This window comes from Spinacia oleracea, chromosome 3 (assembly GCF_020520425.1).
Source record: "Spinacia oleracea cultivar Varoflay chromosome 3, BTI_SOV_V1, whole genome shotgun sequence".
NCBI classification, from domain to species: Eukaryota; Viridiplantae; Streptophyta; class Magnoliopsida; order Caryophyllales; family Amaranthaceae; genus Spinacia; species Spinacia oleracea.
In genome coordinates, this window is record NC_079489.1 from 12,829,390 (window position 1) to 12,901,478 (window position 72,089).

The 72,089-nt window shown below is 35.9% G+C and overlaps 3 protein-coding genes and 2 long non-coding RNA genes across 7 annotated transcripts; 3 read left to right on the forward strand and 2 right to left on the reverse strand.

The window, feature by feature from the left end:
- Positions 1–3,360: 3,360 nt before the first annotated feature.
- On the reverse strand, positions 3,361–5,156 carry LOC110778431 (uncharacterized). Of its 3 annotated transcripts, none has more exons than XM_056841194.1 (6): positions 4,992–5,156; positions 4,663–4,872; positions 4,468–4,567; positions 4,273–4,377; positions 3,803–4,168; positions 3,361–3,703 (listed from the first exon to the last, which is right to left on the reverse strand). In XM_056841194.1, the coding sequence occupies exons 3-6, from the start codon at positions 4,486–4,488 to the stop codon at positions 3,680–3,682; spliced, it is 516 nt and encodes a 171-aa protein (XP_056697172.1). In that variant the 5' UTR covers positions 4,489–4,567; positions 4,663–4,872; positions 4,992–5,156; the 3' UTR covers positions 3,361–3,679. The 3 variants fall into 3 exon arrangements, with proteins under 3 accessions (XP_056697172.1, XP_056697171.1, XP_056697170.1); XM_056841193.1 differs by having other exon boundaries at positions 3,362–3,703; positions 3,784–4,168; positions 4,475–4,567; positions 4,992–5,155; XM_056841192.1 differs by having other exon boundaries at positions 3,363–3,703; positions 4,475–4,567; positions 4,992–5,155.
- Positions 5,157–15,393: 10,237 nt separating this feature from the next.
- On the forward strand, positions 15,394–17,224 carry LOC130470665 (uncharacterized). The gene is made up of 3 exons (XR_008931384.1): positions 15,394–15,924; positions 16,328–16,389; positions 17,030–17,224. It is a non-coding gene; the product is annotated as an uncharacterized lncRNA (long non-coding RNA).
- A 2,979-nt stretch (positions 17,225–20,203) lies between these two features.
- Positions 20,204–21,895, forward strand: LOC130470666 (uncharacterized). The gene is made up of 3 exons (XR_008931385.1): positions 20,204–20,692; positions 21,096–21,157; positions 21,798–21,895. It is a non-coding gene; the product is annotated as an uncharacterized lncRNA (long non-coding RNA).
- A 4,526-nt stretch (positions 21,896–26,421) lies between these two features.
- Positions 26,422–29,627, forward strand: LOC110777506 (jasmonate-induced protein homolog). The gene is made up of 3 exons (XM_021982116.2): positions 26,422–26,578; positions 26,993–27,381; positions 29,146–29,627. The coding sequence occupies exons 2-3, from the start codon at positions 27,004–27,006 to the stop codon at positions 29,305–29,307; spliced, it is 540 nt and encodes a 179-aa protein (XP_021837808.2). The 5' UTR covers positions 26,422–26,578; positions 26,993–27,003; the 3' UTR covers positions 29,308–29,627.
- Positions 29,628–65,337: 35,710 nt separating this feature from the next.
- LOC110806237 (uncharacterized) lies at positions 65,338–66,618 on the reverse strand. Its single transcript, XM_022011880.2, has one exon. The coding sequence runs from the start codon at positions 66,616–66,618 to the stop codon at positions 65,338–65,340; it is 1,281 nt and encodes a 426-aa protein (XP_021867572.2).
- Positions 66,619–72,089: the final 5,471 nt, after the last annotated feature.

The window sequence follows — 72,089 nt, forward strand, 5'->3', positions numbered from 1 at the left end:
TACGCATTCAACAGTCAAAACAAAAAAGGCGACCCTTCAATTTATTCTCTCTCTCCCCCTGTTCTTCCTCAGTGATCAACCTTAACTGCATCCAACTTGCGCATCTGAATTTGAGAATCAACCTGGTTCTAGAATAAAAGCCTAGCTTTTGGAATTAACTTCCCCTCCGCAATTCGAGATCAATCCATCCCTAATACATCTATTAACAAATTGAAAACAATAATCAAAAGACATTAAATCTAAAAAAATCTGAGTCATGAGGAAAATAAATAAAAAATGTCAGGCCTACAATGCTGTGAAAATCCCCCAACTTTGAACCCGGATTGGAACTGGACTTTTTGAAGAAATCGGTGGTTTAAAATCATATTTTTCTAGTTTTTCGATAGAAATTGGGATTGACCCATATACGAAATTTTCTAGCTAAGACGACCAATAATGGCGTCGGGGAAATTGTGAAATTTGTGCCGGGGAATTAAGCATCAGTGTATTGTCTCTCCGATAACGCGTTTTTTTGGTACTGGACTTCTTATACCGGCGATGATATTTTGTATGATTGCTCTACTCAAAAGGAGGATTCTGTTGAGGTTCTCTCTCCTCGTCTTCTTCCTCCATTTCGAGCACCATTGAGGAGGCGGTGATGTCGTCGTCGTCGACTACGTCTGAGAAGATAGTTAACGTTGATGTGAGGAGGAGAGAGAAAGGTACGGTTGTAGTGGATTTGAAGGTGGAGGGTGTTTTGGTAAATTGGTGGAGGGGGATGGGGGTCTGGAGGACAAAGATGTTTCTCAGGTGGTTAACATGGCGGTTACTATCTGGTCTTTTGGATTGATCCACAACTCTAGAGATGCACCCATTTTTACTGTCGTTATGGGCCTCAAATTAGTTGGAAATGGGTGTTGTTGGTTGTGGTAGGAGAGAGAAATTTCTCATGTTTTGTAATAGGAGATTGAACAACGAGATGGGGGTGGAGAGAATAGATTTCCTGCCAGTTTTTGTTGCAATTTTTGACAATTTTTAGGGGATAAGATAGCAAAACGGTTTTCACAAATCCGTGAAGAACCGTAAGAACACATAGTCGGGAATTTTTCTATATTTTGGGTGGGTCAAATGTTTGGTAGATTTCCAGCCTGGATGTCAATTTCAAATCTAAGTACTCCCTCCATCCCAGAATAGTTATTACACTCTCTTGGGCACACAGTTTAATGCGATAAATAGTAGTGTGGTTATCAATTGTTATTTTATTGAAAAAGTAGATGTGATAGAAGTTAGTAGGGTATTTTTTTAATTGAATGAAAGAAAGTGTGGGGACAAAAAAAAATTAGTAGGAAGAGAGACAATATAATAATTGTGGGGTCATTCCTAATTTAGAAGTGTAACAACTAATCTGGAACGGATGAAAAAGGAAAGTGTAACAAATAATCTGGGACGGAGAGAGTAGTTTGTTTCTGTTGGGTTATGTTCAGAGGCAATTTAGCTTTTCGTTGTATAGTTATATCGGGTTAGGTTTTAATGTTCGATCTACTTGGGCGATAATTTTTAGGTATAGTAGCCCTTTTGTTAAAAAAAACTCGATATGGGCCTTAGGCCTCAGTTAATAATATTGTCTCCGTTTTTGCGTTAAAATTCTTTTTTGGTAATTAGTAGTTATTTTGAGACGCTAAAAAATATGGGTATTTGCTGAATCAATTTTCAAAATATGGGTATTTGGTGAAATTCGAATTAAAATAGCTAGGGGTATTTGGTGAATTTGAAAGTAGGCTAACAGAGCACTAACGGCGCATCATTAGTAAGGGTATATGGGGTATTATGTTTTGTTTTAGGGGAATTTGGTGAATTACGCCAAAATTAAAGGTTATTTCACGAAAAACCCGTTTTTATAAACCAGTTAAACTAATTACAATATTTTAATTCAAATTAAAGGAAACCTAAACCGCCAAGTGACCCACTTAATTTTATCCGTAATTCCTCTAATGTAGTAATGTGTATGCGGGTGTTTCCACTGTATATACTCATATCTATTCCCGCTATGTCTACCTCCGGAGCATTGCCTCTGATGTTCCGGTAGGGTTTAACCTCCTTCGTTGTTGGATGGTGTCTGCGCACCTGCCTCCTTACGCGGTTGCCGATGTTGTGTTCTGCTATTGTGGAGGAAGAAGGCCTGGAGAGAAGAGAAGGAGGTGGGATGGCATTGGAAATTAATGGGTGAGAAGAGGGCCAAGAGTGGCATTGGTCTCTGGCGAGAGTGCTTGCGGCGCCAACAAGCTCAGGTCACGTATGGTGGTTAGGTGGGGGGTTGGTATTGGTCTTGGAGGTTACGTGGGCTGCGGCTGTGGTGTTGGTTATGTGGGGGGGGGGGTATTCCATGTTTAATTAGAGTTTATTTTGGTTTAATTAATTTTAATTATTAATTAGCGGTTAATTACCAACGAACGTTAATGCCATTAGTCAACAAGGACATATAATTAATTTTTGAAAAATAGGGGGTTTTGGTTTATTTTGAAAACTTAATGGGTATTTTGTGAAAGGAAATAACCCCTTGGTCCAAGTTTGCATTTATGCGTTTAATGCGAAGTATAATAAATGTGGTTCAAAATTATTGAAATAAGTTAAGTATTCAGTGAGATCGAGTGATCAGAATGTCTAGCTAAAGGCCGATTCAGTTCAAGTGTAATTAATAATATTAAAGCAACAACTTACTCTTGACTGAACCCGTAGGGTCACACAAACAGTGCATGAACGGATCAAGTATTTAGTTGAATAAAATAAGCAGTAAATAATCATTAAATTCTTTATTTCATATTCATTTAATTTTGGTTTAGTATTAAATGAAAAATCCAAGTGATTCAAAACATTCAAATGGGATGTCAATATGGATTCTTCGACAAAGAAACACCCATAAGTGAACTTGAATATTGAAGTCACAAAGGATCACTAATCCAGGTCATTGAAAGGTTGGACGACCAATGACTAATGACACTACAAGAATTCGCGTTTTTAACGTCTACATTTACCGACTGCTCATAAATTAGTCGGTAAAAAGAGATTTACGGACCGCAAAATAGATAGTCGGTAAAAATTTATTTTGCGACCGCCCAAGCAGTCGGTAAAATATTATTTAGCGACCGCGAAACAAATGGTCGGAAAAAAACACTACAACAAAAATGGGTTTTAACGGCATTTATTTTGTGCTTAAGCGGCATTTAAAAATGCCAGTAAAACCTTTAGCGGCTTTTACCTATGTGCCGCTAGATCCAATGTCGGGAGAACATCTAGTGGGATTTATTTGATTCGCCTGTAAAGGGTCGAATATATGCCGCTAAAGACCGTTTTTAAAAAAAACAATCCTGTAGTAAATATAAAGCTTATATCACATGCTCCCTTGATGTTTTCAAATCAATTGCTAGCTTCCATAATACATAAAATATATTTCAGCTCCCACACAACAATACACAAATGTATAGTATAAGGAAGATAATTATAAATTTAATAGATATGAATAATCGTTGTTACATCATCATCCAAGGTACCAAAAAAAACTTGTTACATCTTTGAACAACTTCAAAACTGATTACACATGATCCAAATAGCCATTTCAAAGGCTATTTATGCTCTTCATAACTTCCAAAATCAGCAAAAATCAGCAAAAATCAGATTCAAGCTTCACAAATAATCGACAAATTCACCCCACTTTATAAAAAATAACCTGAAAAACAAAGATCCTATTATTGAAACAATATAATGGTAAATTTAGAAATAAGTATCCATATATAAATTTAAAAATACCTGTTCACTAAGTGCTGACATCAAGAACTCTTCTACCTAGCAACAATGCCTTTAACAACTTGACATCCTCTTTCATCTGAGTTAGAGATTCAGCATTGTCTTTCTCTAATTGTGCCGATTTTTCTTGCACTCTTTTGAGTTCACACTCTAAAAATTGGATTCTTTCATCACATATGTCATGATCATCATGGTAATCTCTTTCTTGATTAGATGAAACAGAAGACAAGGACTTTGGACATCTACCCAGACCACGAACTTGACCCTTTTTTTCTGGGCCTACAATAATACTCATTACTTGGGAATATATGTCACCTTCCCATGCAACCTTGCCATTTGTTTCCTCAACACCATTTGGAAGTTTACTTAACTTGCCATTTATCAGTTCCTATTAAACAGTGGACACATATACCAACAAACAATCACCCATTGTTCTAATATGATTTAAAAAGCAATTCAATAATCAGCTAAAATAAAATGCATGTTTCTAACCACAGCTTGTTTTGACTTTTCATCCATTGGTGTTGGCACAATTTTACGTTCCTTATGAGTATCCAAGAACACCATAGCTCTTGACGGTGTTGCCCCATTGATAGTCTTGTAACATAGATATGTATATTGGTCACTAATTTGATTTTTTTTAACAAAAAATGAGTATTAAAAAGGTAACCTTGCAAGATGTAATACCTCATACCTTGTCATCAGCATAACACGCAAAGCTTTTCGATCCACCAGTATGAGCCATAACTTGTACCTCACGACTTTTTCGATTTTTTTCAGATCTTTCCTATGTATGCATGAAATCAAAAGATCACATAGAGGAGAGGCAAGGTAAATATATTGTGATAAGCTAAACTAAATGTAAAATTACAAAATGTTTACCTTGCCTTTAGGAGAATTCCAATAAGTTACCAGATAACGCTATTGCTCCTCGGGCACAAAATCAGGCTTAGCTTTAATAATATTTGTTATATTTTCAAGGTGTGGTTCACAGCAATCAAGTTTGAGTTCTCCCTTGAAATTGTTCCACTTTTTTCCCATTGATTGTTTTACGTACTTTTCTGCTAACGGGTGAGGAATGACGAACTTTGACTATTGAACAAAAAAACGTTTGTCAAAATACCACTCATGTAGAAATATCGTACTATACAGGGGCATTTTCACAAAATAACCAAAGCATTCAAATTACTTATTTAGGAAATCACTATTACCTTCACAATATCAAGTGCTTCTGTTCGTTTTTTTCCAGTCTCCAGTCATCATATACCAAGGGACATAATCGAGGATTTCTTGCTACAGTTCCAATAAAGTGAGCAAGATCAGAATGTTCATCGCCAATTGGTTGCCAACATTTATTTCACCTCAGAACTATTCTCTTTTCCTTAGGTTGATTCCAAATATGTGCCATTAAAGTAGGTCCTCTGCGTTTCTTAGTAGAGGTTTCAGAATCTATTCACACTAATATAAACCTGGTCCATGCTAATTTAGCGTGGACCCACTACTACAAAAAAGGGCAAAGAGACCCTTCCAAAATGGCTTAAGAGATCTCCTTTCAAGGGGTCTCTATCTCACAGGTCTCTTTGATAAAGAGACCCCCTCATCGAGAGGGGGTCTGTTTGTTAAAATCTAGAGACCCTCCACGTAAGAAAGAGGGTCTCTTATGTAAAAGCTAGTGAAAATAATTTAGAAGGGAAAGAGACCCCTTATTAGAGATGGGAGATCTGTTTTTTAAATTGTTTAGACCCCATAAGTAGGATAGGAGGTCTCTTTGAATATTTTTATTTTTGTTTATTAAAGCAGTTAAGACCTCATATATAGATAGGGGGTCTCTTTATTATTAATTTTTTTTTTTTTTTACAAACTAAGACCTAATGTCTTAGATATTGGGTCTCTTTAAATTTATTATTACTATAACTAGAGAGCCTTTATTACACATGACGGGTCTCTTTGCAACCATTTTTTTAAAAAAAAAAACAAAAAAAAAACGATAATAGCAGAATAATACCGCTGGTCGATCAGCGATATATTCAGAACTAATTAATATGCATATTCAACCTGCGTTTACACCTCTAAAATACCGGCCAGCAGGCACCGCATTAATATACACATTACACCTGCGTTTACACCTCTATAAATACCGGTCAGCCGGCATAAAAGCACAAAACCACACCTGCTATAATAAATAATTTGTAATAATTCGAGAACAACTCCATAATCCATATATTACAAAAAAAAAAATATTTCCAACAAGTAATGCTCAAAACGCAAGCTTTACATACACTGTGATTTGCATAAGCGCTAAACTTTACATCGCAATTTCCAAAAACGTAAAACAAAAATCAATTCCAAAATATAATCATTCACACCAATTTACCAACAATTGGAACCGAAACTCATGGAGTTATTTCCATACCATCAACTTTGTTTTCTTGATCCGCTTTTTGCTTGAGCAAATACTCGACCCACATGTCTCTAACCTCATCCACATTTTCCGATGAATAAGTTTGTTCAGAAAACTGTAATAAGTAGCATAATTATTAATTATTAGTTAAACAAAGCATAATTTAAAAAAATCGACTCATTTACTGATTAACGATAACATGAATGATGAGAAAGACATAAACATCTGAATGAAACTTCGAATACAACCAGCAATACATTAAGGGCAATTTATTTGGTTTGAAGACACTGTATGCAGACTATTGTAATGCTTAAGGTTGAATTATGTAAACCATGACAACCTGTACCTTACCAGATGAAAATATCCTAAAGATACAACGGAAACCATGATGCAGACTATGCTTAAGGTTGAAGCATAGTTTACAATTATGTAAACCATTATCTCCTAAAGATACAAGTAAAATACATGATTAAAGAGCTGAGACACATCATTTACAGCAATGCAAGAACCATAAATTGCAGGGGGGAACTTTGTTTCTGCACTAAGTGTGAACCTTGGCCACTGTAATGCTATTAAGGCAGAATGGATGGCTCTAATATGAGGTTTGGAATTAGCAAGCAGGTTGGGTATCACTAAGCTACTAGTCCAAGTTGATAACTTGTCCTGCGTTTAAACGCTGCAATCAAATATGGCTGACAGAGGGGAGTTCACTAGTATATTGAAAATAAAATTTAGAAGAAATAGGTGTCGCCTGTTAATAATGTGAAAGAGGGGAGTTCAAACGCTGCAATCAAATATGGCTGACAGAGGGGCAATCAAACGCTGCAATCAAATATGGCTTCAAACGCTCATGAGGTGTTTTTAATCAAGGCGCTGCTAATCAATATAAGGGTTTGCTTAGACGCGACATCTTAAGATATGATGCCGCTAAGAAATATGAAAATTCCGCATTATTTCAAAACTCAATTTGATTCGCAGTGTTCTTAATCAAACACATATTCATAGCAGCAAAAGAATATTTTTCTACTAATATATTCACACTCTGTATTCGAGTTTTAAACTCCTTTCGACGAGTGTGTATACCGTACAACGCATAACTGTGTGAGGTGCAAATGAAACATACACGTAGCCTCAACTACACTGTTATTTTCCACACCCTAGGGGGCGAACCCAAGAGGTCTCTAGACCAAGTATCACAGATTTGAGTGCATAAAAAACTGCTAATTTTACTTGAAAGATGGTAACAATTTTTTTAAAGCAGTCTTATCAAAATAAAGGTGCTTTATATTAGTTGTGCTAATCAATTTCAAAATATATTTAAAGGTAGACTTAACAATGTCCCCCGTAATCAATTGTCAAACGTACTATAGTACTACTGTAATACTCAAAGTGCAATGTATCCTAAATATAATTAAGTGATTGAAACAACAAGATGTATAGGTGGAAACGAGATGAATTTTAGATAGAAATTAAAAAAAATGAAGATGAGATGACTCACAATCTTGTAGGAGCCTAATTGAAGAAGCCCATGACCAACTTGAATTACAACAATCGTCTGTTCAAAAAACCCAGAACAATAGCACACGATACAATTAGCTATAGAAGTACCTTTTTAACAGAAGATTGAATGCAGGTAATGCAAGCTAGTTTCAACTGAATACCACGAATTTGATTCACTATCTGCACAATCCAATGCAAATGTACAACTAGTCAAGTAACATATCACCCAAAAAAGGAGGGATAAAAGTAAATTTTTATATATACATTCTAACTTTTGCACAGTAGGGACTATGGAGCAAAGATTACATGACTTGTGTTTTATCTGATTATTACTAATATTTAAGGCTCAGCAAAGAAGTCAGGATTTTGAGGCTTAATCATTTTAGGCAACTCAAATTCCCTGCCTCTTTGTGCACCTTTTGCGCATTGCCTGCAAATCTTTTTGCCAAAATAGTGACTACGAGCTGTTGGATAGCTTGAGATTAAGTTGTTAATTCACCATTATCGTCATCAAGGGCTCGTTCTTGGCAGGGAAACTGGTTAGATACCAGTATTTACGGCCTCATTATATCCCTGGCCGTCTTTTGGAAAACTAAAAACGAAACTTCAAAGCTAAAGCAACCTGATCTTACCCCCAAATAAAAGAATCAAGGGGAGATGGAAATTTTCTTCTACAAATCCTATACTGAATTAGTGAATCTTATGTTCATGAAAGAAGCCAGGTTGTACATAACACATCACAGGAAAAATCCTCTAAATAAATTTGGCATGACACCAACACCTTTAAGCATGATAGGCATCGATATCATTTAGAAAATACAAGTTATCCGACGAGGTCTAATTTCACTACTAACTTTGTGTGGTAGAGTCTACATAAAGATGGAAGTCTGGCATGAATACTTCAAATGAAGCTAAAACATCGTATTGACAGTTGACAAGCATGAAGACTTCAAATTCGACTAAAGCCAAAGTTTTAAGCAGCAATACAATTGAAATTTGCAAAAATTCAGAAGAGAAAAAACCTAACTTTGTAGTGGAAATTGAATTTGAAAAATTCAGAAAAACGAAACTAACTTTGTAGCAACAACTACAAACTCAAATCGCAAATCGAAAAAGCCCAGACGAAAATTAGAAATTCGAAACAAAAATTTGAGAGGATACGAGAGTGATGCCAAAAGAATATAAAAAAACCTAAATTTGTTGTTCGCCAGCGGTGGTGTTGAGGTCGCCGGTGGTAGTGATGTCATCGATCGTAGTGTATTTCACCGGTGGTAGTGATGCCGGCGATCGTACTGTATTTCGCCGGCGGTGGTGAGTTCGCCAATGGTTAGCCCTAAAACCCTGTATGTCGAGGGAAGAAGAAGAGGCAACATCGCAGGGAAAAACAATATGGTAAAATTGTTTTCGCGAGGTTTTCTCCAAGACAAAAGAAAGTACAGACCCGTTGAGTTAACCAACGGGTCTTTCTTTATTTTCCTTTATTTTTTATGGGAAAGTGGTGGGTCCTGTGATATGCTAGAGACCCGTTTAATTAAATAAGAGGTCTCTTGGTTATCTTATTCTATTTTCTAGGCAAAATAAGTGAGCCCTTTTATATACTAGAGATCCGTTAAGTTAGATAATGGGTCTTTTATTTCTCTTCCTTTAATTTTACGTGGGCTATTTAACTCATAAGAGACCCGTTATCTATAATATTAGATCTCTTATATTAAAGAGATCCGTTATGTCGACCAACGGGTCATTTATTAAAGATCTCTTTTCCCATATTTGTAGTAGTGTGTACCAGGGCAACAGAGTAATTTTTATGGGTAACATATGTAACTGTCACGTGACAGTTATTTTGTAATTTTAAATAGTAACTATATGCGTATTACAGTAACTATGTGTTTTAAAGAGTTACTATGTGTTTTGAAGAGTTTTAATGCGATTTGTGTCTAGCCCACTTTATATACGTTTTAAACTTTTTTATTTTTCAAAATTTCAGATCTACATTCTGTTCATTCTCTTTCATTTTCTCTCTCTTCATTTTCTCTCTATGCTTTTCAAAATTTAGCCCAAATTTCTAGGTTTTGTTCGATTTTTTCGTAATTATCTTATAATTCTTATGATTGGATCTATTTGATGATGAAAAATTGGAGGAAGTAGTAGATCAAGAAAGAGGTTCGTCGTTGCCGAAATCGAATCGAAGAATTTGCGCTCGCCTACAAATCTTCGCAAAAATTTTTAGAGATCACATCTCGGTTTGTTGTTTTTTAAAGAATTTTAAGTCTATTTTTATTTAAAATTGAAAATATTTGTTGTTTTGAAGAAATTAATGTTTGTGTTTTACCGAAATATCGTTTTCACTTTGCGAATTCGATCAGTGACTTCACGATTTTAAATAGTAACTATATGAGTAATACAGTAACTATATGGTTTAAAGAGGTACTATGTAATTTTAATGGTTACTATATGTGTACAATAGTTACTATATTATTTTAATGGTTACTATATGTGTATAACAGTTACTATATGTGTACAATAGTTATTATTTTGTTGAGTGATTCGAAATGTTTGTTGTTTTGTTGAAATTAGGGTTAGTGTTTCACATAGTTAGTATATAAATGATATAGTCACCTTTAATTTATGTTGCGAATTAGTGTTTTTAATAGTCACTGGAATGTTCGTTGTGTTTATGTTAGTAGTAGTTTTTAGAGTAACTATACTTTTTTTAAAAGTTACTATAACTTTAAAACAGTAACTATGTGTTTAAAATAGTCACTATATTTTTTTAGAAAGTTATTATAAGTTTAAAACGGTAACTATGTGTTTAAGATAGTTATTATGTTATGAACAGTTTATAGTGACTTTTTGATAAATAATAGTTACTATACGATTACATTATGTACTATGTTATTTAGAGTATGTATTTGTCCGCTTCTTTGATAGTGACTATGTGATTATAATGGTTACTATATGTGTTCAATAGTTACTATATTTTAATAATATTCAGTATATGTTTTATATAGTTACTATATGGTTTATATAGTTACTATGTATTTGATATTTGTATAAGAAAATAATACGAAGTATCGATCACATGTTATTCCAGGTCCTAAAGTTGCACTATCTAGTGACGAATCTTCAAAAATACTTTACAATATCATTTGTATAAGAAGAAATAATGCCTTAAATTTAGAAAAAAGAGACAAAGGCTGTGAACTTTAAGAATTGATGCAGCAAAGCACAAGAGGTAGAAATAGTGTTTGTTGTTTGGGTGAAATTAGGGTTAGTGTTTCATATAGTTAGTATATAAATGATATTGTTACCTTTAATTTATGTTGCGAAATAATGTTTTAAATAGTCATTGGAATATTCATTGTGTTTATGTTAGTAGTAGTTTTTAGAGTAACTATATTTTTTTAAAAGTTACTATAACTTTAAAACAGTAACTATGTGTTTAAAATAGTCACTATATTTTTTTAGAAAGTTATTATAAGTTTAAAACGGTAACTATGTGTTTAAGATAGTTATTATGTTATGAACAGTTTATAGTGACTTTTTGATAAATAATAGTTACTATACGATTACATTATGTAATATGTTATTTCGAGTATATTTTTGTCTGCTTCTTAGATAGCGACTATATGATTATAATGGTAACTATATTTGTACAATAGTTACTATATTATAATAACAGTCACTATATGTTAAGCTAGTTGTTGTGTGATTATAATGGTTACTATAAGTGTACAATAGTTACTATATTATTATATTAGTTACTATATGTTTGAAATATGTACTATGTTTATTTTATCATGAAGTGTTCCCATATGTTTATTTTCTTCAATAGTTACTATATTATTTATATAGTTACTATATTATTTATATAGTTACTATATGTTTGAAATAGATATTATTTTTTGTTTTATCATGACTTGTTACCATATGTTTATTTTCTTTAATAGTTATTGTACGTTTTATATAGTTACTATATTTTTGAAATAGGTACTATGTTAGTTTATTATGTTATGTGCATGTTTTTATGTTATTCTATATTATTAATGATATAGTTACTGTATTATGGATAGAGTTACTATATTATTATCAAATCAACTATGTCTGCAACTCTGTGACTAAATGACCATCAATAATATTTATAGGTATTATATCTTGTATTATAGTAACTATATGTTTGGTATAGTTTTTTATGTATATTATAATGTTATTTTATGTTCTTTGTTGTCTTCTATGTTGTTAGTAATAAGAGTTACTATGTTATGATCACAACAACTATATGATCATAGCAATAACTATATCTACAACCTTGCTCGTATATGACTATCATTATTATTAAGAGTTACTATATCATGTATAATAGTAACTATATATTTTTAATAGTTATTATCTTATCATTATGTTCTTTTTATGATCTTTCTTTGTACTCCATGTTATTATTAATAAAAGTGACTATATTATTTTGACAGTAACTATATGACTATAACAATAACAATAACTATATATGCAATTCTGCAAGTATTTTACCATCGTTAATTGTAAAAGTTACTATATGATGCATAATAGATACTACACGTTTTACATAGTTACTATGTTATTTTTTCATATTTAATGTTAAATTATTAACTTAGTTTACATATTATTGATTCAGAAATACAAAGATGATGCACCCAGAATTGAAATCGTGCAAAGAATAAATTCTGCGAGGAAAACAAAAGCAGGAGGAGAAGAAGAAGAAAATCCTGGCAACAATGGAAACCAATAACGTGGTAGAGGAAGGACATGATGTGTTGGTGGAAAAAAGAGACGTGGTCCACGTGGACGTGTCGATTAGTATTTTTTAGTTCAAAAAACATTTGAGCTTAACATGGTTTATTTAATAGATGCAAAGAATTAGAATGTCGTAGCTAAAACAACTAACCAAGTAGTTAATGTTTTCTTTATTACTATTCAGGAGTTGTAATTACTGTTACTTTTGATATAGTTACTCTTTTATATTTCAGTAATTATGTGATATATAATAGAAAAAATTACTATATGACCTCTAAACCATCTATATCATATTGTTTATTTTTATAATATAGTAATTGTTTTACAGCTAAAGTTATTTTTCTATATAATATAGTTAATCTTTGGATAGAATAATTGTTCTCATCGAAATTACTATATTATTATTATTTATTTTATAGTTACTATTCTGAAAATATAGTTACTTTACGGAACCTATAGTTTCTATATTTTACTCTTTTTGTCTGCAAGAATGAATATATAGTAGTAATTGTTTTACAGTTAAAATTACTTTTCTATATGATATAGTTACTCTTTGGATAGAATAGTTATTCTTATCATTATTATGTTCATAGTTATTATTCTGGAGATATAGTTACTTTACAGAATCTACAGTTTCTATAATTTACTCACTGTTAAAATTACCTAATTACCCTGGTCCATGGTAATCTTATGGTGGACCTGGTCCATGCAAGTGGAATTGTTCAGAATCTATGGCGAAAAAAAAAGAAATTAAGTTGACTTATTTAACTTGAGTGAAATATTCTATATACCAATTTTTACCATGCTAGAAACTACAACATAATAAAGTACGACAAAAAAAATGTATATTGGTCTTTACATTATTTACAAACGTTAACAAAAATAATAAAACAAAACTTACCTTCAACATCTTCATTCTCTAAATTCTCATCAATCATCTGATCTTCTAGTTCTTCTAGACTTGCTGATACAGGAGTCATATTTCTTGGGGTGTCCACAATATTTCCACTAGCTCCCTGAGTATCAGAATCTTCATGTGAATGAAGAGTCACTGTTCGAAGCTTCTTTCGTCTTCCCATTGAATCTGTATGCAAGTCAACAAACTCAAATAATAGTTATCTTAATATTCAAACATAACCTAATATCAAATAAAGAACAAGCAGTTATAGATATACTCAAGACATTAAAAGGCATAGATCCCATAAATAAAGTGCACATCACAAATATTACTCTACATTTAAAAATGACCCACGTGACAAGTAACAGAAAAATGAAGACAAGCTACCTAAAAACATCTACACTAATTATACGAATGGTCTTCCATCTACATCTCCATCTCTTCTTCGGTGTCTTCCATTTGATCATCATCTACAAAAGTCCCTTCAAATGCAATTTATATTAGACAACATCATGTCTAATTACTATGCTTCTCTTTTTTTCTTCTACTCAAGTCAAAACATAGTGGACACTTGCATATTTGAAGAATAACAAAATATCTAGCATTAATTATATTCCTATTACCTTTCTAACTAAAAAGGGTATCCTTGGTGGTCCAATTACTACCTAGTCTGCCACTAAACAAACAAAAAACCTCCAATATTACTAAGATAGTATATAACTGACATATTAGTATTAGTATAGTATATACTAATAGAGGATACTAAGGGTATACTCGTAATTGTACTATTGTATGATATTTATTATATATATGAGTCTCAGACACCCGTATTAGGGTAAATCGTATCATTATATTCACATGGTAACAAGAGCCCTAGGTTTTTCCTTTAGATCCAAAATCCTAAAATCTGATAGTTTTTAATACTGCAAATTCACATTGCAAAAAATACTTTATTGTTCCCAATTGAAAATCAGATTTATTTTAATCAAACTGTTATTCAGCAATTACATGATGCTGTATTATTAACAATTATTTATAGTTAGCATTCCCAAAAGTCAACTTCTTTGAAACTCTTTTATTTAGCTTCTGCCATTCACTATTAATTCATTGGGTTTCCATTGAAGGAGAACACAGCTTCATTACCACCATATGTTCATAGGAAGGGATTTTGTTGCCTTCTTTGCTAACCAATTGACCTCCATAGTTTACGATTCTACAATTTGTCCTATTCCATCTTCTATGGTTCTACAATTTGTCATGTTCCATCCAAAATAATGGGATTAAATTGCATTAACTGTTCATTTTCACCCAGGAAAACAGAATTGATGTGAAATAGTTGAAGTATAAGATATTCAACAACAATAGAGTTGTATCCAGGAGATAAAATCAGAATAAATGGACAATAAGGCAATGAAAATGTGAATAAGCCAGAGACTATAATAATGCAAACTAAATGAAACAAACTCTGGCGTAACTAAATCATTAGACCAATTTCCATATGCAATTTTTAAAGCTTAAAGATGGTACAAAAATGTAATACCCCGAAACTTTTAAACTCGTTTATTAAAAATTAATAATATTTTATTAACGTAATTTCGTTTCAATTATTAGAAATAATTTAAAAATTTCGTTATTTTAAACGTTTTTACGATTTATTTTAAATGATAAATTTATAAACGAAAATTTATTTATTTTTCGTTAACGATATATTTTACGAGACTTTGTTTTAATTAAATATTTATATATTTAGTAATTTCCTAAAATAGCAATTAAAATTCAGAAATTTGGCCTAACTACTTGAAATTACTAAAATGCCCCTAAAGGACAAAATTTTCAATTAGCTTCTTCCTCCTTGCCTTCCACGTACATGGAAGAAGGAAGCCATTCTTTCCTTCCTCTCTTCCCTTATTTCAGTCTATATTCATTGCCTTGGAGACCAAGAACTTTTGTTCTTCTAGAAATCTACCTAATTATAAATTCAACCCAATTTCAGAATTATTTCAATACAAAAACCAAATTAACAAAATCTGAAAATTCCTCCCTTGTTCCTCCTTATTCGAACCACCACAACCGGCAGCCATCTGCCGACCACCAACTACCCAGACCCGACCACCCACTTCGCCGGCCGACCACCTACTCCCACCATACCTCCCTTCGCTCTCCCTCCTCCTTCGAAATACTCCCTGCCTCCCTTCCCTCTCCTCTTCGTGGCACCACCAAAGCAACACCACCACTCCGTCGGTCACCAATCACCAACCCCACGAACCACCAGCCACCACGTCGAGCACCCAGAACCACCCTTGCTTCTTCCCTGCTTCACCACTCTCCACCCCTGTTCGCGCCCCTCTTCCCCTTCCCTCGCCTGTTTCTGCCGCCTCAAACCACCATCACCGTCGCCTCTCGGCGCGGTTCCGCCGCCCAGGCTGAGCCGCCCAGCCTCCCTCCTCTTCGTGCCCTGCGTCCCCGTGCCCCCCTCCCCTGCTGCTCGTGTTCTGCAATTTCAGAAACAAAGTTTCTGAAATTGAAACTTTGTTTTATTCCTCCTTATTCAAGTTGGGCCAAATCAATTGGGCTTTGGGTAAGACAAACCTGAATTTCAGATTATCAATTCCTTAATATTCATGTTTTAATAAATTTTATGATATAAATATTTACTAATAAATTGTTATTATTTTCAGGAAATAAATAAATATGATTATCGAGTTTAAGAAAAATAAATTACCGTACTAAATTTATCAAGGACATAAATTAAATAAATCTTGTGTAATTGATTTAGAATATATGTATATATACTTCGATTGAAATTTCCATAAATTATATTTATCACTAAAATTGGTGTTTAATTATATTTTCATTAAAACTATGAAATTATATATTTCTAACATTATTATTAGAAAATTCGTTATTTATAGTAATTCGAAATTTCTAAGTTAAATTATTACCATATTAATAACTAATTCAATTATTCAATATTTTGAAAGAAATTGGACTCGGAGTTCAGGAAGAACGATCCATCGAACAGGGAATATAAACTACGGTTGAGGTAACATCTATTGCTAACACCCACAATCCCCTTATGAACTGTGTTTTATGAGATTATGAAATATGTTTATAATGATATGTTTTTATTGGATTGTGAGATATGAAATATGTTTATAAGTGTGTTTTATGAATGATGATATTTAAATGTGTTTATGAATGATTTTATAAGAATGATGTTTATGAGTTACGAATAAGATACGAAACATGATAAATAAAAGTGTAACAGGTTCTGGCAGTTAGTGGGGTTACTATTTCTAGGTCGTGCACGTACCGCCGTACCGCGGGACACCCAACAAGGGAGAGTGCTCCTTGAGGGTTACCGCAAGCTAAAAGAGAAACTATTTAGGTACGGGCGTATGTCCAACAAGGGAGAGTGCTCCTTGAGGACTATCGCAAGGTGGGAGACGTCCCGCAAGGCTAACTTGTCAGTTACCAAGTAAAATGAAGGTTTTTATGAAAGATAATGGGAACTATTAAGGTTTCAAGTTATAAATGATGTTTTATTATAATGCATTTATGAAAGTGTTTTACTATATTCTATTCTCCCTGATTGCAAAGTAAATAAAATGAATTGAAATGAGTTTACGTTGATAGGGTAGTGTGTTACTGGGCCTCGGCTCACGATGTTGCTTTTGTTTTAGGTACGAAGAAGATCATGGGATGCCTTAGAGTGAGGATGCAACCATCAAATTCACGATCGATGTTTAGTAAAGATAATTATGTCATTAGCAATAAAGGGATGTATTATTTAAAGTCTAAGTTTGATTTCATGATTTGAGTTAGATTTTAATATTAATGTTTAATCAGATGCTAAAAGTATTTATTATTAAAGTTTATTTAGTAATTTAAAAAGGTTATGTCGCCTTGTATTTCCCACGAGGGAAATACGGCAAGTGACGCTCCGACTAAATTAGGGTTTCCGCTGCTAATTAAAGATAATTAACCTAATTAATGGTGTTTAGAAGTCGGGGTGTTACAGTTTGGTATTCAGAGCCAAGGTTCTGCGACCATAAGTGCTAAACCTTACGGGTTTTACACGAAATAAAATTCATTAGGCTTTAAGCAAGAATTTCAAGAAATAAGTTAAAAAGAATACGTTAAAATCATGCTAAGTTAAAATGAAATGAGTGTGAGTGATAGGAACGGGGAACGCAACGGGAATGTTTTCTTTATTATGATTTGCAGAATTTCTTAGTCTAATTTCAAGAAGAAAATATTATCTGAAGTGTTGTATCCTTGCGATCAGATCGGCGATGACTTCAAGCGGAAATATTCCTATTGACGGCACTAGAAACGATAACGATGTTAACGATGGCAATGGTAATCACAAATCTGCATTAGCGCTGGAGGGAATGCAAGAAAGAATTGAAGAATTGCGCAAGGATCCCATTTTCGGGGACACTCCAGGAGAAACAAGCGATAATCGAATGGACTTAATGAGATTGATAATGTCGGAACTTCTGCAAGGAAATCGTCAGAAGCCAAGGTCAGAGCAAGAAGAATGCTCCAACATGTTCAAGAAGTTCGCTTCTCATAAACCCCCTACTTATGATGGCAAGCCAGACCCTACTGAATTTGAGGAATGGATTAGCGATATGGAGAAGTTATTTGATGCAACTCAATGCCCCGAGAAATGGAAGGTCAACTATGCTGTCTTTTACTTGAAAGGACAAGCCAACCTGTGGTGGAAAAGTGTTAAAGGAATCCAAAATGAGCCTGGTTTTGGTTGGGAAAAACTGACGGAAGCTATGCGGGAACAATTTTATCCCTATTCTCTGCAAATGCAAATGGAATCGGAATTTATCAAATTGAGTCAAGGAAAGAAAAATGTTCTAGAATATGCAGTGAAATTCAATGAGCTTGCTCGATTTGCCCCTGACCTGGTGACTACTGATAGGCAAAGGATGAATCGATTTGAAGGAGGATTAAGCATTGAGATCCGTGATCGTCTTTCGAGTTCTAGAATTTCCACTTTCCACGAGTTGTACGATCGAGCAATTAACGTCGAAAGAATTATCAAGCTTCGAGAAGAAACATATGGAAAACGAAAAGGGAGCTTCGAAGAAAATCAACCGAACAATAAGAAACAAAATGTCAGTGTCAGCTATCAAGGAGGGAATAACGGAAACCAAAGCTTCAACAAGAATCGTGGATGCGCCAAGTGTGGAAGATGGAACCATACTGAGAAAGAATGTCGAATTGGTACGCGAGATTGCTTCAAATGTGGTAGCAAAGATCACCAAATCAGAGATTGTCCTCAAATACATCGAGAGCAAGGTGATAGGAGAAACGATGAAAACAAAGGAAATGGTGGCACTACAAATTTCAACCGTAATCCCCCACGTGGAGCAACTTCGAATGGAAGAGTGTTTTTAATGCAAGGAAAAGACGATGACGCAAATGACAATGACGACTTCGCTAGTATGGAGTAAAGAATGAATGATCTTTTGAAAACGCGTGATCGAACATCTAGAAAAAATAGTCTAAACTAAATGATGGAAATTTTGAAAGTAATATGCGCTAATCAAGTATCAAACTAAGATGTATTACCATCATTAGTTATATGAATGTTATGCTTATGTATGAAATTTTCAATTAAAGAATTATGTGTTTAAGATATGCTTTATGGATTATGTTTATGCTGTAATGATTGCATTGGTAATAACTAATCGTTACGTATGAAAGTCGTCTTCGATGGAAGTTCTCCTGAGCTCAGAGTACGAGATTATTATAACAAATGACTTTTACAATTATTTTGACTATTATAATTGTTAGGTAAATATTTATTTTCACTATATCTATCTTCAGAATTATAACTTTGTATTAAAAACATTATTACTTTTGGTAGAAAATATTTTCAAACGGGATCTCACAAAGAAAAATGGGAGCCTAGTCTATGCTAACAAGGTTGCCACTTTTTGTGTTCTTTGCTCCTCGATCCTATTTTATGAAGTAAAGTAGAGATACAAAAGACGATGGCGGAATATAATTGACCCTAATGACGATTAAGCTCAACATATAATTTTGCCCCTTCTGTATTCTTTACTCTTCGATTCTAGGCCTCGAGTTGAAGCGGAGTCATTAAAGAAGATGGCGGAATGAAGGCTAGACAATGTCGGAATTGGAATAAAATTGTGAGATCTTGGTTTTAAAATAAAATATCGTACTTTTATTCAAATGTTTTCGACTTTCAACAATCATTTTATATAACTAAATTTTCAAGTTTCGAGGACGAAACTTTTTCTAAGGGGGTAAGAATGTAATACCCCGAAACTTTTAAACTCGTTTATTAAAAATTAATAATATTTTATTAACGTAATTTCGTTTCAAATATTTGAAATAATTTAAAAATTTCGTTATTTTAAACGTTTTTACGATTTATTTTAAATGATAAATTTATAAACGAAAATTTATTTATTTTTCGTTAACGATATATTTTACGAGACTTTGTTTTAATTAAACATTTATATATTTAGTAATTTCCTAAAATAGCAATTAAAATTCAGAAATTTGGCCTAACTACTTGAAATTACTAAAATGCCCCTAAAGGACAAAATTTTCAATTAGCTTCTTCCTCCTTGCCTTCCACGTACATGGAAGAAGGAAGCCATTCTTTCCTTCCTCTCTTCCCTTATTTCAGTCTATATTCATTGCCTTGGAGATCAAGAACTTTTGTTCTTCTAGAAATCTACCTAATTATAAATTCAACCCAATTTCAGAATTATTTCAATACAAAAACCAAATTAACAAAATCTGAAAATTCCTCCCTTGTTCCTCCTTATTCGAACCACCACAACCGGCAGCCATCTGCCGACCACCAACTACCCAGACCCGACCACCCACTTCGCCGGCCGACCACCTACTCCCACCATACCTCCCTTCGCTCTCCCTCCTCCTTCGAAATACTCCCTGCCTCCCTTCCCTCTCCTCTTCGTGGCACCACCAAAGCAACACCACCACTCCGTCGGTCACCAATCACCAACCCCACGAATCACCAGCCACCACGTCGAGCACCCAGAACCACCCTTGCTTCTTCCCTGCTTCACCACTCTCCACCCCTGTTCGCGCCCCTCTTCCCCTTCCCTCGCCTGTTTCTGCCGCCTCAAACCACCATCACCGTCGCCTCTCGGCGCGGTTCCGCCGCCCAGGCTGAGCCGCCCAGCCTCCCTCCTCTTCGTGCCCTGCGTCCCCGTGCCCCCCTCCCCTGCTGCTCGTGTTCTGCAATTTCAGAAACAAAGTTTCTGAAATTGAAACTTTGTTTTATTCCTCCTTATTCAAGTTGGGCCAAATCAATTGGGCTTTGGGTAAGACAAACCTGAATTTCAGATTATCAATTCCTTAATATTCATGTTTTAATAAATTTTATGATATAAATATTTACTAATGAATTGTTATTATTTTCAGGAAATAAATAAATATGATTATCGAGTTTAGGAAAAATAAATTACCGTACTAAATTTATCAAGGACATAAATTAAATAAATCTTGTGTAATTGATTTAGAATATATGTATATATACTTCGATTGAAATTTCCATAAATTATATTTATCACTAAAATTGGTGTTTAATTATATTTTCATTAAAACTGTGAAATTATATATTTCTAACATTATTATTAGAAAATTCGTTATTTATAGTAATTCGAAATTTCTAAGTTAAATTATTACCATATTAATAACTAATTCAATTATTCAATATTTTGAAAGAAATTGGACTCGGAGTTCAGGAAGAACGATCCATCGAACAGGGAATATAAACTACGGTTGAGGTAACATCTATTGCTAACACCCACAATCCCCTTATGAACTGTGTTTTATGAGATTATGAAATATGTTTATAATGATATGTTTTTATTGGATTGTGGGATATGAAATATGTTTATAAGTGTGTTTTATGAATGATGATATTTAAATGTGTTTATGAATGATTTTATAAGAATGATGTTTATGAGTTACGAATAAGATACGAAACATGATAAATAAAAGTGTAACAGGTTCTGGCAGTTAGTGGGGTTACTATTTCTAGGTCGTGCACGTACCGCCGTACCGCGGGACACCCAACAAGGGAGAGTGCTCCTTGAGGGTTACCGCAAGCTAAAAGAGAAACTATTTAGGTACGGGCGTATGTCCAACAAGGGAGAGTGCTCCTTGAGGACTATCGCAAGGTGGGAGACGTCCCGCAAGGCTAACTTGTCAGTTACCAAGTAAAATGAAGGTTTTTATGAAAGATAATGGGAACTATTAAGGTTTCAAGTTATAAATGATGTTTTATTATAATGCATTTATGAAAGTGTTTTACTATATTCTATTCTCCCTGATTGCAAAGTAAATAAAATGAATTGAAATGAGTTTACGTTGATAGGGTAGTGTGTTACTGGGCCTCGGCTCACGATGTTGCTTTTGTTTTAGGTACGAAGAAGATCATGGGATGCCTTAGAGTGAGGATGCAACCATCAAATTCACGATCGATGTTTAGTAAAGATAATTATGTCATTAGCAATAAAGGGATGTATTATTTAAAGTCTAAGTTTGATTTCATGATTTGAGTTAGATTTTAATATTAATGTTTAATCAGATGTTAAAAGTATTTATTATTAAAGTTTATTTAGTAATTTAAAAAGGTTATGTCGCCTTGTATTTCCCACGAGGGAAATACGGCAAGTGACGCTCCGACTAAATTAGGGTTTCCGCTGCTAATTAAAGATAATTAACCTAATTAATGGTGTTTAGAAGTCGGGGTGTTACAAAAAATCAATCCCTTATAAACTTAAACTCTTACCAAATTCAAAGAAAAAAATAGATCTTTGATTAACAAGTTAGACTTACCCGTCCGATCGAAGAAGCACTAACGCCGGACAACACCCGATGCCGCCACCACCAGCTCAAACTCCACCTCAATTCTTCTAATTTTTAGCAAGATTCACCAATTTGTAGTGAAAATATAGTTACAAAGATGTTCGTAGAGAATTGAATCAGTATTTTGAGTATTTAGAATTGTAGATGAGAGAGAAAATGTTGGGGGCGAGGGTTTGAGTTCTGGTTTATGAGTTATGTGAGGGTTTCTTTAGGTTGGAAAAATTGAAGCGCGAATAGAAAAAAAATTGGTCCAAATCATCGCGCCTAGTGGGCTGATACACCGCCAAAGAAATTTTGGGCTTTTACTGGCATATTTTAGAAACGCCACTAATTATGCCGCCTAAAGATGTATTATAGTGGCATTTAACATAAATACCGCTAGATATATGCCGCTAGATTAGTAAATTGTTGTAGTGAAAATATTTAGCGACCGCCCTAGCAGTCGGTAAAATATTATTTACTGACCGCAAAATAAATAGTCGGTAAAAAGTCATTTACCGACCACACTTTCAGTCGGTAGCGAAACTAATTTTCCAAAAATAAATTCCCGACTGCCTCACATACCCTCACCCACCCTAAAGCCTAAACAAAACCCTTAAGCTCAGTTGAAACCCGCCTCTTTCTCTCATCTCCTCTCTTTCTCTTTATCTCTCTTTCTCTCACCGGTTGTTCGATCTCTTTCTCTGTCTCCCCCTTCACCTCCCCCTCTCCCCCACTCTTTTTCCTGTTAAAAATCAACATCAACGCATCAACATCAACAACATCAACGCATCAACACAACAACATCAACGCATCAAGGCTTCAATTTTGGATCGATTATACTGAATTTGCTCTAGTTTAGATTTCCAGATCTAGTATTATGGTATTCACTTTTCTACCCATATTCCTTCTTCTTTTCGTTTTTTATGTTCTTAATTTCATCCTCTCTTCTTCCCTTTTGTGATATATCATTTTTGTTTTTGTTTAATAATTAAAATTTTGAGCAGTTTATGGTTAATCCAGCTCTCCTTCTTACGTCTTCTCGTCTTACTCTCCTTCAATTTCACTTTCTTTAATTTCGTTATTTAGATGTAGTTTTCTTTTTATTATTGTTTTTGTTTTATATTAATATTCTTATTGATGATTCTGTATCTCTATATGTGGATGTAGGTGAATAACTCAAGAGAACAAAGGAATTGAAGTAAGAAGGGAGCATAAGAAGCGTCGGAACTTATAGGATTTCGTCGTTCTGGTCCACTTTGTTTGAATTAGTTTGGTGAATTTTCAATTTTCAGATCTACTCTATTAGCATATTTGGTATGTAATTATTTGAATTTTTATTTTTATTGTTGGGTTGGATTTATTTAACCCCTTTTCCTAAATTCATTAATTTTTCTTTTTATATGTATATATTAATTCATCCCCTTTTTTATTTTCTGGAAAATTGTTCATCTTGTGATTTTGATATGAATCCCATGAGTTCGAAATTTTGGTGCAAATAAAGGAAATCGACATTGAAGCCAGATAATTAAATTATTTTCATATTCTTTGAGGAAATCGAACTATTCACCGGGTATTCTCAGTTGATGGATTTCATTTTTTTTTAATTTTTTAATAAAAAATACCGATCGTTTAGGGGTCGGTAATTTACTGATTTACCGACCGCTGAGTCGGCCGGTAATTTACCGACTGTATTAGGCAGTCGGTAAATTACCGACCGACTTAATAGTCGTTAAAATACCGACTGCTAGGCAGTCGTAAATTTACCGACTGCTAGACAATCGTTAATTTACTGACTGTTTTAAACAGTCGCTAAATAAGTTTAGCGACTGCTTTTCAGTCGATAATTACCTAAATACCGACCATAAAGACACTGTCCACCCTTATCGACTAATAACGGTCGCTAAATTTTTTACCGACTGTTTTAAGGACTTTACCGACTGTTTTAGGCGGTTGGAAAAGATGCGTTTTCTGGTAGTGTGAAGATTAGATTGCAAGTAGATTTATAGTTCGATTTCTTGAACTAGTTTGACTGGATGTCAATTTTTTTTCATAGATACTTATTGGATCTTGTATCGGATTGACCATGAGAACACTTTAAGAGATTAAAGTCATGTCATAAGTAGTTCTCATAAATGGTGATTAGAGCCGTTCCTCAAAACATGAGTAATTATAATTTCTCATTTGAAGATTAGTTCTCTTTGATGCTCGCTAAACGTCGCAACGTAAAAGGAAACTATAAAAGAAATTATTGGGCGTACTATGAATAAAAGTGAGTGTTCATAGATTGTAAGACTGGATTTTCCTCCTATCTTTGATAGGATATGGTGTTGTTGTGTGACAAGGCCTCTCGGAGAGTTAGATAATGTGAAAATGCATGGTCGTGCTCAGAATGGTTTAGGCTTAACCTTTTGTAAAAGTTTAACATTTGAACTCAGTAATCCGAGAAACACTTCTGGACCTAATAAGGATGACTTTTGGATCTTACCTTATGTTCAGTAAGTAACACTAAGCGACAAAGGAATGTGAATTCACACTTGTCTGAATGACAAGTGGGAGACTGAAGGAAATATGTCCTTCACCCAAGGTGCATTAGTCTATTACCAAAGGTTAAGATTAATTACGAACAATTAATTCGGTGAGATCAAGTGATCGGAACAGCTGGTTGGAGCAATGCTTCCGATCAGTGAGTTCTAATCTATATTAGGCTCACAGCTTACCCTTGACTGAACCTATAAGGTCACACCATTGGCAGGTAACAGAACACTGGATTAAATGAATCGGAAATTCATTTAATAGCTTTTCGGGAATTAGTTTAGAAAAACATAAATATACTATATGATGTTGGATCGGAATCGTATATCGTATCGCGTATATTCGTAAGCTAGGCGAAACGAATAATCGTATCGTACGACGGTGATTCGTCGAGTACTATACGATAAACAATAGTCGTAAGGCATTGGTCGCGGATACGAGCAAGGCAAAGCTACCGGCCTGTCGAGCCAAGCGCGCAAGGCCCAACGAGCGCAGCAGCTCGCTAGTGCAGAGCAAGGCACATGGCCTGCAGCTAGGTGCACGCGGGACAGCAGCAGCGGCAACGCACAAACAGCGAGGCCCAAGGCCCACGACTGTGTGTGGCTACGCGCATGCTCGTGGGTTTGTGCGAGATGCTGGCCGGCCTAAGGCCTTGTGCTTTGGCCGGTTGTGTTATAACCTTAGGGTTATAAGACCACACCTCCTACTATGTTTTTCCAGCTTATCATTCTACGTAATTCAGTTTAACCTAAATCAAAAGAGATCGAAACCCTAATCTCAGTTGAGCCTCCGTTCAAACCGTTCTTCCCTAAAAGCTAAAATATCTTGAGTGACTTCTAAGCCATTGATCTCAAGACGGATCTGAACGTGTCGGTGAACCAAGTGGAGGAACTACATCTGGAGTTTTTGTTCGTGTTTGTGGTACGTTGAATCTAAGGAAAACGCGCTACAAACGTAAGTATGCTTGATCTGTGCTATATACATGGTTCCTGACTTATGGGAGGTTGGGGCCATGACTTATGACATCTAAAGCAAGCAAAATTTCAACCTCTACGCAGCCCTTTTGTGGACTATTAGTGATTTCCCTGCATATAGCATGCTATCTGGATGATCCACTGTCGGAAAGAATGTCCGTCCTTACTGTATGGATAAAAACAAGGCATTTTGGCTTGAACGCGAAGGTATAGTTTCATGGTTTTATTGCCATCGACATTTTCTTCCACTTTATTGATCACCCTTTTCGAAAGAATAAAACAACTTTCTGCATAATCAATTAAAGCTGAAAATGACATGGGTCCGCATATAATAAGTGGGGAAGATTTGTGGCAATGTGCGAAGGACTTACCTAAAGTAATTGGTGATCCTAAAGGCTAAAGCTCTTAAGAAGTTGAAGACTCTCTTATTTTTCACTTTTTTTTCGTTTGTGTTTCCCAATGAGAATTTCTAACACGAATCAGGTGCTGCTCCACCCCTGTCCACTAGTATAGTAAAATTAATCAATTCATTATTTAGCATGTAGAATTTCCGTCGACTAGTGGCCCTGGGCCCCATGAACCACTTTCATGTCACGAATAAGTTCGCCATCATTTGTTAATTATTTACATGCATGCGTTTCACCAAAAGGAATTATGCTATTTTTTCTTTTAGGGGAAAACGAATTATTCTACTTTATATTTTTTAATAGCGAGAAACGAATTATTCTACTTCGTATATATCTTCTTAAAGTATTCTTCTTACCCGAAACCCCCTGCTATAAATTTGCAGTTGATAGATATGCTCTTTAACGATTAAGGCAGTTTAGTGTATCAAATTAAGTTACGGTAAGTAATTCTTTCTTCTCTTAGAAGTTGCAATTATTAAATCAAAACATCTTGCATGCACAAGGTGTATAATAAATTTATTGTACACCAACATAATTTTTACCCAGTTTTCTCTTACTTTTACCCAATTTTCTCTAACTTTTATATTATTAACAAAAAAAGTTGATATATAACATTTTAAAGGGCGAAATGATAAATTTTATACAGTATTAGTGATTTTGAATAAATATTTTTAATTAAAAAAAATTTATCAGTAAAAAATAGATAACTTTTACGTATATAAGAGTAACTTTTAAGCATTTTATATTAACTTTAACTACGGTGTACAATATTTATTGTACACCCCATGTAAATAAGAATTTATGTTATTAAATTATCGTACTAAATTTTGTTGTTATTATTGGTGGATGACAGGCTAAGAAAACATGGCTGCAATCCAACAAGTCCCAACAACAATGGTTAGCGATAAGAAAAAGGCTATTTTGGAAGAGCTGATGTTGGAAGCAAGGGACAAAGCATCTTTGGAACCTGAGGTTGGTGGTGTTAAGGGGGAAGTTGTTACTCGTTGTATCATTTTTAATCGTGATAAGAACCGTGTACCTTTGGAGATACTTTATGAACATAACTGGTCCGGAAATCCGGTGCCGAGCTACCCTCCATTTATTTTCAATGAGATGCATCCCGCTCAATTCAAGCACCAAGGCACCCTTCCGCAAGGGTCCAAGGGAGGATTTGTTTACGCTGATCGTAAAAGTTTCCCTGCACGAAAATGGCTCGTCGCTTTTGACATTCCAAAAAATAAGGTACAAGAGTGATGATACTCCCACTTAACCGTTCTTTTCAATTAATAGAGTATAAAACTAATCTTGGGGCTTCAACCATCAGCTTAAGCTTTTGGTTGAGTTGGTCCTTTAACATGGTATCAGAGCCAACGTGATGCAAAGGTCACGGGTTCAAATCTCATCCACCCCTCATCTCAAAGTGGAATATTTCACGCTAGGTATGAGGAGGCCTTAGAGTATAAAACTAATATTAGGGCTTCAACCATCAACTTAAGCTTTTGGTTGAGTTGGTCCTTTTAACATCAATAATAAAAATATTATTATTATTATTATTATTATTATTATTATTATTATTATTATTATTATTATTATTTTGTGTTGATGGAACTTCCTTCATGTTTAAAGTCCCTGTCTCATGAAATTCAAGATTACAAATTGACAAACAATAAAGAGAGAAAGGAGTGTATAGCATCGTATTTTATCTAATTGACATGTATTTAAATATTTTACTCTCTGTTCCTTTTTATTTAAAAAAAAAACACAATAATTTAGGAACTTGATATCCCTTTGTTTAATCAAATATTTAACTGAAATCATTCAATATGATTCTCTAGGAAACAAAAAAAAAATCATAAATATCTCTTGAAAATACTATAAGTTCACATTTTTTGTGCATATTTTATTATTTCGTCACAATTTCATAATAATAATGTGCAATTTAATGTGGAAGTTGTATCGACAATCCAAAATCGAAAATTAATTTAAAAAGGAATGAAGAAAGCTACTTCAGTTAAAACGACAATTAAAAAGGAACTAGTGTGTGGCTCGGACGATGCCCCGATTGATACATTGAATAGTTAAATTTTAGACTTTTCTTAAGCTCAATATTTGATAAAATTCATGTATACCACAAACGGAAAAGCATCCATCAAGTTCGTCAACTGCACAAACAAACCACGTCATTTATCATGAGAAATAATTTTTCAATTGCATCTCTTATCATTTGTATAATTTGTGGAACTAAGTGATTCAAATTAATAAACACCAAATTAGATATATGCAGCCATGAAAGGCATTTCTGTAGTTGATGCTTATGAGACTTGTTACATCATGTTTATTCATGGTTGTCCTAATTATTTAATAATTAATTTTTTTGCAAAATTAGTTAATAGAAAATAAAGTCTTATAAAAAATTAGTTGTTTTAAACTTCAGGGTAACATTAATTTATAAATTAATGTGAAGAGATAAACCACAATTTGTTGTTGGTTAAGATGGTAATGGGAGTTATCATCCACACTTGAGGTCTGGAGTTCGAACCTCATTGTATGTATTGAATTTTGGTTTTCCATGATATGACATATCATCTGGTGAATGAATGATGTGGCACTAAGGGAATAGTACTATGTGACACATAGACATTTTTCTCAACGCCTTTTAATATATTAGTATAGATGGATGGAGTACAATAACATTCTGAAACAATTTGTTTATTCAAAAAGTTAAAAAAATATAAATAAATAAATGAAGTGAAACAGGGGGGAAAATGCAGAGAATAATAAAGACACCCTTTAACTAACAACCAACATGAAGAGGGAAAATTCAAAGTGATGGAGGGAGTACCTAGTAACACCACACACAAAATGTAGTTACATTTGTATAGGAAATAAATTCGTACTTTGGAAAATTCCAACTTTTTCTACACTGTGGTAACTCGTATTCTGTAAAGAGTTAGGTTTTATGATCCTGATCGTTATTGTTTTTTGTTTCAATTATATTGTCTATAGGTTTACGTTGAAGCTGGTCCAATAGGACCTGTAGACTGGAATGTAGTTGAAGTCAAACTTAATGCGTCGGAAAATTCAAGTTACCATGAGGACCCAGTTTTCGGAGGTGTGGCTGAAGCAGGTATCTACAACGGTCAACTCAATGGAGCGTTCACTAATTAGCCTGCTATATGTATAGGTTGCTAATTACTAAATGCTGCAAGTAGGCATTTTATAATAAAGTCACAAAAAAGTCCTCTTGTTATGCTTATGAATACGTATCTGTGATACGAAATACTCCGTAATGTTCCCAAGTCTGTAATATGATTATGAAGTACTTTCCTTGTTTCCTTAATGTTTTTTCATTTGCATGCCTTGCTTTGCAGTTATCAATGCACATCTTAAAGCAACAATTACTATTTTATAATTACATATATAGAATTATGTAAAATATATATTTTAAAGTTTAATTATAAGTGAGTTCCGTGCTCTCTTTTATAGGACTTAATTTAGTTACGCATCTTTTTTCATATGGTTACTTTAGATCATATTAGTTGCATCCTTAGGCAACGTTTACGTCTTTTCTATTTCTGTTGGCATGTTTTTCTTGTTTATGCTTTGGAGGGATTAACTTTGTTCGTAGTCAGAGTTTCGTTGGGGAAAGGTTTGGAGTCATGAACCACACCCATGTTCCCTAGAAGAACGCCCATGTACCTTTTGAAGAAAGTCGCACCTCAATCGAAGATAGCAGCTTCGGACCAACCGACTAAACCATGATCGTGCTTCTTTTCTATTTTTCCTGTGCCAAAGTATGTGACGGCTACACTGTTTTTCTTGAGATTGTTCCTGAAAATATGTTGTTGTTGGAGTATGTCATATGCTTAATGCCGCTATGTCAGTAGAATATGACTATTTGATAAGAATTTGGTTTCATAGATTGTCTTATACTTCCTTCATTTTTTAATAATTGCACCATTTGAGTTTTAGCACTATTACCATATTCTTATATGGACGATGATATAGGTCGCAAGTTGCGACAACATTTTGTTGTCGCAATCTTATGTGTCGGCATTCTATTGGTACATATAGGCGCCATGTAGGCAACACGTCATTAATTTTTTTTACTATCAACTCAATATTTTTACTATGAAAATATATAAAATAAGTCAGTTGATACAAAGAGGGAAATAAATATTTATTATATTTATAGTAAATATATATTTCCTTTTATCTTATAAATTACAAATTTTAAAAAATAAAAATTATAATCTAATAATATATTTTTGTGCAATTAAAAAAATACATCAATTTAATTTAAAAAGTACACTAATTTATAATCTAATACTTCATATATTTTATGTAAATAAAAATTCATAATCATACATTACTTCATAATAGTAGGAGGGTCGTTCATCTCCAGCCTCCTCACTACACCCCAGTCACCGACTCACCATCATGTTTTGAGTTCATCTAGAGAAGAAGAATAACACTTCAACAAGAAACCCGACCATCTTTTCCGTCAACAAGACACCCATCTTTTCCTTCTAACATCACACCCATTTTTTATATTCTAAGTACAGTATAAATTAAATAAATGTATTTTTATTTTAATTTCCTATATCATATAAATAATTAAAAGTATTTTTTTTCTAATTTCCTATACAAATTAGAATCATTTTTTCTGAAATAAAAAATTACATTTTTTTTTTGTAAATTAGAATATTAAGATTTTCCTACCTTTTTTGTAACATATATAATAAGTTACGTAATCTAAATATTTTAGTTTCCAAATACATTTATGACACATAGGCGTGCCATGTCACCATTGTGACACGGTTTAAAGGTCGCATGTGTAACACCCCCGATATACTAACTAGAAATGGATAAGAATATAAAAGACTTTATAAAAATTTGCAGAAGCTTACACCTAAATCGGAGGTTTCACCGCCACACTTCACCACATTGTCAAGTGCTAAGGCTTACAAGACTTAAACTATTACAACTCAATTACTAGGTGGTCTATTTACAACTATACAACTGTTATAAAAGACTAAACGGTAACACTTGATCTCCTTCAACTTGTAACTGCATTCTTCACGATCAATCTGCTCCAGTCAATCTTGGCTGCTCACCATAGAGGACAAATTCCAAAAGGATCGTCGCAGGGCCACCATAAGAAAAAGACATGGCCGCAAACACACATAGCAAATAAACACACGTCAGCAAAAAGCTGAGTAATCACCTGTAATATAACAATATATAGTAATAGTTGCTCACTTAAATAATGTAGTACGAGACTACATCACACAAATAATCCCAAAGATGTCATTAACTCAATACTCTATAGATATTCTCTTCGACTAGACCTCAAATGTATGGATATGATCTTTTCCTCTACAAAAATTACTTAAACCAATATATATGTGCCTTGCTCTTTGTTCTACACCTAGCCTTGGACACGGGTAACTTGAATAAATAAACCAACCAGTATAAAAACTTGAAACTCTCAATAGCTACTAGAAAGACTCTCTGAGTCAAGGCCACTTTTGGACCAAATCCCACTTTGGGGATATTAAAAAAAATAAAGATTGTATCTTGCTCCTCTACTAATGGTTATCATCTCCTTACCAACATGCCAAGGACTAAGGTTTATAACATCGAGCCTCAAACCAAAAATATAATAATTATTCTCAATCTTTTCTCATGATATGATCAGTAAACATCTAGACTTTAATAAACAATACTCAACATTGGCACAAATTCCCAAATGAAGTTAACATTCGAAACTATTTTTGCATTATCCTCTAGTTTCTTTCGCAACAAGTCTAATACTCAAAACTACTACTCAAATTGTTTAATCCCAAAATAATTATACACTTAATTCCCAAAATTTAATTCATCTCATCAAGAATAATCACCAATCTAAGGCTTTGCTACAACTCACATACACGCAAGTACATTAAACCATGAATATAATTCAAAAAAAAAAAAAAAACAATCAGCAAACTCAAAATATAACGCAAGTAAATCGCATCGTAAAATAATATACATAGTTATGAATGTAAATATAACCTTGGCGATCATATACAAATAATTTAAAGAGACTAAGTATGCGTAATTACAATTAACATATACAGATAATTCAAATAGACTAAGTACGCGTGATTACAACTAATAATATACACGAATCATTAGAAGGGATTAAGCGTGATTACACATAATAATTAATAAATATGAATAACTCAATAGACTAGGTCTGTGTGATTACAATAACTATACAAACAACTCGAGGGACTAACTAAAAGTGTGTGATTACTTTCCCGGATAAAAATACCAAATAGTAAAATTCAAGGAAATGAAACACACCAAATAGTAATAAAATTCATTCAAGGAAATGAAAATACCAAATAGTAATAAAATTCACTTTATAATATTTAAAGATAAAAAAGTAAATAGATAGAGTTTTGAGAAAACTAAAATACTGCTTATCAATTTATATACGGAGTAACCATTTTAGTTGATTGCTGCTTGATTTTTCTTTGATTCAATAAATATTTAGAATAAAGGAGGAAAAACTTTAATTTGGCTAACTACGGTTTATAATGATTTGGCATGAAAATTGATTTATTAAGGTTATTGTTTTAAACTAAGATTCTCATCACGACATATTTACAGTATTGATTATATTGATAGATCTCTGCGTCGTCCGATGATTATTAAATTGATTAATATTAATTATTAATTAATTAATGTGGAATTTGATATGGTGTATCAGATTCTATGGTAAGGTGAAGTATGTAGGTAGGGTGGATTTTCTGTGGGAGCACATACGAAGAGACGTGATAGGGATACTAGAGTACGTGTGTGATCATGATGAAGACTAGGAGCGCCGTCCGATGATGGATTATGGATTAGAGAGTGATCATCCAAGGGTGTATGTTGCAAAATTTTAATTTTTTCGATTTCTTTACTGTATTTGTAATTTTATTTTTTTCGATTTCTTTACTGTGTTTGTTATTCAGGTTTTGGGGTGTGATGGTACTAATCATAATCTTTCAGGAATTATAGGTAATATTCAGATTTGATCACTTCTCTACATTATATTTCTTTCTAAATTTATACTCTTGGGGTATTGTTTAATTTGTTTGACCTGATTTTGTCGTATAGGTTCTGATGTCTAAACTATGTAATTTTGATTTGTTTCAGTGTCGGTGATTCCGTTTGATGCTATTGTTATTGTTGGTTGAGAAGAGTAGGGATCTAAAGATTGAGGTAAAGTTTCAGAGAGGTTTCTTTTTGGAATATCGAATGATTTTGGACTTTCACCGAGTCTGAATGATCTTGATCATCTTTTGTATTTGTTGTGTAGGAAGAGATTTTTCAAAGATGAGCAAGAGTTTTTTTGACAAGGTCAAGTGTAATTTTGATCCGGGTGTGAAGATTTATACTATTTTGATTCGGGGTTGGGGAGATATTGGTAATTTCGGGGAAGCACGTAAGGTGTTTGATGAAATGCGGATTGAAGGGACTTACTCCGGATGCTTGTACTTATTCGATATTCATTCTTAAAATAAAGAGATATGATTTGGTGCTTAATTTATACACTTAAAATTGTATCATTAAGAAGTTGTGTGCAATTCAACTTTTAGATGAGATGATAGAAGGTTGTGTTAGTCTAGACACATGGAGTTACAATGCAATTATGGCTTTCCATTGTGATCGTAATGAGGTTACCAGAGCTTTTAGATTCTTTCTAAAATGGAGAAGGAAAACTGTAAACCAGATCATCATACATGTAACATGTTGCTGATAAGATGGAGGCAAGTAGTTCTAAAAGAACAATCGAAAACAATGAGAGGGCTTAGGTCGAAGGGAAGATGAGACCTCGGACTCTAAAAGTTTTCGTGTCGCATATTAAGGTGTTTTTGTAATAGTGTTAAACACTAGACTACACAATATATATACATCTATAAGAATGTAACTCTTTAATTATAGTGTATAAGGACATACATCATACATATACTCCAAATACATCTAAACAACTACTCCGTATAACTTATCACAACAATTCTTCAAAATCATTATTAATATATTTTAAATTAATTAAAAAAATATAAAATGAGTTCATGATATAATATAACAAATATGTTTAATCAAAAGATAAACTTAGTGTCTCATGATAAGATAAAGATACATATTTATCATTTAAAAAAACAAAGTAAAAATTAAAAGAAAATTTCAAGAACAATTGAATTAGGGATGAGAAAATCCGGAAATATCATATTAAGTATTTCGGATTTTTTTAATAAAAAAACCCGTGTATCACACGGGCTTCCAAACTAGTTATCTATATAAACTAGAAAGTTTTTAAGAGCGTTTATAGAGATCGAGCACCACACAAAAATGTCATGTCAAAAGATATTATTAACAAAAATATATTAATAACTACAAATATAATTTGATGTATATAAAACAAATTAAAGACTAATTTTTTTGAATGAAAAATCAATTCATTAAGAAAAAGTCATATGACATCTACAATAGAAATCAAAATGATATTCCTTCATCAAAACTACCATCGTTGAGAAGCTCTTGCACTATGGGATATCTCTCGCACATGCATATCGCTGGAATCTAAAACCTTTTCAGAACACGGTCTAACGATATGTTGTAGCCGCGAGGACGATTTTCATCCGATTCATCTAAGTCAATTTGGAAATTTCACTACTACAAAAATGGGCAAAGAGACCCTTAAGAAAAGACCCTTTAGTCGACATAACGGGTCTCTTTAACATAAGAGATCTAATATTATAGATAAAGGGTCTCTTATAAGTCAAAGGGCCCACTTAAAATTAGACAGAGAAAAATAAGAGACCCGTTATCTTATTTAACGGGTCTCCAGTGTATGAATAGGGCTATTTTTTTCCCGTGGAAAATAAAATAGGAGAAACATGAGATCCTATATTTAACTACACGGGTCTCTTAGGTATCGTAGGACCCACCACTCCTTCGTACAAAATAAATTAAAATAAAGCAAGACCCGTCGTTTTACCTAACGGGTCTCTACTTTTCATCATTTGTCACCTTTGCGAAACCAGAATTTTCTTTGCCCTTTCTTCTTCCCTCGACTCAGATTCAAGGTTTCTTTGCCCTTTCTTCTTCCCTTGACTCACATTCAAGGTGAACCAGATTTTTTTTTCCGGGAAAGGCGAACTCATTGGCGAACTCACCACCACCGGAGAATTGCACCATCACCAGAGAACTACACTACCATCGGTGACTTCACTACCACCCGCAACCTCACCATCATCGCTAGCTAACTTCAAATCTAGGTTTTTTTTCCTAACAACACTCTTTTCATTCTTCTTCTCTTTAATTTTTGTTTCGAACATCTGAATTTCTTGTGGGTTTATTTGATTTTCGATTTCAATTTGTAATTTCTTCTACAAGTTAGGGTTTTTTTCCCCTAATCTTTCAACTTCAATTTCTAAGAAGTTAGTATTCCCACCATGAATTTCTGAAATTTCAATTTGCAATTTCGGGTTAGGTTTTCCAGTTTCATGTCATGTTTTGTTTCGAATGAGTTTCAATATCCATTAATTTTTGTTATGAATGAGTTTCAATTTACTTGTCATGTTTGCAAACTTGCAATTTCTGAAATGAAAAATTCCATCAATATGAAACAAAAGAACCCAAACATAGACAAATTCCATCATAACTTGGGAAGGTTTGGGTTCTTTGTTTCATATTGATGGAATTTTTCATTTTGGATGCTAAGTATGATTATACAAGTACGAGTTTGTGTTTATTACACTTTTTGTTTTGTTCTTTAAGTATGCGGATATAGAAGTTGGTCGGATATCCGGAAAGACCAGAACTTTGGGCTGAATGACACTCGAAAACTGAAGATACTTTTAGTTGATAATGTTGTAGTTTTATGTGTTTTAGCCTCTAGGCCTCTTAGTCTCTTATAGTAGGAGAAATTTTTGGTAGATCATAGACTTAGTAATGCTTGTGCAGGTGAAAGATGTTGATGCAACCACAGAGGATAACAAGAAATTACGGACAAAAGCAAGGTAAAAAATGTTTGTTTTGAATTATATAATATATAGGCCTGTGTAGCATGATAAGAGAAGAAATGAAAATTGATTGTATGTGTGGTTATATAAGGGAATCAGAATCTGAGATGAAAAGCAATAGACTCAAATTCGGAACAAATTTAGTTGAGCAGTTATAAATGTATGAATTCTTCTATCAAAAATTTTAAGCCTTGCTCATTCATTGATGTAAGTATGCACCAGCATTGTAATATAAAGGGAGGTCCTGAATTCCTGATATTAACTTACATTGCTTACAGTAATTATTGTTTGCACTCAAATCTTTATTTTTGTACAAGACATCCTGCAATATGTTGCAAACTCGAGCTATCTCTCCTTAATCCTTTTCCACACAGATTTCCTATAAAAAGCCCTTCATTGCAATCGTCGTTTGTAGTATCTTGATCCCTTGTTAACAATCTTATACACGAACAAGTCTTAGAAAATGTGCAAATCCCATAAGAAGAACAAGCCAGAGGAAGATCACAAGTAGTATTTAGGACTTGAAATGATGCCTTGAACTTATCCTTGTAGGGAGAGTAGTCGTACAGACCGAGGTTTCCTGTGTCATTATCTAGGGATAAAAAACGTACTGGTTCTTGGTATGGCGACAAAATTTGTGTGAAGTTTTCGTATTTGTCATAAAAAAAACTCCAAACCCTTGGAAGCTAGCTCGATGTAGGTGATATTTCTGGTCTGGGAAGAATAGAATTCCCAGTATGAGTACTTATAGTAGTTGTCATTGTTTCTACCTGAATTCAAGTAGAGAGCAACCTTGTCATGGTGAATCTCAAATGAAAAGAATGAGGTGGAGTAGTTGTTAGTAGGAAATGCGGTCAGGTGAGTAGCTACACTTAGTCTCTGCCCCATTAGTAAAATGTTTGTTGGGAAATTGAATGTTTGCCACTTTATTCATTCTTGTACATCAACCAGGACTAAATTTCCACTGTCAGTTGCAATTGATTGTATGTGTGGTTGTTTAAGGGAATCAGAATCTGAGATTCTGAGATGAAAAGCAATAGCTCTGTTGGTGTATGTAACGCCCCGACCTCTAATTCAATTATTTAATCATAATTAGCAGCGGAATTAACCTAATTCGGTCGGGACATTACCCGCCGTAACTCCCTCTTAGGAGTTACCAGGCAACCATCAATCATAAGTTATTAAACTCCAGAATTAACATGATAATCCTTCTTAATTCCTTAATAAAAGTACATAACTTAATCAAGAATCTTTACTTAAACTTGTTACAACTTAACATTAACTTAGGTAAACTTGGTAATAGTGAAATCCTCGCCACTACTCGTTTCCGTGGTCCCCAGCAGTACCTAAAACGGAAAACAAAACGGTGAGCCGAAGACTCAGTAACAAGTTACCCTAGCATCGTAACATCATTTCAATTCATTTTATTTAATAAACAGGGAGAATAGAATATAGTAAAACATTTAATAAATCAATATTTCAGAAGCATCATTTCAAAAACATCATTTCAGGAACATTAATTTCAGGAACGTCATTTCATTAATCTTTTTCCTTTTAACAGTATTTATTCTGGTCGTCATGACTTTACAGGAAAACATGGTAGGACGTCTCCTACGAACAGGGGAAGCCAGTGCTTCATAACAGGGGGAGTCAATGCTCCATAACAGGGGAAGCCAGTGCTTCATTTCAGGGGGAACCTTGGTTCCATATCAGGGGAAGCCAGTGCTTCTTATCAGGGGGAATCTTGGTTCCATATCAGGGGAAGCCAGTGCTTCTTATCAGGGGGAGCATGGGCTCCATATCAGGGGAACTTGACCAGTTCTTACACTTTTATTTATCATGTTTACATTTCTTTTAATCGAACATTAATCAGGAAAATCTCAATCATTCAGGATTGTTCAATAAAACCATTAAATCTCGTTATTTCATAAAATCATTACTTTCAGGAATAATAAGTCATTAAATCAATACTTTGCATAAAGCTGCATTATCGTAAATCAATTCAATCAAAACATACTTGTAATCCCGCAAATCATAAACATCATTATAAAACATCAATCATTCATAACATCATTCGTACATAAATACATTTTGAAGGGATTGCGGGTACTAGCAATAACCGTTACCTCAATTCCACAATTTGCTAAGCCTTTTCGCTGGTTCGTTCTTCCTGAGCTCCGAGTCCGAATTCTTTCAAAATATTAAATTATTGAATTAATATTAAAACGATAACTACTTTAAAACTAATTATTTTTATAAATATTTTTAGTTTATAAATTTATAAAATAACTTGAATAAAGTATTATTAAATTCCATTGAATCAATACATGAAATATTTTCATAAATCAATAAAATACTTAAAAATCAATAATATTTTTCATAAATCAACACATGCAAAATTTATCAAATTTTAAATCAAATTAGTTTCTAAATCATTTATTTAATTATAATAATGCTAAAATAAGTAGTAATTTATTTAGGGCTTAAATTGCATGGCAAAACTTACTTAGAGGTGTTTGGGCCTAAGGATTTTCGGCTTTAGCTTGAGCAACAAAAAGGAACAAAGTTCCAATACTGGAACTTGTTTCTCATGAAACTGGGCACGAAGAACAGAACCAGGGGAGGTGGGTGCTCGAAATAGAGAAGCACGAAGGGAAGGAAGAGAGAAGGGAGGAGGGCGGCTAGGGGCTCGGTGCCGCCGAATTGTGCCGGTGAAGGAAACGGAGGTGGTGGGTGGTTTGCGGCGGCAGAACCACGAGGAAGGAAGGGAGGTTGTGCGTAAAGAAGAGGGGAGGCAGGGGATTTGTGGGCTGGGTGGTTCAGGGAGGTGCAGCGGTGGGATGACGGTGAGTGTGAAGGCGAAAAATAATTCAACCAGCAAGGGAGGTGGCTGAGTGGTGGTGGTCGCACCGGTGGTGGTGCGCCGGAGGAGAAAAAGAAAAAGAAACAGGGGTGCGCGAAGAGGGAAAAGCAGGGGAGGGGGAGGTACGGTGGCGGTCGAGTGGTGCTGGGGTGGTTGAGGAGGTGTTGGTTGGTCGCAGTGGTGGTGGTTTCCGGCGAGGCAGACGGTGGTGATTGTGGTGGTTTCTATTTTTTTATTATTATTATTTTTGAATTAATTTAAGAGGTAAATTTAGAAATCAAAAATCAAAATTGAAATTGGAATGTTTATTGTTTGTTGGTGGTTTGAGGGTTGAAATTCCAGTATAGTTGAACAGCTATTTATAGCAATGGCATTGAGCAAGTTACGTGATTGATGATCCAGATTGAAAGGATTTTAGATGACAAATGTAAGAAAATAGAGAAAAGTAGTGATGAGTAATGAAATCTAGTGACTTTAGGTGAGTGAATCAGCAAGCCTAAAGTTTGTAGATGTAATTAGATGGCAAACTCCATGGCTGCCAAATGCTCATGTTTACACGACAGAGAAGAGGAAAAAGAGAGAAGGGTTGACTTGATTTTAATGAGTCAAAAGGGCATTTTGGTAAATCTACAATGTAGGACAAGTTTTCAGAATTTTATTGCTATTTTTGAATGAAAATAGGATCACTAAAATTAATTTCCATTTATAAAGTGCTAACAAAATAAATTTAGTTTTTGAATAGAATTAGTCGTTGATAAGAACGTTTTTGAAATTATTAAAATCTTCTACGTATTACGAAATATAATTTAAAATTTAAAGGTAGCTTAATCTCGTAATAATGAAATTAAATTATAAAATTTGATAAATAATAAATCGTGTAACGATTTTCAAAAATAAAACTTCGTTAATCAAAATAAAGTTCAAATTTTTGGATTTAAAACGATTTTAAGCTAAATAAAAATAATTAAGCATAATTAATCGAGTTTTAAAAATTTGGGGTATTACATTCTTACCCCCTTAGAAAAAGTTTCGTCCTCGAAACTTGAAAATGAGATTTATAAAAATGATTGATGAAATTGAAAATACTCGAATGAAAGTATAATGTTTTATTTTAAAACCAAGATCTCACAATTTCACTTCTGACAATGTCTAGCCTTCATTCCGCCATCATCTTTTAGAACTCCGCTTCAACTCGAGACCTAGAATCGAAGAGTAAAGAGTACAAAAGGGGCAAAATTATATATTGATCCTTAATCGTCATTAAGGTCAATTACATTCCGCCATCGTCTTTCGTATCTCCACTTTACTTCATAAAATAGGATCGAGGAGCAAAGAACATAAAGGGGCAAACTTGTTAGCATAGACTAGGCTCCCATTTTACTTGTGATATCTTGTTTGAAAATATTTTCCACCAAAAATAGTAACATTTAATGCAAAATTATAATACGGAAAATATATGTATATATATAACGAAAATAAATATTTATCTATCAATTGCAATACTCGAATAATTTGTAAAAGTTATTTATTATATCAATCTCGTACTCTGAGCTCAGTAGAACTTCCATCGGAGACGGCATCCACGTATAACAATTAGATCACCAGTACAATCATGTCAGCATAAACATAATCCATATCATAAGGGCTTAATTCATAAACTGAAAATTTTCATATTCAACATAAGCATAACATTCATAATCATTTGATCTAACACACGAGCATGGTTGACCATAGAAAACATAGTCATTCATACATCATATCGTTTATGGCGAACAATTAGAGACATTTCACTTTCATTTGCCATTGGGCTTCTTTGTTGCAGGAAACTTATCGTTGACTTTCGTTATTCGATTCGTTTCGATTTCGATTTCCAATCTTTTCTTCTACATCAAACAACTTCGTTGACTACGTTCGTTGCGGGGGTTTGAGTCCAACCACGTGACAAGAACTACATCATTAGACGTACGACTTCGTTACTTATCCTTAGTATTTTAAGTCGACAAACACTTGGGTTTTGGCGGATAATTCTAAGCCATCACATGTGCCTTTATCATAAACAATCTAGCTTCCAGAAACTTAGTTTAGACTACCTGGTTTTACAGACATGTCATTTTGTCGATTTCTATTCTCAACTCCATCGTATTCCTCATTCATTCATAATTCTTTTCGAATTCCATAACATTCATTGATATCATCATCATGATGGACGGACTAATTCTCAATAACTTATTTTGGTAAAATCCTTTAAAGCTTAATATGCAACCTCAATCTCATGCTTTCACCATCAATCATATTTTTCCACATGACATTTTTGCAAACCTTACATTCCCTTGCTTAGCTTTCTTTATGTAGATCATCAAGCATTCTTTCAAAAACAATCCCTATAAATGATGCGGAAAGGTATACTAAAAACACCATCAACCTTACTGACAGACTAATTCCTGATAACTTCCTTTGGTATAATCCTCAGAACTCCATGTGTAGCCTCAATTTCATATTTTCACCATAAATTATGTTTGGTCTCGATCACATAATATTTTTGCATAACTTTTTAAGATTCTAGCTTAGCTTCCTTAACATATCTGAAAATATATTTAGGTGCTTATAACCACAAAACAATCATTATGAAGGGTGCGGGAAAATAACCCATAAATCAACCTTAAACGCTTTGAACCTTTAATAACCTTGCCATTTATGAAATATAAACTCATACTCTTTCAACCTTAAATAATTCATAAACATAAAAGTTCCTTAAAACAATTCATATCCACAAAATCATGCTTTTATTAATTCTTTCATAAATTTTACTTCCTTGAGGACATTAGTGATCCTTAAACATTTCATAACATGTCCTTGACAAAAGATCTATAACATGATTTAAATCTAAAATAGGAAACTTAGGTTCAAACGTACATAAGAACTAAATTGAAATAGTATCAGCGTTGGCGTCATCTTCTTCTTCCTCGTCAGCTCTCATCATGTAAGCCTTTCCAGATATTGGTGGTCGTGGTGGGTCATGATTAACCCTAGCATTGTTGTTGTTTCGTTCATGATTGGTTGAGGTTGCTCTTCCAGTATCTGTGGGAGGTGGTTTAGGGCAGTCTCTGACAAAACGATCTTTTCCTCCACATCGGTAACATGTCTTTGTTCCTGCACGACATTCACTTTCGGTATGGTTTCTCTTTCCACACTTAGCACACCATACCTTACGAGATGCTCTATCATTGTAACCTTGGTCTCTACCATCGTTCCTTCTATGATTATGGTTTCCTTGGTTTGGCCTTTTAGCTCCTCCATGGTTTTGATTATCATTCTTCCTTTTATCACCAACATTTTGTGCTTCTCGAAGTAATACAACTCGTTCAACATTAACTGCAATATCAACCATATCTTGATAGGAAGTAAACCTTTGAGTTGCCAATCTATCTTGGTATTTCAAATGAAGACCTCGCTCAAAACGGTTCATCCTGGATTGCTCTGTCGATACCAGCTCCGGTGCAAATCTTGACAATTCCATGAACTTGTTTGCATATTCCATAACACTCATTGTTCCTTGTTGCAAGTGCAAAAACTCGTCTTCCTTTTGTTTCCTCAGGGATGGTGGATAAAACTTATCTCTTAGTAACTTTTGCAGTTCGGTCCAACCAAATCTAGGCTCATTCTTCCTTTCCTTATTAACTTTCCACCATAAACTTGCTTGACCCGTTAAGTAAAACACGGCGAAATCAACTCTCCATTCCTTAGGACATTGCAAGGTTTCAACAACTGATCTATGCGATTAATCCAATCCTCGAATTCTACAGGTTCGGGCTTGCCATCGTAAGATGGTGGGTTTAGGGATGAAAACTTCTTGAACATTGATGCATTTTCGTTCGCATTCGTCGATTTCTGTTCTTGAGAATCTTTGATTAATTCAGCTAACATCGTGCTAACGGTTTCTAATCGTTCCATCCTTTCTTTGTGATCTTCGATAGGTTGATCGTCATAGGGATCATCATGGGCAACATCCTCGTAAATAGTGTCATCGTTGACATGGACGTTGTGCTCGTTGTGCGCTCCACCGTTAATATCGTTAGTCACCTCGATAGTCGACATTCTGCATAACGTGCTCAATCAGGAAAACATACATAATAGGAAAATAATCCCTTTTCAGCCCGTTCCTACACTCACACTCATTTCATTTTAACTTAACATGATTTTAACATATTCTTTTATTCTTTAAAACTCTTTGCTTAAAGCCTATTGAATTCTACTATGCGCAAAACCCGTAAGGTTTAGCACTTATGGTCCAGAACCTTGGCTCTGAATACCAAACTATAACGCCCCGACCTCTAATTCAATTATTTAATCATAATTAGCAGCGGAATTAACCTAATTCGGTCGGGACATTACCCGCCGTAACTCCCTCTTAGGAGTTACCAGGCAACCATCAATCATAAGTTATTAAACTCCACAATTAACATGATAATCCTTCTTAATTCCTTAATAAAAGTACATAACTTAATCAAGAATCTTTACTTAAACTTGTTACAACTTAACATTAACTTAGGTAAACTTGGTAATAGTGAAATCCTCGCCACTACTCGTTTCCGTGGTCCCCAGCAGTACCTAAAACGGAAAACAAAACGGTGAGCCGAAGACTCGGTAACAAGTTACCCTAGCATCGTAACATCATTTCAATTCATTTTATTTAATAAACAGGGAGAATAGAATATAGTAAAACATTTAATAAATCAATATTTCAGAAGCATCATTTCAAAAACATCATTTCAGGAACATTAATTTCAGGAACGTCATTTCATTAATCTTTTTCCTTTTAACAGTATTTATTCTGGTCGTCATGACTTTACAGGAAAACATGGTAGGACGTCTCCTACGAACAGGGGAAGCCAGTGCTTCATAACAGGGGGAGTCAATGCTCCATAACAGGGGAAGCCAGTGCTTCATTTCAGGGGGAACCTTGGTTCCATATCAGGGGAAGCCAGTGCTTCTTATCAGGGGGAACCTTGGTTCCATATCAGGGGAAGCCAGTGCTTCTTATCAGGGGGAGCATGGGCTCCATATCAGGGGAACTTGACCAGTTCTTACACTTTTTTTATCATGTTTACATTTCTTTTAATCGAACATTAATCAGGAAAATCTCAATCATTCAGGATTGTTCAATAAAACCATTAAATCTCGTTATTTCATAAAATCATTACTTTCAGGAATAATAAGTCATTAAATCAATACTTTGCATAAAGCTGCATTATCGTAAATCAATTCAATCAAAACATACTTGTAATCCCGCAAATCATAAACATCATTATAAAACATCAATCATTCATAACATCATTCGTACATAAATACATTTTGAAGGGATTGCGGGTACTAGCAATAACCGTTACCTCAATTCCACAATTTGCTAAGCCTTTTCGCTGGTTCGTTCTTCCTGAGCTCCGAGTCCGAATTCTTTCAAAATATTAAATTATTGAATTAATATTAAAACGATAACTACTTTAAAACTAATTATTTTTATAAATATTTTTAGTTTATAAATTCATAAAATAACTTGAATAAAGTATTATTAAATTCCATTGAATCAATACATGAAATATTTTCATAAATCAATAAAATACTTAAAAATCAATAATATTTTTCATAAATCAACACATGCAAAATTTATCAAATTTTAAATCAAATTAGTTTCTAAATCATTTATTTAATTATAATAATGCTAAAATAAGTAGTAATTTATTTAGGGCTTAAATTGCATGGCAAAACTTACTTAGAGGTGTTTGGGCCTAAGGATTTTGGGCTTTAGCTTGAGCAACAAAAAGGAACAAAGTTCCAATACTGGAACTTGTTTCTCGTGAAACTGGGCACGAAGAACAGAACCAGGGGAGGTGGGTGCTCGAAATAGAGAAGCACGAAGGGAAGGAAGAGAGAAGGGAGGAGGGCGGCTAGGGGCTCGGTGCCGCCGAATTGTGCCGGTGAAGGAAACGGAGGTGGTGGGTGGTTTGCGGCGGCAGAACCACGAGGAAGGAAGGGAGGTTGTGCGTAAAGAAGAGGGGAGGCAGGGGATTTGTGGGCTGGGTGGTTCAGGGAGGTGCAGCGGTGGGATGACGGTGAGTGTGAAGGCGAAAAATAATTCAACCAGCAAGGGAGGTGGCTGAGTGGTGGTGGTCGCACCGGTGGTGGTGCGCCGGAGGAGAAAAAGAAAAAGAAACAGGGGTGCGCGAAGAGGGAAAAGCAGGGGAGGGGGAGGTACGGTGGCGGTGGCGGTCGAGTGGTGCTGGGGTGGTTGAGGAGGTGTTGGTTGGTCGCAGTGGTGGTGGTTTCCGGCGAGGCAGACGGTGGTGATTGTGGTGGTTTCTATTTTTTTTATTATTATTATTTTTGAATTAATTTAAGAGGTAAATTTAGAAATCAAAAATCAAAATTGAAATTGGAATGTTTATTGTTTGTTGGTGGTTTGAGGGTTGAAATTCCAGTATAGTTGAACAGCTATTTATAGCAATGGCATTGAGCAAGTTACGTGATTGATGATCCAGATTGGAAGGATTTTAGATGACAAATGTAAGAAAATAGAGAAAAGTAGTGATGAGTAATGAAATCTAGTGACTTTAGGTGAGTGAATCAGCAAGCCTAAAGTTTGTAGATGTAATTAGATGGCAAACTCCATGGCTGCCAAATGCTCATGTTTACACGACAGAGAAGAGGAAAAAGAGAGAAGGGTTGACTTGATTTTAATGAGTCAAAAGGGCATTTTGGTAAATCTACAATGTACGACAAGTTTTCAGAATTTTATTGCTATTTTTGAATGAAAATAGGATCACTAAAATTAATTTCCATTTATAAAGTGCTAACAAAATAAATTTAGTTTTTGAATAGAATTAGTCGTTGATAAGAACGTTTTTGAAATTATTAAAATCTTCTACGTATTACGAAATATAATTTAAAATTTAAAGGTAGCTTAATCTCGTAATAATGAAATTAAATTATAAAATTTGATAAATAATAAATCGTGTAACGATTTTCAAAAATAAAACTTCGTTAATCAAAATAAAGTTCAAATTTTTGGATTTAAAACGATTTTAAGCTAAATAAAAATAATTAAGCATAATTAATCGAGTTTTAAAAATTTGGGGTATTACATTCTTACCCCCTTAGAAAAAGTTTCGTCCTCGAAACTTGAAAATGAGATTTATAAAAATGATTGATGAAATTGAAAATACTCGAATGAAAGTATAATGTTTTATTTTAAAACCAAGATCTCACAATTTCACTTCTGACAATGTCTAGCCTTCATTCCGCCATCATCTTTTAGAACTCCGCTTCAACTCGAGACCTAGAATCGAAGAGTAAAGAGTACAAAAGGGGCAAAATTATATATTGATCCTTAATCGTCATTAAGGTCAATTACATTCCGCCATCGTCTTTCGTATCTCCACTTTACTTCATAAAATAGGATCGAGGAGCAAAGAACATAAAGGGGCAAACTTGTTAGCATAGACTAGGCTCCCATTTTACTTGTGATATCTTGTTTGAAAATATTTTCCACCAAAAATAGTAACATTTAATGCAAAATTATAATACGGAAAATATATGTATATATATAACGAAAATAAATATTTATCTATCAATTGCAATACTCGAATAATTTGTAAAAGTTATTTATTATATCAATCTCGTACTCTGAGCTCAGTAGAACTTCCATCGGAGACGGCATCCACGTATAACAATTAGATCACCAGTACAATCATGTCAGCATAAACATAATCCATATCATAAGGGCTTAATTCATAAACTGAAAATTTTCATATTCAACATAAGCATAACATTCATAATCATTTGATCTAACACACGAGCATGGTTGACCATAGAAAACATAGTCATTCATACATCATATCGTTTATGGCGAACAATTAGAGACATTTCACTTTCATTTGCCATTGGGCTTCTTTGTTGCAGGAAACTTATCGTTGACTTTCGTTATTCGATTCGTTTCGATTTCGATTTCCAATCTTTTCTTCTACATCAAACAACTTCGTTGACTACGTTCGTTGCGGGGGTTTGAGTCCAACCACGTGACAAGAACTACATCATTAGACGTACGACTTCGTTACTTATCCTTAGTATTTTAAGTCGACAAACACTTGGGTTTTGGCGGATAATTCTAAGCCATCACATGTGCCTTTATCATAAACAATCTAGCTTCCAGAAACTTAGTTTAGACTACCTGGTTTTACAGACATGTCATTTTGTCGATTTCTATTCTCAACTCCATCGTATTCCTCATTCATTCATAATTCTTTTCGAATTCCATAACATTCATTGATATCATCATCATGATGGACGGACTAATTCTCAATAACTTATTTTGGTAAAATCCTTTAAAGCTTAATATGCAACCTCAATCTCATGCTTTCACCATCAATCATATTTTTCCACATGACATTTTTGCAAACCTTACATTCCCTTGCTTAGCTTTCTTTATGTAGATCATCAAGCATTCTTTCAAAAACAATCCCTATAAATGATGCGGAAAGGTATACTAAAAACACCATCAACCTTACTGACAGACTAATTCCTGATAACTTCCTTTGGTATAATCCTCAGAACTCCATGTGTAGCCTCAATTTCATATTTTCACCATAAATTATGTTTGGTCTCGATCACATAATATTTTTGCATAACTTTTTAAGATTCTAGCTTAGCTTCCTTAACATATCTGAAAATATATTTAGGTGCTTATAACCACAAAACAATCATTATGAAGGGTGCGGGAAAATAACCCATAAATCAACCTTAAACGCTTTGAACCTTTAATAACCTTGCCATTTATGAAATATAAACTCATACTCTTTCAACCTTAAATAATTCATAAACATAAAAGTTCCTTAAAACAATTCATATCCACAAAATCATGCTTTTATTAATTCTTTCATAAATTTTACTTCCTTGAGGACATTAGTGATCCTTAAACATTTCATAACATGTCCTTGACAAAAGATCTATAACATGATTTAAATCTAAAATAGGAAACTTAGGTTCAAACGTACATAAGAACTAAATTGAAATAGTATCAGCGTTGGCGTCATCTTCTTCTTCCTCGTCAGCTCTCATCATGTAAGCCTTTCCAGATATTGGTGGTCGTGGTGGGTCATGATTAACCCTAGCATTGTTGTTGTTTCGTTCATGATTGGTTGAGGTTGCTCTTCCAGTATCTGTGGGAGGTGGTTTAGGGCAGTCTCTGACAAAACGATCTTTTCCTCCACATCGGTAACATGTCTTTGTTCCTGCACGACATTCACTTTCGGTATGGTTTCTCTTTCCACACTTAGCACACCATACCTTACGAGATGCTCTATCATTGTAACCTTGGTCTCTACCATCGTTCCTTCTATGATTATGGTTTCCTTGGTTTGGCCTTTTAGCTCCTCCATGGTTTTGATTATCATTCTTCCTTTTATCACCAACATTTTGTGCTTCTCGAAGTAATACAACTCGTTCAACATTAACTGCAATATCAACCATATCTTGATAGGAAGTAAACCTTTGAGTTGCCAATCTATCTTGGTATTTCAAATGAAGACCTCGCTCAAAACGGTTCATCCTGGATTGCTCTGTCGATACCAGCTCCGGTGCAAATCTTGACAATTCCATGAACTTGTTTGCATATTCCATAACACTCATTGTTCCTTGTTGCAAGTGCAAAAACTCGTCTTCCTTTTGTTTCCTCAGGGATGGTGGATAAAACTTATCTCTTAGTAACTTTTGCAGTTCGGTCCAACCAAATCTAGGCTCATTCTTCCTTTCCTTATTAACTTTCCACCATAAACTTGCTTGACCCGTTAAGTAAAACACGGCGAAATCAACTCTCCATTCCTTAGGACATTGCAAGGTTTCAACAACTGATCTATGCGATTAATCCAATCCTCGAATTCTACAGGTTCGGGCTTGCCATCGTAAGATGGTGGGTTTAGGGATGAAAACTTCTTGAACATTGATGCATTTTCGTTCGCATTCGTCGATTTCTGTTCTTGAGAATCTTTGATTAATTCAGCTAACATCGTGCTAACGGTTTCTAATCGTTCCATCCTTTCTTTGTGATCTTCGATAGGTTGATCGTCATAGGGATCATCATGGGCAACATCCTCGTAAATAGTGTCATCGTTGACATGGACGTTGTGCTCGTTGTGCGCTCCACCGTTAATATCGTTAGTCACCTCGATAGTCGACATTCTGCATAACGTGCTCAATCAGGAAAACATACATAATAGGAAAATAATCCCTTTTCAGCCCGTTCCTACACTCACACTCATTTCATTTTAACTTAACATGATTTTAACATATTCTTTTATTCTTTAAAACTCTTTGCTTAAAGCCTATTGAATTCTACTATGCGCAAAACCCGTAAGGTTTAGCACTTATGGTCCAGAACCTTGGCTCTGAATACCAAACTGTAACGCCCCGACCTCTAATTCAATTATTTAATCATAATTAGCAGCGGAATTAACCTAATTCGGTCGGGACATTACCCGCCGTAACTCCCTCTTAGGAGTTACCAGGCAACCATCAATCATAAGTTATTAAACTCCACAATTAACATGATAATCCTTCTTAATTCCTTAATAAAAGTACATAACTTAATCAAGAATCTTTACTTAAACTTGTTACACCTTAACATTAACTTAGGTAAACTTGGTAATAGTGAAATCCTCGCCACTACTCGTTTCCGTGGTCCCCAGCAGTACCTAAAACGGAAAACAAAACGGTGAGCCGAAGACTCAGTAACAAGTTACCCTAGCATCGTAACATCATTTCAATTCATTTTATTTAATAAACAGGGAGAATAGAATATAGTAAAACATTTAATAAATCAATATTTCAGAAGCATCATTTCAAAAACATCATTTCAGGAACATTAATTTCAGGAACGTCATTTCATTAATCTTTTTCCTTTTAACAGTATTTATTCTGGTCGTCATGACTTTACAGGAAAACATGGTAGGACGTCTCCTACGAACAGGGGAAGCCAGTGCTTCATAACAGGGGGAGTCAATGCTCCATAACAGGGGAAGCCAGTGCTTCATTTCAGGGGGAACCTTGGTTCCATATCAGGGGAAGCCAGTGCTTCTTATCAGGGGGAACCTTGGTTCCATATCAGGGGAAGCCAGTGCTTCTTATCAGGGGGAGCATGGGCTCCATATCAGGGGAACTTGACCAGTTCTTACACTTTTTTTATCATGTTTACATTTCTTTTAATCGAACATTAATCAGGAAAATCTCAATCATTCAGGATTGTTCAATAAAACCATTAAATCTCGTTATTTCATAAAATCATTACTTTCAGGAATAATAAGTCATTAAATCAATACTTTGCATAAAGCTGCATTATCGTAAATCAATTCAATCAAAACATACTTGTAATCCCGCAAATCATAAACATCATTATAAAACATCAATCATTCATAACATCATTCGTACATAAATACATTTTGAAGGGATTGCGGGTACTAGCAATAACCGTTACCTCAATTCCACAATTTGCTAAGCCTTTTCGCTGGTTCGTTCTTCCTGAGCTCCGAGTCCGAATTCTTTCAAAATATTAAATTATTGAATTAATATTAAAACGATAACTACTTTAAAACTAATTATTTTTATAAATATTTTTAGTTTATAAATTCATAAAATAACTTGAATAAAGTATTATTAAATTCCATTGAATCAATACATGAAATATTTTCATAAATCAATAAAATACTTAAAAATCAATAATATTTTTCATAAATCAACACATGCAAAATTTATCAAATTTTAAATCAAATTAGTTTCTAAATCATTTATTTAATTATAATAATGCTAAAATAAGTAGTAATTTATTTAGGGCTTAAATTGCATGGCAAAACTTACTTAGAGGTGTTTGGGCCTAAGGATTTTGGGCTTTAGCTTGAGCAACAAAAAGGAACAAAGTTCCAATACTGGAACTTGTTTCTCGTGAAACTGGGCACGAAGAACAGAACCAGGGGAGGTGGGTGCTCGAAATAGAGAAGCACGAAGGGAAGGAAGAGAGAAGGGAGGAGGGCGGCTAGGGGCTCGGTGCCGCCGAATTGTGCCGGTGAAGGAAACGGAGGTGGTGGGTGGTTTGCGGCGGCAGAACCACGAGGAAGGAAGGGAGGTTGTGCGTAAAGAAGAGGGGAGGCAGGGGATTTGTGGGCTGGGTGGTTCAGGGAGGTGCAGCGGTGGGATGACGGTGAGTGTGAAGGCGAAAAATAATTCAACCAGCAAGGGAGGTGGCTGAGTGGTGGTGGTCGCACCGGTGGTGGTGCGCCGGAGGAGAAAAAGAAAAAGAAACAGGGGTGCGCGAAGAGGGAAAAGCAGGGGAGGGGGAGGTACGGTGGCGGTGGCGGTCGAGTGGTGCTGGGGTGGTTGAGGAGGTGTTGGTTGGTCGCAGTGGTGGTGGTTTCCGGCGAGGCAGACGGTGGTGATTGTGGTGGTTTCTATTTTTTTTTATTATTATTATTTTTGAATTAATTTAAGAGGTAAATTTAGAAATCAAAAATCAAAATTGAAATTGGAATGTTTATTGTTTGTTGGTGGTTTGAGGGTTGAAATTCCAGTATAGTTGAACAGCTATTTATAGCAATGGCATTGAGCAAGTTACGTGATTGATGATCCAGATTGGAAGGATTTTAGATGACAAATGTAAGAAAATAGAGAAAAGTAGTGATGAGTAATGAAATCTAGTGACTTTAGGTGAGTGAATCAGCAAGCCTAAAGTTTGTAGATGTAATTAGATGGCAAACTCCATGGCTGCCAAATGCTCATGTTTACACGACAGAGAAGAGGAAAAAGAGAGAAGGGTTGACTTGATTTTAATGAGTCAAAAGGGCATTTTGGTAAATCTACAATGTAGGACAAGTTTTCAGAATTTTATTGCTATTTTTGAATGAAAATAGGATCACTAAAATTAATTTCCATTTATAAAGTGCTAACAAAATAAATTTAGTTTTTGAATAGAATTAGTCGTTGATAAGAACGTTTTTGAAATTATTAAAATCTTCTACGTATTACGAAATATAATTTAAAATTTAAAGGTAGCTTAATCTCGTAATTATGAAATTAAATTATAAAATTTGATAAATAATAAATCGTGTAACGATTTTCAAAAATAAAACTTCGTTAATCAAAATAAAGTTCAAATTTTTGGATTTAAAACGATTTTAAGCTAAATAAAAATAATTAAGCATAATTAATCGAGTTTTAAAAATTTGGGGTATTACATTCTTACCCCCTTAGAAAAAGTTTCGTCCTCGAAACTTGAAAATGAGATTTATAAAAATGATTGATGAAATTGAAAATACTCGAATGAAAGTATAATGTTTTATTTTAAAACCAAGATCTCACAATTTCACTTCTGACAATGTCTAGCCTTCATTCCGCCATCATCTTTTAGAACTCCGCTTCAACTCGAGACCTAGAATCGAAGAGTAAAGAGTACAAAAGGGGCAAAATTATATATTGATCCTTAATCGTCATTAAGGTCAATTACATTCCGCCATCGTCTTTCGTATCTCCACTTTACTTCATAAAATAGGATCGAGGAGCAAAGAACATAAAGGGGCAAACTTGTTAGCATAGACTAGGCTCCCATTTTACTTGTGATATCTTGTTTGAAAATATTTTCCACCAAAAATAGTAACATTTAATGCAAAATTATAATACGGAAAATATATGTATATATATAACGAAAATAAATATTTATCTATCAATTGCAATACTCGAATAATTTGTAAAAGTTATTTATTATATCAATCTCGTACTCTGAGCTCAGTAGAACTTCCATCGGAGACGGCATCCACGTATAACAATTAGATCACCAGTACAATCATGTCAGCATAAACATAATCCATATCATAAGGGCTTAATTCATAAACTGAAAATTTTCATATTCAACATAAGCATAACATTCATAATCATTTGATCTAACACACGAGCATGGTTGACCATAGAAAACATAGTCATTCATACATCATATCGTTTATGGCGAACAATTAGAGACATTTCACTTTCATTTGCCATTGGGCTTCTTTGTTGCAGGAAACTTATCATTGACTTTCGTTATTCGATTCGTTTCGATTTCGATTTCCAATCTTTTCTTCTACATCAAACAACTTCGTTGACTACGTTCGTTGCGGGGGTTTGAGTCCAACCACGTGACAAGAACTACATCATTAGACGTACGACTTCGTTACTTATCCTTAGTATTTTAAGTCGACAAACACTTGGGTTTTGGCGGATAATTCTAAGCCATCACATGTGCCTTTATCATAAACAATCTAGCTTCCAGAAACTTAGTTTAGACTACCTGGTTTTACAGACATGTCATTTTGTCGATTTCTATTCTCAACTCCATCGTATTCCTCATTCATTCATAATTCTTTTCGAATTCCATAACATTCATTGATATCATCATCATGATGGACGGACTAATTCTCAATAACTTATTTTGGTAAAATCCTTTAAAGCTTAATATGCAACCTCAATCTCATGCTTTCACCATCAATCATATTTTTCCACATGACATTTTTGCAAACCTTACATTCCCTTGCTTAGCTTTCTTTATGTAGATCATCAAGCATTCTTTCAAAAACAATCCCTATAAATGATGCGGAAAGGTATACTAAAAACACCATCAACCTTACTGACAGACTAATTCCTGATAACTTCCTTTGGTATAATCCTCAGAACTCCATGTGTAGCCTCAATTTCATATTTTCACCATAAATTATGTTTGGTCTCGATCACATAATATTTTTGCATAACTTTTTAAGATTCTAGCTTAGCTTCCTTAACATATCTGAAAATATATTTAGGTGCTTATAACCACAAAACAATCATTATGAAGGGTGCGGGAAAATAACCCATAAATCAACCTTAAACGCTTTGAACCTTTAATAACCTTGCCATTTATGAAATATAAACTCATACTCTTTCAACCTTAAATAAATCATAAACATAAAAGTTCCTTAAAACAATTCATATCCACAAAATCATGCTTTTATTAATTCTTTCATAAATTTTACTTCCTTGAGGACATTAGTGATCCTTAAACATTTCATAACATGTCCTTGACAAAAGATCTATAACATGATTCAAATCTAAAATAGGAAACTTAGGTTCAAACGTACATAAGAACTAAATTGAAATAGTATCAGCGTTGGCGTCATCTTCTTCTTCCTCGTCAGCTCTCATCATGTAAGCCTTTCCAGATATTGGTGGTCGTGGTGGGTCATGATTAACCCTAGCATTGTTGTTGTTTCGTTCATGATTGGTTGAGGTTGCTCTTCCAGTATCTGTGGGAGGTGGTTTAGGGCAGTCTCTGACAAAACGATCTTTTCCTCCACATCGGTAACATGTCTTTGTTCCTGCACGACATTCACTTTCGGTATGGTTTCTCTTTCCACACTTAGCACACCATACCTTACGAGATGCTCTATCATTGTAACCTTGGTCTCTACCATCGTTCCTTCTATGATTATGGTTTCCTTGGTTTGGCCTTTTAGCTCCTCCATGGTTTTGATTATCATTCTTCCTTTTATCACCAACATTTTGTGCTTCTCGAAGTAATACAACTCGTTCAACATTAACTGCAATATCAACCATATCTTGATAGGAAGTAAACCTTTGAGTTGCCAATCTATCTTGGTATTTCAAATGAAGACCTCGCTCAAAACGGTTCATCCTGGATTGCTCTGTCGATACCAGCTCCGGTGCAAATCTTGACAATTCCATGAACTTGTTTGCATATTCCATAACACTCATTGTTCCTTGTTGCAAGTGCAAAAACTCGTCTTCCTTTTGTTTCCTCAGGGATGGTGGATAAAACTTATCTCTTAGTAACTTTTGCAGTTCGGTCCAACCAAATCTAGGCTCATTCTTCCTTTCCTTATTAACTTTCCACCATAAACTTGCTTGACCCGTTAAGTAAAACACGGCGAAATCAACTCTCCATTCCTTAGGACATTGCAAGGTTTCAAACAACTGATCTATGCGATTAATCCAATCCTCGAATTCTACAGGTTCGGGCTTGCCATCGTAAGATGGTGGGTTTAGGGATGAAAACTTCTTGAACATTGATGCATTTTCGTTCGCATTCGTCGATTTCTGTTCTTGAGAATCTTTGATTAATTCAGCTAACATCGTGCTAACGGTTTCTAATCGTTCCATCCTTTCTTTGTGATCTTCGATAGGTTGATCGTCATAGGGATCATCATGGGCAACATCCTCGTAAATAGTGTCATCGTTGACATGGACGTTGTGCTCGTTGTGCGCTCCACCGTTAATATCGTTAGTCACCTCGATAGTCGACATTCTGCATAACGTGCTCAATCAGGAAAACATACATAATAGGAAAATAATCCCTTTTCAGCCCGTTCCTACACTCACACTCATTTCATTTTAACTTAACATGATTTTAACATATTCTTTTATTCTTTAAAACTCTTTGCTTAAAGCCTATTGAATTCTACTATGCGCAAAACCCGTAAGGTTTAGCACTTATGGTCCAGAACCTTGGCTCTGAATACCAAACTGTAACGCCCCGACCTCTAATTCAATTATTTAATCATAATTAGCAGCGGAATTAACCTAATTCGGTCGGGACATTACCCGCCGTAACTCCCTCTTAGGAGTTACCAGGCAACCATCAATCATAAGTTATTAAACTCCAGAATTAACATGATAATCCTTCTTAATTCCTTAATAAAAGTACATAACTTAATCAAGAATCTTTACTTAAACTTGTTACAACTTAACATTAACTTAGGTAAACTTGGTAATAGTGAAATCCTCGCCACTACTCGTTTCCGTGGTCCCCAGCAGTACCTAAAACGGAAAACAAAACGGTGAGCCGAAGACTCAGTAACAAGTTACCCTAGCATCGTAACATCATTTCAATTCATTTTATTTAATAAACAGGGAGAATAGAATATAGTAAAACATTTAATAAATCAATATTTCAGAAGCATCATTTCAAAAACATCATTTCAGGAACATTAATTTCAGGAACGTCATTTCATTAATCTTTTTCCTTTTAACAGTATTTATTCTGGTCGTCATGACTTTACAGGAAAACATGGTAGGACGTCTCCTACGAACAGGGGAAGCCAGTGCTTCATAACAGGGGGAGTCAATGCTCCATAACAGGGGAAGCCAGTGCTTCATTTCAGGGGGAACCTTGGTTCCATATCAGGGGAAGCCAGTGCTTCTTATCAGGGGGAACCTTGGTTCCATATCAGGGGAAGCCAGTGCTTCTTATCAGGGGGAGCATGGGCTCCATATCAGGGGAACTTGACCAGTTCTTACACTTTTTTTATCATGTTTACATTTCTTTTAATCGAACATTAATCAGGAAAATCTCAATCATTCAGAATTGTTCAATAAAACCATTAAATCTCGTTATTTCATAAAATCATTACTTTCAGGAATAATAAGTCATTAAATCAATACTTTGCATAAAGCTGCATTATCGTAAATCAATTCAATCAAAACATACTTGTAATCCCGCAAATCATAAACATCATTATAAAACATCAATCATTCATAACATCATTCGTACATAAATACATTTTGAAGGGATTGCGGGTACTAGCAATAACCGTTACCTCAATTCCACAATTTGCTAAGCCTTTTCGCTGGTTCGTTCTTCCTGAGCTCCGAGTCCGAATTCTTTCAAAATATTAAATTATTGAATTAATATTAAAACGATAACTACTTTAAAACTAATTATTTTTATAAATATTTTTAGTTTATAAATTCATAAAATAACTTGAATAAAGTATTATTAAATTCCATTGAATCAATACATGAAATATTTTCATAAATCAATAAAATACTTAAAAATCAATAATATTTTTCATAAATCAACACATGCAAAATTTATCAAATTTTAAATCAAATTAGTTTCTAAATCATTTATTTAATTATAATAATGCTAAAATAAGTAGTAATTTATTTAGGGCTTAAATTGCATGGCAAAACTTACTTAGAGGTGTTTGGGCCTAAGGATTTTGGGCTTTAGCTTGAGCAACAAAAAGGAACAAAGTTCCAATACTGGAACTTGTTTCTCGTGAAACTGGGCACGAAGAACAGAACCAGGGGAGGTGGGTGCTCGAAATAGAGAAGCACGAAGGGAAGGAAGAGAGAAGGGAGGAGGGCGGCTAGGGGCTCGGTGCCGCCGAATTGTGCCGGTGAAGGAAACGGAGGTGGTGGGTGGTTTGCGGCGGCAGAACCACGAGGAAGGAAGGGAGGTTGTGCGTAAAGAAGAGGGGAGGCAGGGGATTTGTGGGCTGGGTGGTTCAGGGAGGTGCAGCGGTGGGATGACGGTGAGTGTGAAGGCGAAAAATAATTCAACCAGCAAGGGAGGTGGCTGAGTGGTGGTGGTCGCACCGGTGGTGGTGCGCCGGAGGAGAAAAAGAAAAAGAAACAGGGGTGCGCGAAGAGGGAAAAGCAGGGGAGGGGGAGGTACGGTGGCGGTCGAGTGGTGCTGGGGTGGTTGAGGAGGTGTTGGTTGGTCGCAGTGGTGGTGGTTTCCGGCGAGGCAGACGGTGGTGATTGTGGTGGTTTCTATTTTTTATTATTATTATTTTTGAATTAATTTAAGAGGTAAATTTAGAAATCAAAAATCAAAATTGAAATTGGAATGTTTATTGTTTGTTGGTGGTTTGAGGGTTGAAATTCCAGTATAGTTGAACAGCTATTTATAGCAATGGCATTGAGCAAGTTACGTGATTGATGATCCAGATTGGAAGGATTTTAGATGACAAATGTAAGAAAATAGAGAAAAGTAGTGATGAGTAATGAAATCTAGTGACTTTAGGTGAGTGAATCAGCAAGCCTAAAGTTTGTAGATGTAATTAGATGGCAAACTCCATGGCTGCCAAATGCTCATGTTTACACGACAGAGAAGAGGAAAAAGAGAGAAGGGTTGACTTGATTTTAATGAGTCAAAAGGGCATTTTGGTAAATCTACAATGTAGGACAAGTTTTCAGAATTTTATTGCTATTTTTGAATGAAAATAGGATCACTAAAATTAATTTCCATTTATAAAGTGCTAACAAAATAAATTTAGTTTTTGAATAGAATTAGTCGTTGATAAGAACGTTTTTGAAATTATTAAAATCTTCTACGTATTACGAAATATAATTTAAAATTTAAAGGTAGCTTAATCTCGTAATTATGAAATTAAATTATAAAATTTGATAAATAATAAATCGTGTAACGATTTTCAAAAATAAAACTTCGTTAATCAAAATAAAGTTCAAATTTTTGGATTTAAAACGATTTTAAGCTAAATAAAAATAATTAAGCATAATTAATCGAGTTTTAAAAATTTGGGGTATTACAGTGTATCTGATTAACTGATCTAGTACACTAAGCTAAGCAATCTAGTGTATCTGATTAACTGATCTAGTATACTAAGATAAGCAATCTAGTGTTGGTGTATGAAAGAATACAACTTATGTTGAGTTCGCACGTTCCTCTGTGGAATCTATCTCAGATTCTCACATACTTTAATTTCCATATAGTCCGTATCGTTTTCCATCTTTAACTGTCAACAGGGTTTAAAGGTCGTAGGTTCGACTCTTAAGATGATGTTTTACTTCTTACTCTCAGGTTCCTTGGGTTATTACATAGGTCATTTAAGAGATACTTATTTTATTTCAAAAACTAATTTTAATCTTGTAAAACAATTGGATTACTACTGATGTGAATAGGATTTGTGGTTCTAGCATAGATTTATGTATTACCAAGGTCTGAATTTGAGCTTTTATGTGTGTGTTCAATTGATTAATACAAACCACATCCTATGCACGACGACATTTCATAGTTTAAAGTAATTAAACATATAAGAGGGCCTAAGTAGAGAGAGGTTTGTGTTTGATGTTTTCTTATTGGTGTCTATATTTTATCACATTAATTTTTCAAAATGAATGACTAATGATGGTTAGTAGTAGTATATTTTTTTTACGGGAAACAATAGGCTTATCTCATTCAATTAAGGTGTTGTCCTTAAGAACATACGGAACAGTTTCAGAGGGGAATTCTTCCATCCATATCAAGACCTCATCCCAGCGTAGGGAAGACTTAGCTATAGAATGTGCTTCCTTAGTACAGGTTCGCTTGGCAAAATTAAAGGTACAAAAATCAAATAAACTAGTAAGAGCAATAATATCATTAACAAACAGCTACGAGTCTGAGTTCTCCTTCCTTCTCCCTGCCAACTGGTCCACCAAAGTACTGTAGTCACTCTCCAATTCTATCTTCCTGTAACCTGCGTCAAATGCATACCTCATTCTAAAGAGGATAGCTCGAGCTTCTGCTTCTTGTGATGTGATTGACAGTAGTAGTATATTAACCTACTTTATTTTGTGCCAAAACCTTTTTTTTTTTTTTGCATGTGTATCTTCTCTGGTTTTTCTGCCGGAACTTGTTATTATTCAAATTAATGAGGCTCATTCAGTTTCCTCTCGAGGTGTGTATGTGTGTTTGTGTGTGTTGATGTTATCATATTTTTTGGTTTGGAATTTCTTTTCGATTCTACTTGGCAGATTATTTTGCTGCTTTCGATTAATGTTATCAAAATGCTTGTTAAATGGATTATTTATCTTTTTGGTTTGTGTTTTATATAACGGTCAGATGAAATATACTTGGATCAACAAGGCTTTAACATTGTTGGTTATGGTTGCAGTACACACCATGTATGGAAAACTCGGGTGATCTTGATGAATCTCTGTCTACAGCTCCTGGGTGCTCGTGCCCGTGTTGGTCTTACTGTATATTAGTCGTGACAGGTGTTGATCACTACCAGGATACCAAGGGAAAATATGCTCCTTTCTACCATCAAAGTATGAGAAGGTGTTCGAACCCGCGTTGGTCACTGTGAGTAGTCGTGAGTTCTGAGTCCTTCTGTGATACCGAAGGACAAGATGCTAGTATTAACAACGTTTTAAGACACATGCTTGTGCCTGCATTGTGAATAGTTGTTATTGTCAATTTGTTTAATATTGTCACAATTATGTATACTTTTGACCCTTATTTTATTTTGTTATTTTTAAATGTTTGGAGATAATTGATGTAAAGTGTAATATTTATTTTAGTAATTGTAAGAACTATTTTGGAATTACCAAATTGGTAAAATGCTGATTTTTAGGCCGATTATTGGTGTATGCTGATTTTTTTTTTTAATAAAAATTAATGAGAAGAGACCCGTTAGGTATAAAAAGGGGTTTCTCGAGTATAATATTAAAATATTTAAAGAGACCCCTTATCTAACATATGGGGTCTGAGTTTGTTAATTACAAAAATATTAAAAAACTCAAAGAGACCCCTTATCTTACCTAAGGGGTCTGAGTTTGTTGGAATAAATAATATTAAAAAATTCAAAGAGACCTCCTATGTTAAATATGGGGTCTGATTTTTTTTTAAAACAGACTAATGTAAGAGACCCCTTTTCTTAAATAAGGGGTCTCTTGTTTTTAACAAACAGACCCCTCTAGATGAGGGGGTCTCTTTTAAAAATAGACCCCCCCATCTAGAGACCCCCTAACATGGGGTCTCTTAGGCTATTTTGGACGGGTCTCTTTGCCCATTTTTGTAGTAGTGTTTGATAATTGTTTCGATCTTGTATAATTCATCTAACGATTTTCATCTGAATTCTCGACGGTACTCCACTTAAACTACACTAAACCCAAAATACTCTACTAATCTCATCATAGGGGAACTTACGTGCTACACTCAGTCGTTTTATTGAATCGGGAGACAAAAACTTAAGTAATACGGAGTAAACCAAAAGGGTCGGAAATGGCAAAATTCCAAATAAATTTGATTATTTTCGGCCTAAAAAACTTTGAGATTTCTAAACCCTAGAGAAAGAGAAAAAAGAGGAGATAACTAGGGTATAACAAAAGACTTAAAGATAAGAGAAACGTGGAGTTTGATTTGAACAAATCTAATCTAATTATGTATATAAATCATGAACTTTTTAAGAGTACTAGTAATATGCACGTGCATTGCACGTGGCTGGTTTTTAAAGCATAATAGTAGTTGATTGTATTCTACTAATTCATTTATACATACACCCAAAAAAATAAACTTGTAATGTTGCTACATTGTTAACTATGTTTAGCTTGTTCCCTCTCTGTACTCTGGATGGAGTAGTAGATATAAATATCTAGCAGAGCTATACAAAAATACACCAAAAAATTAGGTATGCTTGCTAGGCTTTAGATGTGCTGCTTCCGAGCATACTGCATACATACATTGAGAAATTTGAGCTCTCTTCGTACCAGAGTAATGGATAATAAAAGTGGTTTTCTTGGCTTCTCAAGATTTTTGGTTTCTTGCCGGAAAAAATGTCTGCAAATTTATACCAAATGCAAAATAAATTCAATAAAAAACGTCAACAAAGAGAAAAATAAATATGATTAAAAGACTATTGTGCTCGCTCGTCTCTTCTTCTAGAGAACCTCAATATAAATAAATTCATTCTTAATTTTAGAGGATCTATGCATAAATGAATTCATTTTGGTTAATTCGCCACAGACATCATTTATGCTATTACTGACCATTTACAAAGCTATACTTTATTATGAGGTAAATTTGCCACAAACATCATTTACAGAGCTTTTAGCCTTGCAAAACAATGACATCAGAGTATTAGACCTTGTTTCTGCGAAGAAAATGCTTAATTATGAAAATAGGGGAAGCCTCGTCAACCAGGCTGTCGTTTTCCTCCGATCAGTCGTGGTTTGTCCTACAAAAACGGCAAACGTAAACTGGCCCGGGGGGTTTCCGGGAAAACCCTCTCCGACGCTCAAGTCAGTCCTTGTAGAGAGAGAAAGTAGTGAGAGAGTTAGTTTGGGAATTATTGCATACCTCAGTAATGATTAGGTGAGACATATTTATAATAATGCAGGATGGCATTATTAGTAAATATAGGCAAGTGTAGGGGTATGAAATCTTGGGCCTGTAAGAGGCTGAGATATGGGCCCCTAACTTCTGGTCTGAGCCCATCAGGAGGTTTGTGTTTGAGGGTATTTTCAGTAATTTCCCTAGAAGGGTATTTTGGTAAATTATGTAGAACAGTGGACTCCACAGGGGGGGGCCCGAACATTAGCCCCACGCCAAATTTGCGAGTTTGGCTAAAGACTCGGGAGTTTGGCGGAAGAAAGGATCCCCGAGCCCTCCGGTGTTTTGAGCGGCTTGCGATGCTTGGTCTTTAATACAAGCAGTAGTCAAGCACATGGGTGGGCATGGAGAGGTGCTCAAGGGTCCGCGTTTATCGTGCATAAGGTGGGCACGTATTGATTGCGGCGTTTGGGCGAAGGGATGGAGCGCGGGCTCGGCTGCTGCTTTCCAAGTATGATGTGCGCGCCCAATCGGTTGTTGGACCAAGTTAGTAAAAGTTCGGCTGACGTTTGTATGTCCATAGGCGTCTTTGGGCGAGTGCCTAGCGTGCCCACGGCTGAAGGAGGTGGGCTTGCTTTTGTTTTGGCGTGGCTGCCGTTTGTCGCGCACAGGACGTGAGCGGGGGCTTCTCTTTGTCGAGGTGTGACTGCGCGCACGGGATTCTCTTTGTCGAGGCGTGGCTGCTCCTTCTCGGCGTGGCTGTTCTCCTTTTTTTTTTTTTTTTTTTTTTTTTTTTTTTTTTTAAGGCTGGCGCAGGGATGGCAACCTAGGCGTGGCTGCTCCTTCTCGGGCGTGGCTGTTCCCCTTTTTTTTTTTTTTTTTTTTTTTTTTTTTTTTTTTTTTTTTTTCTTCGTAGGCAAGGCTGAACTTGGCTTGGCTGTTCCTTCTCGGCGTGGCTGCCCTCCTCCTTTTTTTTTTTTTTTTTTTTTTTTTTTTTGAAGGCTGGCGCAGGGATGGCAGCCTAGGCGTGGCTGCTCCTTCTCGGGCGTGGCTGTTCCCTTTTTTTTTTTTTTCTTTCGTAGGCAAGGCTGAACTTGGCTTGGCTGTTCCTTCTCGGCGTGGCTGCCCTCCTCTTTTTTTTTTTTTTTTTTTTTTTTTTTTTTTTTTTTTTTTTTGCACGCGAGGATGCTAAGTTGGCTGGGCGGTTGGTTTCCGCGAGTTTGGCTGTTGATGCAATCCCATGGAGTGAAGTGGTTGTTGTTATGCGCTCACGGGTTGGGCTTGGCTGCCGTTTCTTGTTAATTGAGCGGTCTATTCCCAATCGATGCACGTTGGCTTGCTTTGTTAGTGTCGGTTCATTGTAGGGCGTCTGCGTGACCATGGGAGGTATTGGGCGAGCGATGCTTGCGGGAAGGGCACGGCGTGGCTGCTACTTTCCACGCACCACGTGCATGGCGTGGTTGTTTCTTTGTGTTTGTGCAAGTTAAGCCCCAATGACTTGGAATTTTTGCTAAGTATGGAAGCGTCTTCACGTTTCTTTGTGTTGTTCCTCGCGTATATGTTAGGGGTGTTCCCCTTGTGCCTTAAGCATCATGTTCGCGTGCCTAGGCAAGGCCTAGGCGAGGCTTAGATGGTGGACATTCTTCTCTTGTCGGCTGTTTGTCGCCTACGATGGTAGGTATGGGCCCTAATTGGGCGGTTGATCCTCGCATAGTCAGGTTAGAGAGGGGCGTGGGGCTGCCATCCTCCTTACACAGTGCGAAGGACATGGTGTGGCTTTTGTTTCCTCCACCGGGTGTGGCTGTTGTTTTGATGCACCCGGGGTGCACGCACAAGCTGCCTGTCCAAGCGTAAGGCGCGAGGTGAGGGTGTCTTCGGGCTTGGCTGTCGTTTTTCGTGGCACTTGTGGCTGACGTTTTCTGCGCATAAAATGACGCGCGGGCTGCCCCTCCATGTGAGTTGGGGTGTTGATTTGTGTGCGAGATGAGAGCGGGCCAAGGCCAAGGCTAGGTGGCTTCTTCTTGCCGCACATGATGGTACCATGGCTTCTACTTGCCGCACATGATGATGCCATGGCTTCTACTTATGGTGCCATGGCTTCTCTTTGCCGCACATGATGGTGTTGTGGCTTTTACTTATGGTGCCATGGCTTCTACTTGCCGCACATGATGGTGCCAAGGCTTCTACTTATGGTGCCATGGCTTCTACTTGCCGCACATGATGGTGCCAAGGCTTATACTTATGGTGCCATAGCTTCTCCTTGCCGCACATGATGGTGTCGTGGCTTTTACTCGCCGCACATGATTGTGCCATGGCTTCTGCTTCTACTTGTCATACACATGACGGTGCCATGGCTTCTACTTATGGTGCCATGGCTTCTACTTTCCGCACATGACTTAGATAAATTTTGATAAGTATGGGAATGAGTTGTTGTTCTCCAAAGGAGCTAATGAGCCCCATGCTTGGACGAACGACGATGCGCCATTCTTGAAAATGACTTAGATTATTTTGCTAAGTATGGGAATGGGTTGTTTGTTCTCCAAAGGGACTAATGAGCCCCATGCTTCGGCGAATGATGATGCGCCATTCTTGAAAATGACTTAGATTATTTTGCTAAGTATGGGAATGGGCTTCTGTTCTCCAAAGGGGCTAATGAGCCCCATGTTAGGGCGAACGATGATGCACCATTCTTGAAAATGATTTAGATTATTTTGCTAAGTATGGGAATGGGCTGCTGTTCTCCAAAGGGACTAACGAGCCCCATGCTTGGGCGAACGATGATGCGCCATTCTTGAAAATGACTTAGATTATTTTGCTAAGTATGGGAATGGGCTTCTATTCTCCAAAGGGGCTAATGATCCCCATGTTTGGGCGAACGATGATGTACCATTCTTGAAAATGACTTAGATTATTTTGCTAAGTATGGGAATGGGCTGCTGTTCTCCAAAGGGACTAATGAGCCCCATGCTTGGGCGAACGATGATGCGCCATTCTTGAAAATGACTTAGAATATTTTGCTAAGTATGAGTTCATGTGGTTGAACTTGGCTTGTCTTTTCCTTTTGACGTGTGCTGCGCTTGCATGGCCAATGTTTGGCTTCTACTTACAACATTCTAGAAACAAAATTTGCTAAGTAATATTACTGGTCGAGCTCTTTACTATTGCCTTGAAGATATAAAGCTTTGTTTACAATGATGAGATGTTATTTAGCCTATGGCAGGCATACATGTATCTTACCCCCACTTTCATCATTGAAAACTATGGATGTGAGCTATAAAGCTAAGTACTTTTGAGAAAGGGAGAAATTCTTAGGAGATTGAACATAAAACCTTCTAAGGTTGTCGGTGTTCCATGGGCGAGGGAGGGGCTTGCCTTCAGGAGTTTCGAGTCCCTTCTGGCTTGGCTTTCTTGGCCAGTGGTTGGGGGGTACTTGTCCCTCTCTTGAGGCTGTTAACATAGCATCGTCTGCCCCCTTGTTGATCCCCAAAGATTTTTCCCACGGAGCCATCTTCCAACTCAAACTGCATGGGAAGTTGGTACACCGAGATTGCGGCTTTTATTTTGCTTAGTAGAGGTCGGCCTAAGATGATGTTGTATGGCAGGGAGATGTCCACGACAAGAAAGTCTACCAACAACCGTCTTCCCTTGTTTTTAGGACCCAACCTGACAGGTAGCTTGATGGTGCCTTGAGGATGGACGCCTTGACCTCCAAATCCAATGAGTGGCTGGGAGATGGTTTTCAGATCATCTTTGGAATACTTGAGCCCTTTTAGACACTTTAGAGTAATGATGTCGGCGGATAATCCACTATCCACTAACACTCGCCCTACCGTTGAGTTAGCGACTTTCATCTCGATGACCAGCGGATCGTCATGGGACTCTTGAATTGGATGACTAGTGTTCCCACCAAATGTCATCACCGGGGCCGATGCCACTTTTAGGACTTGATGTTCCAGTGCCCACAAGCTATCCTTCGCCTTGCTCACAGACCCGCCTGTTGCCAAGCCTCCGGCTATCACTCCAATGTAGTCTCCCGTATCATCACTAAGAGACTCCTTTTCTTTGGCTTTTCCTTTTGGGGGATTCTTCCTTAGGTAATTATTCAGCTTGCCCTTGTCAGCCAAGTGATCCAGTGCCTTTTTTAGCTCCCTACAGTTCTTTGTGGTGTGCCCGCACTCGTGGTGAAACTCACACCAAAGTGACTTGTCTCGCTTCGCTTCGGGCGTACGGATTGCAGGTGGCTTAGGGAGGATGTCTTTTCCTTTGAGATCAAGGTAAATCTCCCGCCTATTGCGGTTGTACCTCGGATCCTCACCATGGTCATCAACCATAACCGACTTTTTGAGGGAGGGCTGAGTTTGGTCGTGGTTGCCGTTAGGTCTTGGCTTTTGTTTTTGCCTTGTTCCACTCTCACCACCCCAATTGATCTTACAAATATCTGTGGCTTGAATGTGCATTTCGGCCTTCCCCATTGCTTCCTCGAGGTTGGACACCCCGGACTTGACCAATTCAAACTTGAAGTCATCTGGCTGAAGACCTGCCAAGAGGGCTGCGAACTTGGTTTCGTCCTTGAGATTGTGTATCTTTAGGACTTCTTCATTGAATCTCTTAATATAATTGCGAAGGGTCTCCGTCTCTCCCTGTCTGACTGCCATTAAGTTGACACTTGTCCTTTGGTGCCTCCGACCCGCCGCGAATTGGCTGATGAAAATCTTTCAAGCTCACTGTAGCTCTTGATGCTTCCCTTTGGTACGTGCTTGTTGAACCATATAAGGGCAAGACCCTTCAAGGTGGTGGGAAAGTACCTGCACCAAGTAGCTCCGCATCCAGTCTGAACGTTCATTTGAGCTGCATAGGCGGCCATGTGTTCTTCTGGATCCGTAGTTCCATCGAAAGGCTCGATGGTAGGGACCTTCACTTTGTCTCGGCGGGGGGTGTTCATTATTTCTTGGGAGAAGGGAGTGAGAGCCTCTTGCAATGACGAGGTATGTCTGTGCCTATCAGTTCTTGGTGGAGGGGAGTCCCATCTTCCTCTTGGGGAGGTATGCCTACCTCTACTCTCTGGGAGAGGCGAGTATGTTCGCTCACGGCGTGGAGGGGTCCTTCCTATTCTTGAGGGTAAGTGATGCCTTGGGCGATGAGAAGATGAATGAGCCCCTGGCTGTTGATCGAGGGATGAAACCCTTATCCTGGGGGAACGGCCTCTAGCCCGGCTAGAGGGTGAGTGACATCTCCTTATAGGAGAAGGTGAGTGCCTCCTGAGAGATGTCCTTCGAGAGCTGACCTCGATCGGTCTGACTTGTCTTGAAGGAGTGGGGTAGTCTCGTGCGGAGGCCGTAGTCTTAGCACTAGAGGGGGATAGACCTCGGGTGATCCTATCATTCCTGATGGCTTCTCTGGCTTGTTCGAGGCGCCTTCTGTGCAAGAGGTCTCGAGCATCAAGGTCTCCTCTGTGCAGTTGTCGATCTTCAATTACCCGGCGTGCATCTTGGCTGGCCCTTGATTGGCGAGGGCGAGGCTGTGCCCCACCCCTGTCACCTAGCCTGTCCTTCACACTTCGGGGTTGTGCCCTGTGGATGGTATGAGATGTTGTGCTCACCTTTGAGCTGGTAGGGTGGTTTGGATGTTTCCTTGAAGGTCCTTCTCCCATTCCTTGGAGGTTGTGGATAGCCTCATTGACTTGAGCAGCCAAATACTCTAGATCCTTTCGGGTGACCAAGTTCTCAGGGTGACCCTCGACATGGGGCTGTTGATTCTCATGGTCCTGATCACCATCGTGATCATCTCCGTTCCTCGGAGTAGGCATCAACACGTAATTGGGATGGGACTCTGATCGATGAGAGGAGGAGTGTTGCCTGGTTCGTCGAGTGTTAACCATGGCTTGTAGTTGACTTCCCCACAGACGGCGCCAACTGTTTCTGCGAAGAAAATGCTTAAGTATGAAAATAGGGGAAGCCTCGTCAACCAGGCTGTCGTTTTCCTCCGATCAGTCGTGGTTTGTCCTACAAAAACGGCAAACGTAAACTGGCCCGGGGGGTTTCCGGGAAAACCCTCTCCGACGCTCAAGTCAGTCCTTGTAGAGAGAGAAAGTAGTGAGAGAGTTAGTTTGGGAATTATTGCATACCTCAGTAATGATTAGGTGAGACATATTTATAATAATGTAGGATGGCATTATTAGTAAATATAGGCAAGTGTAGGGGTATGAAATCTTGGGCCTGTAAGAGGCTGAGATATGGGCCCCTAACTTCTGGTCTGAGCCCATCAGGAGGTTTGTGTTTGAGGGTATTTTCAGTAATTTCCCTGGAAGGATATTTTGATAAATTATGTAAAACAGTGGGCTCCACAGGGGGGGCCCGAACAGACCTAATATGCAAAATAACCCCAAATTAAATTTCACCTTATAAACACCCCGCAAAAAAATACCGTTGGTCTAAATCATATAAAGCAAGATACTCCCTCTCTTACAAAATGTAATAGTATCTATTTTTATTATGCTAAAAGTTTACGTCGTTTTTTTTTTTTTAATCAACATTACTAAGTGGCACTATTATAATTGATTTCACTATCACTGTAAAGTAGTTCAGATATTAGAGGAAATAAATCACCCCCTCCCTAACTGCAGGCCCTTCCATGACACCAAGTACAACCCCGGCTTGGCGAAAGCATTCTACTAATTAAGAACATAAACCACAAGTGTCAGCAAGAATGGAGATTTCGAGACACCGTGACTAAGGCCCTGCAATGACCAAAAATTAATTGTTACACTGTATGATTAAGTTTTAAAGTACAAATTTCAGATTTTATTATGCCCATATTAATTTACTATATATATACATGCAATGTTAACTCTCAAATAATAAGAACCAAAGCTAAAATAATTAAAAATAATTATGAGATTCTTACTCTTGAAATTGTTCTCCCTTTTTTCTCCATCGGCCATCGCCAATTCCCTGTAGGAACAATGACTAGTAATGAACGAATAAACTTATCTTTAACCAAGTCGTGGCGTGTATGAACACTGCCCTAAAGTTGAATTTGCCCCGTTACGTACACACGGCCTCTTGACAATCAACCTCCAAGGTTACACGACATCTATCTCGTTGGTGTAGTACAAAAAGATAGATTGAAAACGAAATTGAACGTTGCCCAAAATGAATCAGAGAGTATGTGTTTGAGAGGAAAATTTTCGGAGAGCAATTTTTCTGTGTTTTCTTTGTGAAGGAGGAAGCCAAAATAAATAACGGAAGGCTGAAGAATTATTTCGGGAAGGAAATAAATTCGGTAATCAATTAGAATCAATCAACGACTCAATTTCCGGAATAAAATCTGTAACCATTATGGAAAATATTCGGTTACCAAAATACAACAACTAGCCGTTACACGGGATTGATTGGTGGCAAAAAGGGCCCCACCCACACCCGCGAACGCGCCACTCGCCCGAGCCCGGCCCGCGCGCGCGTGTGCGGTTGCCTAGAGCCTCCTCTCAAGTCTTCTAACAAACCTATTAGTGGAGTGAGGATATATAAAGTGGGTAAAACTCTTATTTTTTGTCAATGTGGGACAAGCACAATTTTCATTCTTTTGAAGCATCACTACCTATACTTCCAACAATCCCCCACATGATTCAAAAAAACAGGAAAAACTAGGAAGGAACGTTTTGGGCAACGGAGACTTTAGTTTTGAAAGTGTCAATGTCTTTTGGACTTGAATTAACACCCAACGCATACAAAAATATCTTACAGTCGTTTTAGGTAGATTTCTCATTGAACCTATCACGAAGTTAGTAAACTACTTTTGCGCGTTTCAACTTTTCTCAAATCAAGACTCGTTTTCGCAATTTGTAATTTTTTAGTGCCCCACAAAATACCCGGATTTTCATGAATGCTCTAGTGGTCCTAAGCCTTAAGGACTCTCATAGGGGATTGGGCGTAACCCCCACATTCACATAGGTAAGTTCATCAAGTTTGTACTGTCACAAACCACCTTTTCAAGGCTATGAACTTATTAAGAGCCTTAGCTCAACCTTACGCATATGACAGTTAGAAAAATACTACATCACTTTTATTATTAGGAAGGGTAGTAGTAACAAACATGAGTTCTTTTGTGATTTCTTTGACCCATTGAACTTAGATTTCCTAAGATGGGTGTCCACCACAATTTACTCCACAATAGGCTTTAAACCCATTCCTTGTGCTGACTCAAGCACCATTTTTCTACAAAGGCCTTTGGTGAGAGGATCTGCAATATTCCTCTCAGACTTTACATACTCGAGTGATATTACATTTTTTCTGATCAGATCTCTAACTATAGCATGCCTTAAGCGAATATGCCTTCTCTTTCCATTATAGGCTTGATTTTTCGCTACCCCAATTGCAGCTTGTGAGTCACAATGCATTGAAACTGATGGAGCTGGTTTCCCCCACAATGGAATATCAGCAAGCAAACTCCTTATCCATTCAGCTTCCTGTCCTGCCAATTCTAAAGCAATAAACTCAAATTCCATAGTAGATTTGGCAATGCAAGTTTGTTTAGATGATTTCCATGATATAGCTCCTCCAACAAGAGTAAAAACATAGCCACTAGTAGATTGAATTTCATCACTATCCGACACCCAATTGACATCACAATATCCCTCAAGAACACAAGGTGCTCTATGATAATGTAAACCCCAATTGATAGTGCCTTTCAAATACTTCAATAATCTAATCAATGCATTCCAGTGATCTTGATTAGGATTATGAGTATATCTACTAGAATCATATGGGGTTTGCACTGGAGTGCAGTCAAATTGACCAAATTTCTTTAAAATCTTTTCAATATAATGAGATTGGTTTAAAGACATCCCATATGAAGTTCTAGTAATCTTTATACCAAGAATCACATCTGCCTCTCCTAAATCCTTCATCTCAAAACAAGAATTTAGGAAAGCCTTGTTTTCGTTCACTATGTATATATTGGTACCAAAAATTAACATGTCATCCACGTATAGACATATGAAAACGCAACCAAGTTTTGAAAGTTTGGAATACACACAAGCATCAGAATCATTTACCTGAAAGCCATTAGAAATAATAGTTTGATGAAATTTGCCATACCATTGTTTAGGTGCTTGTTTTAATCCATACAATGATCTAATGAGCCTGCATACCTTATCTTCCTGTCCAGGAACAACACATCCCTCTGGTTGCTTCATATAAATTTCTTCATTCAAATCACCATTCAAAAAAGCAGTTTTTACATCCATTTGATGCACAACAAGATCATGAATGGATGCAAGTGCAATTAAGACTCTAATGGTGGCAACTTTAGTGACAGGAGAATATGTATCAAAATAGTCTACACCATGCTTTTGACGATGACCTCCTACCACAAGCCTAGCTTTATACTTAATCAAGGATCCTTTTGGAGTATGTTTCTTAGTAAAAATCCACTTACTACATAAGGGCTTGCAACCTCTAGGAAGATCAGACAAAATTCAAGTGTTATTACTCATGATAGACTCAATTTCACTATTTATGGCCTCTAACCAAAAACTTGAATCAATTGACCTCATAGCTTCTCCATAGGATCTAGGGTTTTCTTCTAAGAGAAATGCATCAACTTCTTGCTCATCTAATAACTCTTTCTCAATTAGGAAGGCAGTAATAAAATCGGGTCCAAAGCTAGACTCAGTTCTAGTTCTTTTACTCCTTCTAGGTTCTAGAGTCTCACTAGATGATGCAATGTCATGATGCACAATGGAAGGTGGAGATGCAACAGGTAAGCATGCTTGAACATTAACTTTCATAGGAAAAATATGCTCAAAAAACTCTACATACCCTTGACTCACGAATTGGTCCAAAACCAGATGCATCCTTAAGAATGAATCTATATGCAGCACTGTTGGACGCATAACCTATAAAAATACCATCCACGGTTTTAGGTCCAATCTTACTCCTTTGGAAATCAGGAAGTCCTATTTTTCCCAAACACCCCCACACTTTAAGGTAACCCAAATTAGGCTTAAACCCTTTCCACAATTCATATGGAGTTTTATCTAATTTCTTATGGGGAACACGGTTAAGCACATAGCAAGCAGAAAGAAGTGCCTCACCCCACATGTTAGTAGGCATACCAGAACTTATAA

What these genes read in the sequence shown, in the direction of transcription:
- LOC110777506 (XM_021982116.2), top strand. Translation starts at nt 27,004, where the DNA reads ATGGCTGCAATCCAACAAGTCCCAACAACAATGGTTAGCGATAAGAAA. An exon ending in TTGACATTCCAAAAAATAAG is followed by an intron (nt 27,382 to 29,145) that starts GTACAAGAGTGA and finishes TATTGTCTATAG; the next exon opens with GTTTACGTTGAAGCTGGTCC.
- LOC110778431 (XM_056841192.1), bottom strand. Translation starts at nt 4,525, where the DNA reads ATGGCTCATACTGGTGGATCGAAAAGCTTTGCGTGTTATGCTGATGAC. An exon ending in CGTGTTATGCTGATGACAAG is followed by an intron (nt 4,378 to 4,474) that starts GTATGAGGTATT and finishes CTATGTTACAAG; the next exon opens with ACTATCAATGGGGCAACACC. An exon ending in TAGGTAGAAGAGTTCTTGAT is followed by an intron (nt 3,704 to 3,802) that starts GTCAGCACTTAG and finishes TTTGTTTTTCAG; the next exon opens with GTTATTTTTTATAAAGTGGG.
- LOC110806237 (XM_022011880.2), bottom strand. Translation starts at nt 66,618, where the DNA reads ATGGCAGTCAGACAGGGAGAGACGGAGACCCTTCGCAATTATATTAAG.